General features: G+C 43.1%; 2 long non-coding RNA genes across 3 annotated transcripts; one reads left to right on the top strand and one right to left on the bottom strand.

Moving 5' to 3' along the window:
* Positions 1–35,201: 35,201 nt before the first annotated feature.
* On the bottom strand, positions 35,202–39,299 carry LOC110145157 (uncharacterized). Of its 2 annotated transcripts, none has more exons than XR_002316106.2 (2): positions 39,262–39,299; positions 35,202–35,521 (listed from the first exon to the last, which is right to left on the bottom strand). It is a non-coding gene; the product is annotated as an uncharacterized lncRNA (long non-coding RNA). The 2 variants fall into 2 exon arrangements; XR_002316107.2 differs by lacking the exon at positions 39,262–39,299 and adding an exon at positions 39,123–39,211.
* A 54-nt stretch (positions 39,300–39,353) lies between these two features.
* Positions 39,354–39,914, top strand: LOC139037013 (uncharacterized). Its single transcript, XR_011489793.1, has 2 exons — positions 39,354–39,579; positions 39,806–39,914. It is a non-coding gene; the product is annotated as an uncharacterized lncRNA (long non-coding RNA).
* Positions 39,915–72,089: the final 32,175 nt, after the last annotated feature.

Genomic DNA, 72,089 nt, shown 5'->3' on the forward strand with positions numbered 1-72,089 from the left:
TCAATCCAGACTAATAACTGCCAGGACAACAATTTGTGGTTTTAGATGATTTTATGTTGAAAAGAACTACAGAAAACGAACTCTGTTAGAATGTAAAAGAAGCATTTTTTAAAAAGTGTGAGTGGTGTACTAAGATTATAAGTATGCATTAGATGATATTAATGTCCAGATGCCAGATAATCAGACCATTATTTATCTTGGCAAGTGAGAGTAAACAAAATTAAAAAATCAGAAATTAGTAAAGAGAAGCCCAAATTTTAAAAGTGAAGCTGAGACTCCTAATGTTGTGACTTTTATTTACTTATTTGATTCCAGTAAATTTAAAAATTACTATATAATATTTCATACATAGAATATATAAACTATAAAAAGCAAGATAGTAGCAGCCATAAACTGACAACCCAGTTTAAGAACCATATTAACAATTTCATTGCAGCCCCTCATGTATCACATCCTAGTTGTAAACTTCCCTGCCCTCACCCCCACCCCAGAGGTAAACACTATCCTGAATTTTGGGTTTTGCTGTTGTGGTAAATCATATTGCCATCCTCGATTCTTCACCCCTCACTGTATCCACCCCTTTTTCTTTGTAACTTTGCAGAGATCTTCCACTGGGGTTAGGACACATTTCTCTATTTTTAAAAAGTTGAATACATAACTTTCCTTGATCAATAGAAGGAAGCAGAAATGATGTCAGTTCTAAGCTCAGGCCTTGATAGTTCATCTATGTTTTGTATTTTTTTTTCATCATCATAAAAAGAACATGCTTGGACTAGCATTCGTCAAGGAGAAGGATGGAAGACATGGAGCAGGGCTGAGCTGCACCAGTGGAGCCCAGCTTGGCCAGGCAGCTCCTTGTTCCATGAGAATAAATGATTGTGGCTTCAAGACATTCAGTTTTAGGTGATGGCTTACACAATGTTTTTGTGTAGCTATTGCTAATTTACACACATTCTTCCTTTTCTTTATAGTGTTAGTTGCTCAGTTGTGTCCAACTCTTTGCGACCCCATGGATGGTAGCCAGCCAGACTCCTCTGTCCATGGGATTCTCCAGGCACGAATACTGGAGAGGGTTGCCATTCCCTTCTCCAGGGGATCTTCCTGACCCAGGAATTGAACTGGGTCTCCTGCACTAAAGGCAGATTCTTTACTATCTGACCCACCAGTGAAACTTTGCCAAAGTTTTACTGCAGATATGTCCTTGAACATGTTGTTTCTTTTGGGACTTTATATAAAAGGTACCATATTGGTGAGTTATTTTTGCATAGCTGGCAATAGGATTTAAAAGGTCCAAGTCGATGATTGAAGAGTTCTCTATCAGCCAAGAATTTAACAAAATCACAATAGTAAGCAGGTAAACAGACTTTCAAATGGGCATCTTGCCAAAGAGCATCCCCAGCTAAGTCAACATAACCGATTATGCAGCACACAGATCATAATGTTGTTGGGCAAAACAGCAGAAAAGATGAAGAATGAGTCCTCTCGTGTATGGGTGCGTTCCCACTAACCCATAGATGGTAGTGAGATGGAAGACCTGGGGCATTAGGCACACCTGTTCACAGCTCAACACTCCCTCTTCTCACTGGTATAAATTTGAGCAGTTATTTCATACCCTTGGAGCCTCTGTTTTTCTATCTGAGGAATGGGGATAATAACCTCTCCCTACAGAGTACTCAAAGCCAGTCTTCTCACTCATCCCTGTGAAACCAGGGGGTTTCAACTCTAACCTTTATAGAGGGGATGAGAGGTGATGGAATTAAGGGGATGGGAAGAAGAGGAACTCTTTCTTCTGAGGGATAGAGAGTTTGTGAGTTGAGCAAAAGCATTTGAAGACTGTCCTGCTGACATCACCTCTCATCTTGATGGAGAAAAAAGCAAAGTCATTTGCTGGTTTGGGAGAGTCAAGAACAGAGTCAGGTTAGTGGGAAGTTACTAAATAACACAGGGAACCCAGCCTGGTGGTCTGTGACGACCTAGATGGGTGGGATATGGGGAGGGGAGGGAGGCTCAAGAGGAAAGGAATAATATATAATTATGACCGATTTGCATTGTTGTATGGTAGAAATCAACACAAGATTGTAAAGCAATTTTTCACCAGTTAAAAAAAAATTTTTAATTAAGATAAAACAAAAGAATAGAGTTAGGGTCCTGGAGAGAGATTTTAACAGCCAATGGAGAATAAAGCCATTCACGCTACTTTGTGTAAAAGATCTTTAAATACTTAGGGCATATCACAGTATATTAGATTATGTGATGATTTCAGGGATTTTTAATTCAATACTCCCATTATACACATGTGAGAACTGAGGTCCAGAGAGCTCAAATCTTGATAAAAATTATACAGTGAATTAGGACAGTCTGGGGTTTGATGGCTAGTTCTTTGACTCCCTTTCTTTCTGGCTCTTATTAGTTATCATTTGCTTCTAGAACCTCTAAATTTCCTCTTGAGAGATGGTTGTCATATTACTTTCCCTTTTAAGACTGGGCAAACTGAATCCCAGTAATATTTCCTCATAAGTTCTACTGAACAAATCTTTACCCAAATTTTTTATCCTTGTCTAAACTCTCATCTCTCATTCTTCATCTCTCTCTCTCTCTTTTGAAAAGAAATGGTCTACTGCTTTTTAAAAATATTTATTCATTTATTTGGCTGCATCAGATCTTCGTTGCTGCGTGTGGGATCTTTTATTGAGGTGCACAGGCTCTAGAGCTCTCAATCTCCGTAGTTGCAGCGTGTGGGATCTTAGATCCCTGGTCGAGGATCAAACCTGAATCCCCTGCATTGGAAGGCAGATCCTTAACCCTTGGATTGACAATAAAGTCCCTCTAATTTTCTCCTGATCTTTTTCCAGTCAGGCTTTTGCCCCTCTATGCCACCCTACAGCTCCCGTGAAAGTCACTAAGACCGCCATGTGACTGAATCCAGTTGTCAATGATCAGTCTTCAACGTACCGAAGCTGTTAGCGGTTCCTTTTTGACACAGTTGATCCTGCTTTCCTTCCTAAAACACCATCCCCACTTGGTCTTTAGGGCATCTTGCTCTCCTGGTTCTCTTCCTACCTCACTGGGTGCGCCTTCTCAGATCCTTAGCTAATTTGTTTGTATCTCTCTGCCCTCATTACATTGGAGTACTCCATGGCTTAGCCCTTGGACCTCTTCTCTTCTTTACTTAAACTTACATACCTTGGTGATTTCATCCAATCACATGTCTTTACATACCATCTATATGCTACATTTTTTGAATTTCAAATTTAGACTTTCAGGTTGGATCGCTCCCCAGAGCTCCATTTATATATTTAACTGTTCAGTTAGCTGCTTTACTTGGATGTGTAAAAGACTTCTTAAATTTATGTCCAAAACAAGCTCCCCCATCACAACCTCCCAAACATGTGCTTCCCATAGTCTTCTCCAGTTTAGGAAATAGCAATTCCATACATCCAATTGCCCAAGTCTTCTGTGACATTTATCATTCTTTCACACCTCACATCCAATCTATTGGATGTACTATGAAGATGCATTCAGAAACTTACCATCTTCTATGAGCTATACCGCCATCATCTTGGTCTAAGCCATCATTACCTTTCAGTTGGATTATTCCAACAACTGCCAACCTGGCCTTCCTTCTTTCATGTTGCCCAGTGCTTTTTTCAACATTGCCCAGAGAGAACGTTTTAAAACATGCCGTATCATGTTATGTCACTTTTCTGCTCACAGCCCTCTAACGACTCCTCATTTCTCTCCCAATAAACCTGAAGTCTTTACTCTAAGACCTGGCACGGTCAACTTCAAGTTAACTCTGTACTTCAGCCATCAATTTCCCACTTACAAACATCTACCACTTCACTTCCCCTTTAGAAATATGATCATACTCAATGTACTGTCTAGTAGTTTGCTTCAACTTAACACTATACCTTGACAATCTTTTCACATTAATGCCATTTACCTAATTTTTTCAACAGCTTTTATTGGCATAGGAAAATATCTGTGATATGACACTTATGTGACAAAAACACTATGTAAGTAATTTGTGTGGGTAATCTACTTTACATAAATACAAAATTTTTTAAAACCAATAATAAAAATCAATATGTTTAAATGTTAATGATATTTGCCACTGATGGATAAATTTGATTGTTTTCCTCTCTCTTTTTTTCCTTCTTTTCTTTGCTTTCCAAACACAATGATTACATACATTCACACAATTAAATACAAATATACATGTGGAAAATAAGGACCATAAAATGTCCATTGACAAGCAGATGATTAAATAAATTTTGATATATCCACACAATGGAAATGACTCAACAATAAGAAGGGAGGATATACACATTGTGGATGATTCTCAAAGAATTTGTGCAACTGAGAGAAGTGAGACACAAAAGAGTTCCTACTGGATGATTCAGTTTATATAAAATTCTAGAACAGGCAAACTAATCCATAGTGACAGGAAGCAAATCAGTGGTCACTGGTGGCTGGGGAGTTAGATTGACTGAAAAAGACACTAAGGATCTTTGAGAGGGCAATGTAAATTTTTTACATCTTAATCATGGTGATGTTTCTGTGGGTGTATACATTAGTCAAAACTCATCAACTGATGCTTAAAAAACTGAAGCATTTATTTTATGTAAATTTTATCTCAATAAGACCGATTTTTAAAAGAAAGCAAAAGACTAGAAAGGAATCTCCAGGAATCTTAGTCCTTGATATAAGAAGGTAGTGGTGGGCTGTGGAGTTGGGTGTTCTGCAGTGTTATATGAAGGTAAGAAGGTATGTAGAAGAAAAACATTTTCAAGGGCTGGCTGAGAAATTCTTCAGGAAAATAACTGCTTTTTAAAACTCAAGTTCCTTGAGGAGGCATTCGGTGAAAAGATCTTTCTCATAGTTTCTTCTCTGTGATGCAAGAATGAAACAAATAGCACCAACTGCTCTGCAAGAAAGGGCAGTTCCCAACAATCTCAAGAAAGAATACTGAGGCGAGGAGACAAGGAGCCCAGAAATAAAGAGGAGTTGGGGAAGAGGTGAGGGGGGAGGCAGGAAGAGCGGGCTCTGCAAGTGAAAAAGGATGAGACCTGGAGGATGCGAGACCCAGGGAGAAGTGCCTGGGGCTGGGTGCCACTACAGGACTTTTATATGCAGGAACATATGATGTTCAGTTTCCAGTGGTTGGTCATTCATGACTGCTGATCGCCAGTAAAAACTCTCCCCCACACAACTCCTTACTGGGAATATCAAAGGAAAGGACCATCCACCTCTTGTGTGGCATGCAGGGTGAAGGGAAGCGGTGAAACATGCCAGGTGAGTAGATCAGGAATTCAGTGGAGGAATCACGGCAAAGGTATCCAATAGAGACATAACCATACACACACATCCTCAGAGGTCAGGGGAAGAATGAAGGGTTTCCCACCGCATGTAGGATGGCTGTTCAAGCTATTTTCATTTAAGTGCAACTTCTCACCCTCAGGTAGAGTTGGAGCCCAGGCAACAACCTGATGCCAGAAAAATCCCTAACCTTTGTTGATTGAGCTGGATAAAATTTAATTCCCTCTTTGTTGTAAAACGGGCTAAATGTACTTGTTCTGAGGCTTTCAGAGCTGGTTAAGAGTAAAATTATTAAGTCACATAGGAAAATGAAAATCATATTCACCAGAACTCCTCTTTGGGAGCGCTCTGTAGAGTCAGAAGGAATAATTTGGCTCTAGTGGTAAATAATCTGCCTGCCAGTGCAGGAGATGCAAGAGACCTGGGTTCAGTCCCTGGGTCATGAAGATTCCCTGGAGTAGGAGATGGCTCCCCATTCCAATTCTTGCCTGGAAAATTGCATAGGCAAGGAAAATTGCAATTGTCAGAGGAACCTGGCAGGCTACAGCCCACGGGGCCACAAAGAGTCAGACACAACTGAGTGACTGAATACACTGGAATAATAACAAGAACTAACATTTACTGGGTACTTGTTATATAGCAGACCCTGTTCTAAATCTTTTACAAGAATTAAATCAACTAATTTTCATTAGAACTCTATGAAGTAGATACTATAATTATCCCTACTTTATATATGTGAATATATAAAGGCACAATGAGGTTGGATAATTTACCTGAAGTCACAAAATTGGTGCGTGTTGAGTTGGGATTTTATCCCCCGAAGTAGAGAAACCACCTGAAGCAGAGGGCTGCATGTGCGACTTGCTTCCATGGGGAGAGGGCAAGGGTGCTGCCAAACATCCTACCACTTACAGGACAGCTCCACAACAAAGAATTATCTGGCCCCAAATGTCAGTAGTGTTAAGACTGAGTGTAGCCCACACCATGCCTAGTATTGGTAAAGCTGTGGGGTAGAGTCCCCCAAGGGGCACACTACATCAGGACGGTTAATTTGGGACTTCCCTAGTGATCTAGCGGTTACACTCAGAGCTCCCAATGCAGGAGTCCCAGGTTCAATTCCTGGTCAAGGAACTAGATCCTGCGTGCTACAACTAAAGACACCACATCCTGCAATGAAAATAGAAGATCCGACATGCAGCAACTAAGACTCGGCACAGCCAAATAAATAAATATTTTAAAAAAGACTGTTAATGTTATATGGATACTTCCTTATGAGAAGGTGGGCCAGGCTAATGGCAGGGATTTTGTTTTACTGAAAGAGCTGTGCAAATTAGGAACCAGAGCTGAACTGTTTGGGGCAATCTAGGACCATTTGAGCATTTCATGGCAGAAGGGTGGCAGTGGAGAGACAGGTCATTGGTGATGATGGGTGAGAAGGTGATGGTGGGCGAGAAGGGGATGGTGGGCAAGAAGGGGATGGAAGAAGAATGCGTACATCCAGTGGAGATGTTTGGACAGTTTTGCTGTAAGGGGCACAGGGAAGCCCTCTCTTGCCGCTCTCCAATATTTTGTTTATCTACGTTCCTTGATAATGTTTTGCATAATGGATTTGCTCTCGAATGGAATAAAAAGAAATACAGAAGTACATGCCCCCCAGACACACACATCACAGACTGGGAACAGGCTGCTTGCTCATGGGGGACATGAAAGTTACACATGTCAGTCACTTCCACAACCTGCTGGAAAGGATGAAGATGATACGTCGTCTGTATCCCTAGCACCACCTGCAAAACTCTGGACCAGTTCTTGCACTCCCATGGCTACCTGCTGATGAGCCCCAATGGCTGTCTCCAGGTCAGACCTTGCTTCTGAGCTGCAGACCTGTTTATCTAACTTCCTCCTGGATATCTCCACCTACTTCTCAAAAAACTCAGCATTTTTGAAACTGACCTCGTGAACTATTCTCTTTCTCCACCTGATTCCCACCTTCCTGGTTGTTGGGGTTCAGTTCAGTTCAGTTCAGTCGCTCAGTTGTGTCCAACTCTTTGCGACCCCATGAACCGCAGCATGCCAGGCCTCCCTGTCCATCACCAACTCCCGGAGTCCACCCAAACCCATGTCCATCGAGTCGGTGATGCCATCCAACCATCTCATCCTCTGTCGTCCCCTTCTCCTCCTGCCCTAAATCTTTCCCAGCATCCTAGGGTCTTTTCCAATGAGTCAGCCCTTCACATCAGGTGGCCAATGTATTGGAGTTTCAGCTTTAACATCAGTCCTTCCAATGAACACCAAGGACTGATCTCCTTTAGGATGGACTGGTTGGATCTCCTTGCAGTCCAAGGGACTCTCAAGAGTCTTTTCCACAGTTCAAAAGCATCCATTCTTCTGCGCTCAGCTTTCTTTATAGTCCAACTCTCACATCCATACATGACCACTGGAAAAACCATAGCCTTGACTAGACAGACCTTTGTTGGCAAAGTAATGTCTCTGCTTTTTAATATGCTGTCTAGGTTGGTCATAACTTCCCTTCCAAGGAGTAAGCATCTTTTAATTTCATTGCTGCAATCACCATCAGCAGTGATTTTGGAGCCCCCAGAAATAAAGTCAGCCACTGTTTCCACTGTTTCCCCATCTATTTACCATGAAGTGATGGGACCGAATGCCATGATCTTAGTTTTCTGAATGTTAAGCTTTAAGCCAACTTTTTCACTCTCTTATTTCACTTTCATCAAGAGGTTCTTTAGTTCTTCCTCACTTTCTGCCATAAGGGTGGTGTCATCTGCATATCTGGGGTTATTGATATTTCTCCCGGCAATCTTGATTCCAGCTTGTGCTTCCTCCAGCCCAGCATTTCTCATGATGTACTCTGCATATAAGTTAAATAAGCAGGGTGACAACATACAGCCTTGATGTACTCCTTTTCCTATTTGGAACCAGTCTGTTGTCCCATGTCCATGAATCAAGGCAAATTGGAAGTGGTCAAACAGGGGATGACAAGAGTGAACATCGACATTCTAGGAATCAGCAAACTAAGATGGACTGGAATGGGTGAATTTAACTCAGATGACCATTATATCTACTACTGTGGGCAGGAATCCCTTAGAAGAAATGGAGTAGCCATCATAGTCAACATAAGAGTCCAAAATGCAGCACTTGGATGCAATCTCAAAAACAACAGAATGATCTCTGTTCATTTCCAAGGCAAACCATTCAATATCACACTAATCCAAGTCTATGCCCCAACCAGTAACGCTAAAGAAGCTGAAGTTGAACAGTTCTATGAAGACCTACAAGACCTTCTAGAACTAACACCCAAAAAAGATGTCTTTTTCATTATAGGGGACTGGAATGCAAAAGTAGGAAGTCAAGAAACACCTGGCAAATTTGGCCTTGGAGTACAGAATGAAGCAGGGCAAAGGCTAATAGAGTTTTGCCAAGAGAACGCACTGGTCACAGCAAACACCCTCTTCCAACAACACAAGAGAAGACTCTACACATGGACATCACCAGATGGTCAACACCAAAATCAGATTGATTATGTTCTTTGCAGCCAAAGATGGAGAAGCTCTATACAGTCAGCAAAAACAAGACCGGGAGCTGACTATGGCTCAGATCATGAACTCCTTATTGCCAAATTCAGACTGAAATTGAAGAAAGTGGAGAAAACCACTAGACCATTCAGGTATGACCTAAATCAAACCTCTTATGACTATACAGTGGAAATGAGAAATATATTTAAGGGACTAGATCTGATAGACAGAGTGCCTGACGAACTATGGACGGAGGTTTGTGATATTGTACAGGAGACAGGAATCAAGACCACCCCCAAGAAAAAGTTGTTGGGATTACCCTACAGCTGTTGTTCAGCCAACAATTATCAGAGCCCCTATATCTCCCAACAACTTCCCCATCCAGTCACCAAACCTCTCTCCAAATATCTCTTGACTGTGACCCCCCCCTTTTGCACCCACAAATCCCATGAATATGTGTCTGCTGTTGTCATGTATATTCAAGAGCAAAGGGGAAATGTTAAAACATAGTTCCTCCGAATCAATGTCTTGGGCTTTTTCTGCCTCTAGCCTTATAAATGACCCAGAAAAAAAAGAACAAATGTAAATTTGTGGTGAGTGCTGATGATACAGAATTATGTGGCAAGCTGGGGCCAGGGGCAAAGAGCAGGAAAGATTCATCATGACTTAGCTCAGCAACTGAGCTGACACATGGCCAATTAAGTGTGTTCATGGGAAGCACTAAAAAAGTCTGCAGTGAGGCTCACCGAAAGCAGGCAAGCATGGACTAGCTGATTTAGAGCCCAATCCCCTCACCTCATCCGGAGAAGGAAATCTCAGCTCTGAAACATGAACAGATAGGGTTGAAAAGAGAAGCTTGGATCCACCAATCCCAGACAGGGCTGCTCCTCTCCACCCCTATCCTTTTTAATATCAGCTGAAGCATAATACATGTTTCTGTTATTTCCAAGGATTTTTTTGCTCAGCACCGAACAAATGTGTCACTTGGGGCAGCTGAATCTTCTAGTGGTGTGAACTGAGAATTGTAGATTTTTTTGAGCTAGAAAGGACCTTGGAGGCCACCAGTGCTCGAAAGGGTCTTAGAAGACACCAGTGCTAGGGTTCCCAGTAGAGGATTATGAATGTCTGGAGAAACTTGGAGCTGTTGCAAGGGCTGCTCAAGCCTGCACTGATATTATCCCTGTCTGTGGATGGAATCAACCAGTGAGGCTCAATCATAGGGCCATGGATCTTTCCCTATAGTTCAAGGTGGGTTTTAGACATCTATGAACTCTTTGAAACTGAATGCAAATAATTTTGTACATATATTTTGTACAAATAATTGCACAAATAATTTTGTATGTACACCTGACAATTTTCCTGGAGAAAGAGACTATTGCATTTTATCAACATGCCAAAGGAAACTTCCTATTGAGTAGATACCATGCATGACTCCTTTTAGAATGTATTGGATTCCATTGTGATTAATAATCTACAAAGTCATTTAAAGCATTGGTTAAAAAAAAAAGAATAGTTTTAGGACCTCTTTGGTGGCACATTGGATAAGAATCTGCCTGCCAATGCAGGGAACACAGGTTCCATCCCTGGTCTAGGAACTAGATCCTGCATGCCTCAATTAAAAAAAAAAGAATAGGTTTTGTTATTGTGTATCTTCTCAGTTAAAAGATACTTTACTACTCACTGTGATCAGAAGGGAATCCTTGAAGTGCTTTGGTATTTTTCTAAAAAGAAGCCATCATAAACTCATAACTGATAAAGGACTTGAATCCAGAGTATATAAAGAACAGTTGCACCTCAATAATAAAACAGGATTCCAGTTGTGTGACCTTCTGGGAAAAGCAACATTCTAGAGAAAAGTAAGCAGTGGGTGCCAGGTCTAGGGGTGAGGGATCAGGTATATTGCAAAAAGCAGAGTGAAATTTTGGATGATGCAATATTCTATAGCTCATGTGGGGTGGTGGTTAACAAATTGGTCAAAACTTAAACTCTATATCTAAAAACTGTGCATTCCATTGTTTGTAAATCAGATCTTAATGAACCTGACTTAAAAGTAAAGAAGTCCTCATGTTCAAAATGCATTGATTTCTATGATCATTTTATGTGTGAGGAAACTGATATCCAGAGAGAAGAATGATGTGCCCGTTTCTATTAAGACATCTTTTGGATACAGCAGGATGCTCACTCAATGGGCCCACCGCTGGGTCCAGGCCTGGATGAGCATGTCGAGCAGAGAGGCGACGATCCGCCACGATCATTTCCGTGACATGCTGAGGAGTCTCCTGGGAGAAACCTCTTGCCTTGTGAAGAAGGAGCCAAACATCGCAAGCTGACTCAGGGGCCACTGCTCCGTCCCCAGAGGTGTGACACCTCTATCCTCACATCCTCCTCAGACAGAGCTGTATCCACAAAAGTCTGTAAGCACTGAAACTGCTTATCGACTGTGACCCACAGGGAATGGAAGCCCTTCAAGACCCACCACTTGGAACCCTTGGCATTAAGTCTTCTGGCTTTTGTGTGGCAGGCTTGTCAAAACGGTAGGTGGGTGGTGGCCTTCAGGGGATTCCATGACACTTTATCAGCAGTGGGAGCAGTGTCCTGAGATACTCCCAAAGACAGATGACTTACGTGCACCTGCACAAGCACTCTCTAGGAGTTTTCAGGAATACCTGGCTGTGGGGGCTGGGGAGGAGGTGGCAAGAAGGGGACTGAGTCTTGCCTGAGCTGACAGGAACAGTTTGGACTCTTGCCGTAAACACAACCCCATCCATAGCTTCAAAGACTGGGGAAGTTATGATGTCACACAAGCCACACCAGCTGGTTCATGCCCCACAAAGGACTAGAACTCAGCCCCCCTGGTTTCTCATCAGGATCCGCTAGAGCACTTGATTCCTTATTGATGTGCCTGAGTCTACTGTGCCTGAAAAGGGGAGGTGTAGGGTGGTGTGGGGGTGGGGGTGGGGTGGGCTGTGGGATGCGCGGGCGAAATGTTAATGGAAACAGCACATGAGAATTCAGGAGCTGGACCGTGGAACAGAAGTCCTTGGAAGGAGTAGACATTGTGCCAAGAAGTTTAGACCATCACAGGCCACAGAAAAGGGGTCCAGTTCCTATATCGGAGCATATTTGGGTCACATATGGAAAAAAAGAACCAAGCTTGGCTGAAAACAGTGGGTAAAGTTGTGACACTCATATTCCTATTTCTACCCTCCTCCCAGAATCGAGGCAGAAAAGCAGCTCAGTATCACAAGGACCCTGATGAAGCCCACCGCATTTCTGGAAGGCCTGTGCCCATGTCTGAGCTTTGGAGGAGATTGTGGATGATGCCTGAAGGCATGTGGGAGAAAGCATGCAGCAGCCCTCGGGGCTCTGGGCTGCATGGGGAGGGGGAGCTTGAGAGGGGCTGTGTGTGCTAAGTCGCTTCAGTCGTGTCCAACTCTTTGCTACCCTATGGACTGTGGCCCTCCAGGTTCTTCTGTTCATGGGATTCTCTAGGCAAGAATGCTGGAGTGGGTTGCCATGCCCTCCTCCAAGGGCTATTCCTGACCCAGGGATCGAATCCACATCTCTTACATCTCCTGCATTGGCAGGTGGTTCTTTACCACTAGCGCCACCTGGGAAATCCTGAAAGGGGGTTAGAGTCCAGTCCCCTAATGTTAGAGTCGGGAGAAGAACAGAGAACTCCTGTTTTGCTATCCTTGTTTCTGTTCTTGTGTATGCCTAGGTGTATCCAACTAGGATGGCTTACACTATTTTGCTTGTGTTGACATCTTGGCCATGGAGCCATCTGGTGGGAGAATGCAGACCCGCCAAAGCAGCCAAAAGTCAGGAAACGGGGAGAGGAAGCCCCCTATGATGGAGATTGTGCAGGTCAACATTCAAACACGAGTGCAAGTTCTTGCCATGTTGATGGGCCAACTAATTGTCTGGGTTACTCAGGTGACAGCCCTAGAATGGGATAATATTTCCGGGACCAAAATGACAGACCCGCTCCTCTGCCTGAAACCCCACAGCTTTTAAGCGACTACCATGGTCCTTAAGGATGGTGGGCTTCGTCTGCCTCTGGCTTTATAAATACCCCCCAAAAGGAACAAATGCAAATGCAGGGTGAGTTTTGTGAGCCTCAGCTTTCTCATCTATAAAAGAGAGCCAGTCTCCTCTGTCAATGGAATTTTCCAAGCAAGAATACTGGAGTGGGTTGCCATGTTGTGCTCCAGGGGATCTCCCTGACCCAGGAACTGAACCTACATCTCTTGCATCTCCTGCATTGGCAGGTGGATTCTTCACCACCGTGACAGCTGGGAAGCTCACACTTGACTTCTACTTACTTGTAATTAAAAAAGTCTGCCTTTGCCTTGTCTTCCTTCCTCTGCTGAATCGCAGAAATTCTGAATCTATATAGAAGAGTACCATTTAAGTTTTAATTTAAAATTTGCTGGAACTTCCCTGGCAGTCCAGTCGTTAAGACTCCTTACTTCCACTTAAGGGGCACAGGGTTGGTTCTTGGTCAGGGAACTGAGAACTGTGACCAAAAAAAATAAAAAACTTACTAAAAGTGAAAAAAAAAAAAAAAAGAGAGAGCCAGTAACCCCTACCTCACATTTCTGTCCTGAGGATTAAAGAGATAATGGAAGTAAATGTACTTCACAAACTGTACCCCCAAAAGTAACTTATCACCATTAGATTAAATTGCCAACATTCTACCACTGTAGACGTATAGAGATGGCAATTTCATATGGTTCAACCTAAAGCCATCATTTTCCATGATCATCAACATAAAGATAGCAAATCATGCTTGTGGAGATTTGGGTATAATGTAGAGTCTTGAAATGAATTTGTATTACCCAGGTATGGTATCAAAAAGAGGTGTGGCAGGAGAGCGAGGCACCCTGGATAGATGTCACGGACCTGCCTCGTTTGCCCTTTGCCCCCCAGGGCCACGGTGGTGAAATTTCAAGATAAGAAGGAGAGTGCAGTCCTGGTTCTCCAGAGCAGCTGCATCAGTGAGGAGAGCCTTCAGTTCTTCCCACAGTGTCATCCTCAGGCCCACGGTGCAGGGGCTTCTTCAGGAGAAGAAGTTAGAGGGCTCTCATGTCCCATGCAGAGAGTCCAACTGAGGGTATGCGGGCATTTGAGAGCGACAAAAACTTGGACCTGGTCTCTTAAAACTCTGCTCCAAATTATAATCCACAAAATGAACTTGTAGACTTGTATATTAAAGCCATTTCAGTTTAGACTCTGCAAGTCTACTGGGGACAGGTGGCTCTATCCAACTTTTATGGGTGATGGCAATAATATTAATGGCTAATTTGCCAAGTGCTTTTTCTACACCAAGACACAGGTTAGGCTCTTGAATGCATTCTTTCCAAATCTGAATTTGAGGGGAAAGACCCTACTGGGACCGTAAGGCATAAGACACTTGTTTCAACATAGCTCATATCAGAGAATGCTCATATGAGGGCTTACCTATTACCAAATACTGTGATGGCATGAAGAATGAATAAGGCAAATTTGGATTTGGCACCACTGGGTTTACCCCACTGATGTAGCAAACTCACTCCAGTCATTTCCTTAACCTCACAATGATGCATCCTCGCATATTATGTGACTTGATTTTTTAACCTCATTTTAATCATTGGGATTTTACCATTTTCATTCCCATTTAACTGTTTTCTTAAAGAGAGGTCCCTTAGCTGATAAGAGGAGAGGCAACTGATATGGCAGGACTTAAACATTCCTATTTCCCTAGCTCTAATTCCAGCAGGTTTAAAAATAGAATTTTTTGTGCATGAAGGCCTCTTACTGCCCCTTTTGCAAGGGGTTAAGTTTATGGGCGGTCTTTGTTCAGCCTAAGGTAATCAATGATCAGTTCTACCTCCGCAGTAGCAATTGCTTGAAAAGGATTGCATGTTTTCAATTCATAATAACAGCACTTAATCTGAATCCTAGGCATTTTGTCTGGAAAACAAATATTGCCAGCACCAGAGGACACCAATGGAAATTTGTAGGATACAGAAATGAAATCTTGGGAATCTGGTGTTTGCAGTTTTGAATCCAAAATCCCTCACAGCTAAAATCCTGAATTCTAAAACTTAAACTAAATCCTAAAATGAATCTTAATCTGAAAACCTTTATAACAGCTGCCTTTCAGATTTCTGGACCCCTCCATTCATTAGGAATTAATTGATGCCCTAAAAATAATTCACATTTTAATGTTGGGTATCTTCAACAACATCAAAACATAAGGAGTGTTTCCAGAAACAGTTGTTTTACTTTTATTTAAATATATACTATTGTCTGCATTGTACAAATGAGGAAATTAGAGGCTTCACAAAGACGTATAAGTTTCCCAAGAACTCTCAGTTCTACCACTTTCTAGACTTTCATCTTTTTTTGGTTTTAATCATTTTATCCTTAGTGTTTAACAAAGAGCTGACACAAAGTAGGCACTCAACATTTGTTGAATAACTTGACTACCGTCACAGAGAGGGTGGGCTTCCCTGGCGGCTCAGTTAGTAAAGACTTGGGTCAGGAAAATGCCCTGGAGAAGGACATTGCAACCCACTCCAGTATTCTTGCTGGGAAATCCCGAGGACAGGGGAGGCTGGTGGGCTACCGTCCATGGGGTTGCAATAAGTTGGACAGGACTTGGTGACTAAACCGCCACCACCACCACTGAGAGGCAGAGGCAGAGTGGGAGAAGGGAAAATGCCCAGAGCATCCCCAGTCTGGTCTTTACTCTTCTCCAGAGACTGGCACTTGCTAGTTTCCAGCTAGCCTTCCCTGCTCCGGGACTGGCACCTTGAAGAAAGTCTAAGAGTAATGGAGTTTCTCTCCAGATCTGCAATGAAGTTTGAAGGTTAACCCTTTGTCTGCAAGTTCTTTCCTTGCAAGGAAGCAGTTTCTGTGTTTTCATTTTTCCCCTTCATCCTGCGAAGTCACAGTCAGAAGGGGTTAAATGAGTTCTCCCCAGTTCTCTCGTCGTGGCTATACCTGTTTCTGAACTCCTCCACCGTTTCTTTTCCTGTGGCCTGCAGTAATCAGGCAACATTTCCCCTTGGAAAATTCTCCCCATGCACGAGACAGCAGAAGGACTCACTTAGCTTCTTAGGAAAGTGACCGCCTGGGTGTTGACACTTCCTGCTATTCACCAGTGAGCTTAGACATAATCCTTCATTACACAAATCAAAAATCTCATTATTTGCCCAGAAACCTGCCAGTGTTTGTGCTGCTTCCTTGGTGGCCAAGTGGCTGAGGACACTCAGTGGAACGTGGCTCCTCTGTCCCGGGAGCCCTGACTCATTAGATTGTCTCCAGAGACCTCTTATCCTGAGCGAAGCATAATGGAATGACAGCCCCACAGCCTCTTAGCATGAGGGGAATTCCATTTGATTCATGGTTTGCTAGAGGGCTGAGAGGCCGAGAGGGCATGGGGTTAATTCAGTCTCCCCACTTAGGTTCAAATCCCTCTACGCACTGAAATGGACTGGCTGGGTCGCAGTCAATTTAGCATTTCAACAGCCAGCTGCCCAGCCAGTGGACGCCTCCCGGCCTCACAGGACGCGTGTCTGGAGACTAGAGAGAACAAGGTGGTATTGGGCCATGAGGGCTACAGAGTGAAACTCTGCTCCTGGATTCATGAGCTTTGAAAATGTCATTCTTCTCAGGTTCTCTTCTTTCCCGGAGAGAGATGAAACATACCGTTCCACGGAGCAAAGAACTATAGAAATCTAGATATTCGGTTGCATTGGTGGGTCCAGTTTACCCAAGTATAAACTGACCTGGCTGAAGATCCAGCTCTTTATGACACAAATTCTGTTATGTCATGAAAAGGGAAACATACCCATCACTTCTCCAAGCCTGGTTATGGTCAAGCCTTGAATATAGTTGAGAGACTACTTGTTGAGGGGTGGTGGGATCAAGAGGATCCTACATCAGAAAAACTAATCAGGCCATGTGGGTATCACTGCACTGAAGGCAGGAAAGCCTAGTGGTTATAAGTGGGATTCCAGAAGCAGATTGCCTGGTGAAAATTCTTCTTCTGCCACGAATTCTATGAATTTTCTTTTTTATAATGGGGAGATTTTTATTTTTTATTATTTCCCTAACATCAGTAGTTCTTTGAAAAAAATACTCTACCTCTGCCCCTCTGAAAATAAAAATTTGAAAATTTTACACTGAAAAAATTTTTTCATTGGGTTTTTGTTTGGTTTCAGTTATTAATGTGGCAGTTAAGAGTGTGAGCTTGAGACTCCACATGCTTAGGTGTGGATCATGTTTATCAGCACCTTTGAAATTCTGTTCCTTCAGTTATAGAAGGAAGGTTAATATCATTCCCTAACTCAGTAGATTACTGTGAAGATTAAATCACTTGTGCATGTAAAGTATTTAGCATATGCCGAATGTGTAGTGGAGATATAACATAGATCATCCACTACCGATGGCAGTTTGGTATAATCATATATTGATTAAGAGGACAAATGAGAAAGTAAGGAGCCCTCTGTGCCTTGGGCTTAGTTTCCTTCAGCCTCTTGTTTCTCCCTTGATTCTTTTTTATTTAAACTTTCTTTAAAGAGACAATTTTTTTGATGTCTTTATTTTTAATTTTTAAAATCTTTAATAAATTTGTTACAGTATTCTTACTGTCTTATGCCTTGCTCTTTTTGGCCTAGAGGCATGTGAGATCTTAGCTCCTCTCTATTGGAAGGTGAAGTCTTAATTATTGGACCACCAGGGAAATCCCTCTTCTGATTCTTTTGGCCTCTTTTTGCCCATTTCCCCAGCTCACTCCACTCCCCTCCCACCACACCTCCACCACTACCTCCGACTGCATGTTAAGAACAGAATCTGCCTAGAATAAAGCATATTTTAAATTGATTTTTAAAGAGATCTTGTGTCTGATTTTCCTCAGAAATCTCACAGCACTGTTCAAAATTGCTTCTGAGATCCTCATTTTACAGCTCAGAGCTCTAAAATCAGCAGCCTTAGGTTCAGTCATCCCAATGGATACAAGAAATAACTCAAGAACGGTCTGAAAGCTCTTAATGCTGAAGGTATTTCATAGGCTCTGGAGAAAAGTCACCTTTTCTTTTTCCATGTGGAACTTCCAGTTAAGAGGAAGACTACACCCCAAATATCACAAATGGAAACAGAATCTTCTGCTGGGAGGGCCCTGAAAGATCTTGTTCTTCCCAAGCTTCCAGGCATGAATTATATTAGACAAAGTATAGAAGACCAAGGAGGGATTGGTGAATCAGATCCTCATTTTACAGAGGGGGAAACTGGAGGTCAGAGAAGCTAGGTGGCTTCCCTATGGTCAGTCACTTGGTAGTGGGACCAGGACTCCAGACTCCAATCTGGCACTCTGCTTTACTCTATGACTGCTGACCTGTTCACTGGAGACTAAGCTTCCTCCAGGGGATCGAATCAAACCCCAAATCCTCCTCTTGCTAATTAGCACATTTACTCTCATTTAGCTTTGAAAGGCAAGACCCTGGAGCCTCCACCCTCAGAGAGTCATCAGTGAGTCACCATGAGTCATGGTCGGTTGTTCTCCCAGGACGCTTCCAGTTCACCGCAGGTGGGTGTTGCTCTAGAACACTGTGGCTAGGAAGCCTGGGAGTCTGATTCAGGGCCTGCTGTGTCCCACGGCTCTGGGAGTCCTGGGGAGGCTGCACCCCAGGAAAGAAGTGCAAACTCCCAGGCAGGGCTGGACAAAGTCTAAGAAGTCTGACACTGCATGTGGGCAAGACCAAGCAGGATCCATGTCCTATCTGCTCCACTTTAAGCAGGATGGTGTGAGGCGGTGGGAGGACAGAATGAGTCCCAGCCCTGCCGCCAGCTTACAAGGGGATGTCTCTGAGTCTCAGTTTGGGGAGAGAGCTGCCAGATGAGAGACTGAATGATCTCTGAGTCCTCTCCCGGCTCTGAAAGCCTCCTCTATGAATCTAAATGTGACTTGCTGAGTGACTAAGCGCCTAGACCTTGACTTCAGACAGACTTGAGTTCAAATCCTAGTACTACCATTGTGTGGTCTTGGGTAGGTAACTTACTGTCTCCAAGCATCAATATTTTCACTAAAAAATATGGGAAATATTGCTATCTATTACTTTGAAAGCTGTTGTATAGATCCAGTGGTATAATACTTGAATAGTGTTCAGCATGAAGATTAATAAATAGTGGTGGCAGCTCCATCCACGCCCCCTCATCCCCCATCATTCAGAACAACAATCTGAAGTCCAGTTAGATTACTCTCATTGTAAACTACGTGTCCATGACCTTTGTATAAAGCTTATAGGAGTTTCAGCTGGATAATCTGATTTTGTCACGACCAGAAAGAGTAAGGCATTCCTCTTTTCTTTCCAAGTTGGACTTGTTGACAACACATGGGTGAAAAACACTGATTGATAGCTCATTGATTGGCTTTCCTGGGCACTCCCAACATGGTACTTTGTTCAGTTAGTTCCAGCTTCAATGGGCCCTCCAGCCTGTGGCCTTAGCCTGAAAATCACAGCCTTCTGTCTGATTTATGCCAAATGGCATTTCCTTGCAGGACTCCTAGCGCCTGGAAATGTCATTAAAGAATCACCGAGCGAGGTAAGGATCAGATAAAGGGAAGCACCTTCTCGCCTGCACATCAACACCATTAAACGCGTTGTTACAGCAGCAGCGAAGCTGTCTGATGATAGCGTCAGTGGCAACTGGTCAGTGAAAATGTTTTTTAATTGTGACTTGAATGTATTTATCAACCTCGCTTTGTGACATCAAAAAGACAGCAACAGAAACACCGGGAGCTTCAGTCCTCAGGGGGAAACATTAGTCATCTGTGAGTGTGCGGGCCTTGGCAGATGGTCAGTTCTTCTCCTGAAGTCAGACTTCCAAGCCACTGTGCAGCATTATGGCTAGAAACGCAAAGAATGCTATCCTGCCATTGAACATCTTTATGATAAAATTATTAATTGGTGACTAATACCACAGGCTTCTGAGCTAGAAAAAAAAAAAATCTCATAGAGGCTAAGTGGTTGGCTGCATATTCCATAATTTAAAACTACTCTTAAAATTCCACCAGTGCTGCAATGTGGCTTTCTGAGATGTTCTCTGAGTGATCTTGAGTGCCTTGAGATTTTTAAGTGCAGCCCTGAAGAGCTATTTTTAAGTATTCAAATACATCATACTATCACAGTAGTTCCAGTCCTTTTTTTAAACATCTTTAATTATACTATTTTGCATTACAGTTTCCAGGTTTCCCCCCCCCACCCCCCCTCTCATATTTGGCAACTCCACAGCATCTGTCAAAACAAATTAGCACTTGGGGTGGTAGAAATATATTTTTTATGAAAGCAGCAAATGTGTCAGTATTGGACAGAAGCTGAAACCTGATTTATTGGTTTGCTTTCTTGGGTTTCGGACCCAAAAGGCAGAAGCCTTTGAAAGAATTTTTCCTTCGCATCGCTAGCACCCTTGCAAGATATGTAAAACACATTCAAATTCCGCCAGAAAGAGTCACTAATTATGATATGTATTTGCATATGTTTAATCACATATATCTTATTTCATTTTGCTATTTCTGCAGGGCCCCTTGCTTCACGGAGGGGGGCTCCTTGGCGCTAGTGCTGTGAGTGCTCAGAAAAGTTCTGTCGAGCGAGCATTCCACTGCCGCGCTATTAGTTTTTTGTGTTATCTTTTCCAATGAAATTTGAAATTTACAATTTTTAAATGATGTGTGTGAAATTATATGACTCTATTATGTCATAATATTATACATCCCAAAATATTGGTAAAGGGATCTCCCCTTTCTCACCTCCCCCTCCCACCAGAGATCAGAGCACTACTGAGAAAATAATGATTAACCTTTAAAATCAGATTGGCATTTCTTTTTTCTCCAAATCTAGAATTAATACGCATTTTTTAATCATTAGTGTAATGTTCAGGATGATACTTTTGTTCTTTTGCCTGTTGAACTGTTACGGCTGCTAGTAACCCTTCAAATTGTTTGCTTCATTCAAGCATCCTTTCCTGAATAATTCATTAGGCATTATTATCCAAGCGTGGAACCCCTCATTTAGCACTGCTGATCTTTTCCTTATGTGTAGCTGACAGGCAATCAAAGTTTTTATCAGTGCAGAAAATTTGCAATTCAGAAATGTAGTTGCAGCAATTAGTAGCTATCAGGTAGCATTGGAAGGACAGCTTCATAAAAAGACAGAGTTGAATGAGCTCCACTGATGTTAGCACAAAAGTAATGGGTAAAACTAACCAGCTGTTTCTAAATTTACCAAATGGAACATTCCCTTCTTCTCAGAGTGGAGGCTTTAATTAACTTGGAGTTCTGTGTGGCTTCCCAGAGGGGGAAGGGAGTGGGTTAGCACCCTGGCTTCACTCGGCGCTGGAGCCGCTCTCCTCCCACCGGGTACTGACAGGAGGGAGCACCGAGCTTCCCTTTAATCCAGTCCTGGAGGCAAAGGGGGCAAGTGAGTGGCACTTGTGCCGGAAGGATTCCAGAGGTGAGAATGCCCATGAGATTCCATCCAGGCTTCCCCTTTTGGCATCTAAGATGGGATAGCTCTGGATGCTGCGGTTTCATCTTGCTCTTAAGCTTCTATCCTTCGCCCATGTTGGGTGAGCCCTAGCTGGGGTGACTAGTCTGCTGAGACCCGGAGAGGCCCCCAGGACCCAGACTGAGACTGAAGCAAAGGTCTGGACAGGGCTTCAATGGCCAATGAATTCATTCTGCTGTCCAGTCTTTCATTTCTTCATTCATTTTTATTCATTCACTTGTCAATTAGTCCTTTAGATAATTTATCCATCCTTTTGTGTATCCAAACATTTTTGAAACCTGAGTGGGAGAAGAACTTGAACCCCTGCATGGGGCTTGCAGGCCTCCATTTCCCCCTGTGACTATGTACTCCAAACCTGCAGAACCTTCACTCCATTCTCTCCATCGGAACCTGCTCTCAGATCAGAGGAGACCATTTATGTAGGGGGTAAGGTGCAATCACTCTGGGAGGGGTGGTTGCTAGGTAAACAGGGTGATGTTCAGCATCTGTTAGCCTATGGGGAAGCCTTGGAAGGGTCTCTGAAGCACTGCATGGCCGTAGCCTCTGCTACATGTCCATGTGAGGCTGCTGCAGCCAGCAGTTCATCCTAGAGAAGGTGGAGGATGCTGAGAAAAAGGGCTGTGCTCTCCACCTCCTACCAACCCCAGGATGGCCAAGGTGCCAGCAGGCTACTGGGCTGCCACCCAGAGCCAGTAAGAGGGAGGACCTAGGCTGCAAAATAAAATTGACTGAGGTCTAGCTGGGCTTCCCAGGTGGCTCAGTGGTAAAGAATCTGCCTGCCAATGTAGGAGATGCAGGAGACTCGGGTTCAGTCCCTGGATCAGGAAGATCTCCTGGCATAGGAAATGGCAACCTACTCCAGTATTCTTGCCTGTACAATCCCAAGGACAGAGGACCCTGGTGGGTTACAGTCCATGGGGGCTACAAAGAGTCAGACACAACTCAGTGACAGCATGCACAGGGTCTGGCTGGGATAACCAGGTAGCCAGGATGCAGTGGGATAACGTGGCTGCCAGGATGCAGACTTCCAAGTCATCTTAAATTCAACTGTGTCCAGAGGATGGAGTAGACAACTGAATAACATAAGGCTACATGGCCCAGACCTAAGCATTAAACAGGCCTGGGTCCAGGTTCCATCTTTGCCACTTATAAGCTAGCTAGGTGCTTCTTGGAGACTTAATTTTCTCATCTGTAAAATGGGCTTTACTCCCTTCTCTCATGGATTGTTGTGCAAATTGAATGCAAAGTTGAGTGTAAAGTGCTTAGCACGGTTAAATAAGTAGCAGACACTCAATAAACATTATTATCACTAGGATATGAGTTTCATGAGGGTGAAGATCCTAGAGGTTATGAGCACAGACTTGAGCCAAAGTGCTGGGTTCAAATCCTGCGTTTATTCCTTACTTGCTCTATAAAGTTAGGCAATGAACTTCTCTGTCTCAGTTTCCTTATCTGTAAAGTGGGAATATTAATAGTATCTACCTCATGTGTGTACTTAGTCACTCAGTCATGTCTAACTCTTTGCAATCCTTTGGACTGTAGTCTGCCAAGCTCCTCTGACCATGGGATTTTTCAGGCAAGAATACTGAAGTGTGTTGTCATTTCCTTCTCCAGGATATCTGCCCAACCCAGGGATTGAACCCATATCTCCCGTGTCTCCTGCATTGCAGGCAGATTCTTTACCCACTGAGCTATTGGGAAAGTTTCACAGAGCTGTTCTAAAGATTAAAAAGATTAATATGTATAAATTCTTAGAACTGTGTCTGGCATGGCAAATGCTACTTTAGTGCTTATCATTTTTGGAAAATCATTATAACTTCAAGGCTGGGAGAGTGCCTAGCTAGTGGCAGGCTGTGAATGAATATTTGTTGAACAAATAAATGAAGGTCGTAGACCTCATGCTTCCCCCCACCCTCATTTTATAGACAAAACCCTAAGGCCCAAAGTGACTTAGCTATCACTCTTCCCATACTCCCCCTATAAAGTATCTTGTCTTTGAGCCTTGGATGACACTGACAAGAAAGCAATCTCTTTTCCCACTTCCCGCCTCAGCTCTGGCCAGAATCGGTCCTCTCTTTTCTATCAGCTGGCTGGTTTCTGGACAGGCTGGGAGAACACTGACCCAGAACTGTGGTCTGGTTTCTGGGCCTTTCTTAAGCTCTGGCAGGTCACCACTCTTCCCTGCAAACCGAGGAAACAGGACAGATTAAGTTCTGCTCTCCTTCTAGCTCAACATGCAGCAAGTTCATGGGTCTGGGTTCCCTATAGTCTTACTTGTGCTGTCTTTAGTTGCTCGGTCGTGTCTGAATCTTTGCAATGCCATGGATGGTAACTTGCCAGGCTCCTCTGTCCATGGAATTCTCCAGGCAAGAATACTGGAATGGGTTGCCATTCCCTTCTCCAGGGGATCTTCCCAACCCAGGAATCAAACTTGTGTCTCCTGCATTGCAGATGGTAAAATTCTCTACGGTCTGAGCCACTATATTCCTTAGACAGCTCCATTACAGGGGGAGACAGAAGCAGCTCTCCCACGGAGGGTGCCACCAGCCATGACAACCGTGCCACTAAGCCATCTTGTTTGATGTCCTCATCTTACACGAGACTGTTTTGGTCTCATGAAAATAATACTGCTGTGCATTAATACTGCAGAGTCATGTTTCATTTCTAACACAGAGAAGGGAAGTTAGTCCCTCAGAAATATGCAACAAGCTGAGTCAAGAGCCAGTCTTCCAACCCCTGGTTTAGTGTATTCTCTCTCATGCCACGTGGCTCTTCAAAAGGAGTGCACTCTTCTAAATTTTGAGCAATCAAGGTCAAGAAGTATTTCTTTAATGGAAAGACCTCCAGAATAGCAGGCAGCCATTAAAACAGATCTGTATGTATCTTGTCATGGAAAGATGTCCACTACTGAATGAAAAATGCTGGTTATAGAATATGTGTAATATAATTGCATTCAAAAATACATGCATGTTAGGAATACTATATAGCACAAGGAACTATATTCAATATTTTGTAAGAATCTAAAAGGAAAAAGAATCTGAAAAAGAATGTATAGATATTACTTTTGTGATTAAAAAATAAAATTGGGTCCACCTCATACCTGTTAAGACAGTAACCATTAAAACAAAAATAAAAACAAAAAATGGTAAGTATTGGTGAGGATATGGAGAAATAAGGACCCTGGTACACTGATAATGGGAATGCAAAATGGTGTAGACACTATGGAAAACAGTATAGATATTCCTCCAAAAATGAAAAATAAGATTACTGTACAATCCAGGAATTTAATATATACCCAAAAGAACTGATATCAGGAAAAAAAAATACTTGTACATCCAACTTTATAGCAGCACTACTCATGAGAGCCAAAAGGTAGAAATGATTCAAGTGTGCATAGACAGATAAATAAATAAACAAAATGTGGTATACATGATGGAATATTATTCAATCTTTAAAAGGAGGGGAATTCCAACACATACTACAACATTGATGAACCTTGGGGATGATGTGCTAAATGAAACGTCAGTCACAAAAAAACAAATATTGCTTGATTTCACTTGTATAAGGTATCTAAAGTAGTCAAATTCAGTCATTAAAAAATAGAATGGTGATTCTCAGAGTCTGGGGGCAGGGGGACAGTGTGGGGAATGGAGTGTTGTTATCTGATGGGTACAGAGTTTCAATCTTTTTAAATATTTATTTTATTTATTTTACTGCATCTGTATCTTAGTTGTATCATGTGGGATCTTTTGTTGTGGTGCCCAGACTCTCTTACTTGTGGTGGGTGGGCTTAGCTGCTCCACAGCATATGGAATCTTAGCTCCTGGACCAGGGATCAAACCCACATCCCCTGTATTGCAAGGCAGATTCTTAACCACTGGACCACCAGGGAAGTCCCCAGAGTTTCAATTTTGCAGGTTCTGGAGACCTGTTGTGCAACACTGTGACTGTGCTTAACACTACTGAACTGCACACTTTAAAAATGATAAAGATGGTACATTTATGTGTATTTTGTCACAATTTTAAAAAATCTTAATGAAGTTAAGTATTAGTTGCTCAGTTGTGTCTGACTTTTTGCAGCCCCCATAGACTATAGCCCAACTAGGCTCCTCTGTCCTTGGAATTCTCCAGGGAAGAACACGGGTGGGTAGCCATTCCCTTCTCTAGTGGATCTTCCCAACCCAGGGATCAAACCCAGGTCTCCCACATCGAAGGCAGATTCTATACCTTCTGAGCCACCATGGAAGCCTTTCCCCAGCCCCCACCACTCCCTGCCAAAAAATAAAACTAGGGGGTTTTTTTGAGAGAGAAAAATGGTCACTTTCTGTGGCCACTCCCTAAGTGCTTAATTGTACCCCTTTCTCTCACCTACTCCTCAGAAAACACTACGGAAAGATCCAGAACCTGAGAGTCCAAGTTTCAGTTATAAAAGCAACTGTTCCTCTGTGTCCAGTACTCTACAGTTTACTGTGCTTTCCTCATATGGTTCTCCTTGTGATACTGTGAGAAAGGCGGGGTGGGTTTCTGGTCATTCTAATTCTATGGGTGGGGAAACTGGTGCCACGAAAAGTCTGCAACTTGTCCCGTATCAGAGGAGCGTTTCAGACCTAGTCCTTCAGCCTTGGGCTTGCTAGAGCAGACCTCCACAAATCCTAGGAAGTGTGGACAAAGGGGCAAAGAAGAGCAGGAGCCCCTGACAGAAATGGAAAATTTGTAGCACCAGGTGCTGTGGGCTGACGCAGAACTCCTAAAGGATAGTAAGTCCCCATCCTTTGATGGGGACAGACCAGAGAAATTCCAGCCTTCTTCAAAAGCTCTGGAGTCTTGACTTACCAATTTTTATATCCTCCAAATACATTAAAAAATTTTTAAAGTCAACTATCATCTGCTGCCACCATTTTAATCCTAAAAGAATAGTCCCCTAAATGGAGTGAATTTTGTTTTATGAAAATATTACATTTTTATCTTTTCACACTTAACGCAGACTGAAGAAACCTATGCCATCCACCAGCATTTGAGAACTGAAAAACACTGGCTGTAAAGTTATCCACAGGCTTCCCCAGTAGCTCAGTGGTAAAGAATCTGCCTGCCAATGCAGGAGACACCGGTTCAATCCCTGGGTTGGGAAGATTCCCTGGAGTAGAAAATAGCAACCCACTTCAGTATTCTTGCCTGGGAAATCCCGCAGACAGCGGGGTCTGGCAGGAAGTCCATAGGTTTGCAAATGAGTCGGACATGACTTAAAGACTAAACAATAACAAAGTTATCCACAGCATTTGTTATTGATAATGATTAAAGCAACAATATGTGTGAATGAACTTTAATTTTGAGCAGATTCAAGGTTATCCCACATGGTAAGCAAAACAAATCCAGCCCTCTGCCCCATGATATCCACCATCCCAATTCCCAGAACCTGGGAATATTTCATGTTACATGACAAGGTGACATTCAAGTTGCGAATGGAATTAAGATTGCTAATCACTAGATTTTTTTTTAAAGACAAACCAGGGAGAATATCCTGGATTATTGGGGTGCCCCTTATAATAACAAGGGAACTTAAATGGGAAGAGGGAGGGAGAAGAGGAAGAACCGAAGAGATGGCATGGTTCAAAAGACTCCTCTAACCACTGCTGACTCTAATGGTGAAAGATGGCCACAAACCAAGGAATGGGGAAGCCTTTGAAAGGATGAAAGGGCAAGAAATGCTTCTCTCTTTGAGCTTCCCAAAGGAACACAGCCCCATTTAGCCAAGTTTAAAAAAAAAAAAAAAGATCACCAAAGATGTGAAGTAATTTTAGTTAAAAATCAAACAGCTAATAAATGGTAGAATATGACCAGCGCTGTGTCTGACTGCATGGCCAGATGGAGTCCCAAATTATGTATTTAATCCCTTAGAGTTAAAACATTAACGCTTCGGGGTCTTCTGCAAAAAATCCCCATGACTTCCAGGTGATTGTGCACCAGTGTGGAGGTCCTTCTTTTGCAATTTGCTCTTTTGGTCCCAAGCAGCTTAATTTTTAGGCCTGAAACATGGGTAATTCTCCTTCCAGTTCCCTCAGGGCTATTGTCTTCAGACCTCAGAGGTTTAAAACAAATCAGGGATTGGCTAACAAAACATTCTAAAGCCGATGAGTCACGGCAGAACTTTGCCTGTGCAAGGAAGCCAAGTGCAAAGCCTTGGGGGTGGGGTGGGGTGGGGGGATGGGTGGGGGGGATGCTCCAGGACTTTCCCTCTCTCTCCTTCCTTTCTCACCCTGAAACCTGGCTGTGCTCCCCAGATGCATGCATGGTGGCAAAGTCATGGCCGTTCCAGCTCATTAACAGGATGGATTCTGGGAGCGATAAAGGCCAGAGAATGGAGGTACTGAGAAAGCTTTTGTATCTCCAAGAGTCTGACTCCTTTGATGAGGCAGATGTTTGGGCCAGGCCCTCTTTTACAGGGAGAGTTAAAGCTCATTAAACAGCAGGACAACTTCCTCAGTGGCGATGGACAGCCCCCAGGCCGGTCTTCCCTGGCAGCAGAAGGGCTGGGAAAGAAGTGGTCTCCTGTCATCAAGCCCAGTGCCCCCCGGAGACTCCGGAGCTGGTGTCTGTGACACGTGGTCACCTTGGAGGCTTTGATTTATGGTTGACTTTCAGAAAGGCCTGCCTCTGACCTTGGCAGCCTGTCGCCTCACCATCTTTTCTCTAGGTTGGAAGGACTTTCCGTCAGGACTCATGAGCAGCACAAGGATGACCCCAACACAGAGCTTCTGAGAGACCCTTCTGGTTCAATTGGAGCAGGAAAACTTGAAACAGAGCTTTCTCCTGACCCACCTGGAGCATCTTAGGAGCTCTCTGCTGACAAATGTGAGAAAATCTAGGACTCACAATTCCCCCATGAGGTGAATCTCAGTCCAATATCCAAAACAGAGTATGTATCCTCCCCAGTCGCTTCTGGTTTCCCAAGTTGATTCTGAAGCATCAGTGGCCCAGGTGCCTTGCCAGGCTGCTTTAGAAAACAAGACAGGGGAGTTCCCTAAGATGACTCTTTCTCATATTCTGCCAAGGAGTCGATACAAAGTTTAGGGTGTGGGTTTGGGTAGGGTCAATTATTTCAACCAAACTGTGCATTCAGCATTATCTTCCTCAAACTGACAGCATCTACATGAGACATATCAAACATTATGAATTTAGAAATGGCTCTAATGGGTGGGAGGAAAGAAGGAAGAAATACGTATGAGCTGTGCTTAATTGAATAATAACAATAGCCATGTCTTGAGTGCGTATCATGGACCCAGCACTGTACTTCACATGAATCTACTCTTTAATTCTTGCAGTGATCCCCTGTGGTTGATACTCTTGCGTACGTGCTTAGTCGCTCAGTCATGTCCTACTCTGCGACCCCATGGACTGTAGCCCACCAGGCTCTTCTATCCATGGGATTCTCCAGGCAAGAATACTGGAGTGGGCTGCCATTCCTTTCTCCAGGGGATCTTCCTGACCCCAGGGATCAAACCCAAATCTCCTACATTGCAGGCAGATTCTTTACTGTTTGAGCCACCAGGAAAGCCCCTTGATACTCTTATTACCCTTTCTTTATAGGAAAGGAAACAGACACAGAAAGGTTAAGTAACTTGCCCAAGATCGCACAGCTTTTAAGTGACAAAACTGAGGTTCAAACCCAGGCTATCTGGCTCCTATCTTAACTATTAATACTATGATCTTGCCTTAAAAAAACTTCCTGAAAATAACTGAAGGAGACAGGTGCCCCCCAGAAGACAAGTAAATCCTACCCAGGGTTTACATCGGCAGTGTATGTGTGTAACGCATGAATACACACAGACACACATCGTGAACTAAGAGCTTACGTAGCTCTCACAAACCCGTTCCCATCTCGAGAGCTGAGTGGCAGGTCTTCCCTCCCCAAGCTTTTGGGCAGGCCCTGAAGCCAGGGAGACCTGCCTTCCGCCAGAGGCCTCAACGGTCAGGCAGCTGCCGGGAGGTGGCGCTGTGTCACTTTCCTACTCGGCAGCTTTTGTTTTCTGCAGGCCTCAGGCTGGAGGTGGGGAGAATGGTTTGAGTAGGGCCTGACGCTAATTTCCCTGATTTGAAATCTCACTCTCTTCTGTCATTTCCTTCAAATGAGCTTGGAAATGTTCATCAGATGACAGTCCTGAAAATGAGCCAAAGCGGCTCTCTTAATCCCCCTTGTCTCAGGTTGGATTTGAAAAGGGTGTTTCCAAACAAGGAGCAGATTGCATCTGTCAGAGTTACACTCAAGCTGACCTCCCGGCTTTCAAATGGAGAGGGGAAAAATACACCAACAGTCTCAACCACCTTGCATGTGGTTTCGAGAGGGTTGAGAAGACTCGTGCTCACTGAGCCACAGGTTCAGGCCCTGTTCACAAGGATGTGTCCATCCTCTGGGCAATCCCAGGTTTAGCTGAACAAACCCCAGGGTGTCATATCTCTCCAGGCCTGCTTGGTCTTGCCTGATGCTGGTCCAAGGTGGCCCATCTCTTGCCATTGTCTTTCCAAGGAGCTGAGCACTAGAAGGCCTGGGCCACTGCTGACATTTGCAGATTGAATGAGCCATGGATCCAAAGAAGGTTCAGCCAGTAGAGTGGTGCTCAGAACAGTGAGTGAGAGTCACTCAGTCATGCCCGACTCTGTGACCCCATGGACTGTAGCCTGCCAGGCTCCTCTGTCCATGGAATTCTTCAGGCAAGAATACTGGAGTGGGTTACCATTTCCTTCTCCAGGGGATTTTCCTAACCCAGGGATTGAACAGAGGTCTCCTGCATTGCAGGCAGATTCTTTACCATTTGAGCTACCAGGAAAGACTACTATTAAGAGACATTTCTAAGTACAAAGACAGGTCAACTTAAAAAGTATCGCTCAGAGCAAGGAGAGGCTGTCAAATAACTGAGTCTCTCTGTTTTCAAGATGAGGAAACTGAGACCCAGAAAGAGGAAACAAACCACAGACCCTCTAAGTGGAGAAGCTGCGTTTAGTTTTCAGAATGCTCCAGTAAGGACCATTTCTCCTGCCATAGGATTAACTTTTAACCCCGAGGCATAGTAGGGGAATTTGAGCTTCAGATTCAGATATACCTGGGTTTCAATCCCAGCTCTTTAAGGTTCTATCTGTGTGACCCTGGGAAAGTCATTAAACATGCTGACTCTCAGTTTTACCCGGAAAATGGCGGGGTGGGGGGTGGTGGCAATAATAGCGTTTACTTGATGGGGTTGTGGTGAAGAGTAAATGAGAAAACATGCCCATAGAAGGTGTCCACATCTGTTTATCCTTGTCATGTGTACTCCCATTAGAGAAGCCAGTTTTGGAAGAGGGCTGACATAATGGTAAGCACTCCAGGACCAAGAGAATCAAACTGGGCTCCATATCCTCAGAACACAAAGCTACTTTCATCTTTCCTTGTTAGAGTCGGGAATTGTCTTTCCTGTCCCTTTAGATCTAGAAACCAAGCCAGATTTTGGCATTAGCAGGTATCCACATAACAGGTGCTAGGGGATCCAGAAAGCTCCTCATTCCTCAGTCTTCCTCTTATCTTTCTAAAATTCAGCCCTTGGCAACCACACATCCTGAATGCTCATTTGCACATGCTCTGATTTAGGTGCATATCCTTCTTTTAAACAAAATCAAATACTCCCATGAGTATAATATCAGTCACTAACACCTAAGTATGATTTTTTTTTCAATCAAATTGCCTCCTTGCTAATATCTGCATGAAACAAATTAGGTAATTTTGTAGAGATGAAGGAAAGACTGGAAAATAAAGGGTTTAATTTTTGAGATGACCCAGGAAGAGGCTTGAGTAGCAAGATGTTGCACAACAGCAGGGGGGAGAGAAAAGAACATGATAAGGAAATGCAAGGATCCAGAGGGAACGGCAGGAGAGCATCAAAAGGAACTACATCTATGTAGAAAGTTTTTTTGCAGCAGATGTCTGTAGATGAGGTGACTCAGGAGTACTGAATGGCTTAATGTCCCCCAAAACAGTATTTGTAAAAGCCTGAGGCATGCCTAGCACTTGCACCTGACTCAGAGACTTTCCTAAGAAGCCATGAATTTAAACTCTTCTTGACTCAGGTAAGACATGTTTCTGGTGGCTAAGCTTGAAGGAGATTTTCATTCAAGCCCCAGTTGTTGTTGTTTTTTAACTCTGCTGCTGCTAAGTCGCTTCAGTCGTGTCCGACTCTGTGTGACCCCATAGACGGCAGCCCACCAGGCTTCCCCGTCCCTGGGATTCTCCAGGCAAGAACACTGGAGTGGGTTGCCATTTCCTTCTCCAGTGCTAAAGAGAACAATAAGACCCCCAATAATATCTCGGGCTGGAGCAGAGGTGAATGATACCCACATGTCACTCATACTTTCTCATGGAAACTTCTTCCCAGAGCCCCAGATGCCCTCTGTGACCTGCCCCACCTGTAACTCCAGCTTCACCCCTCATCCCTTCCCATCTCTGTTCCCAGACATGCTGGCCTCCCCCACCTCCCAAACATCTTAAGCTCATTGCCCTTTGGGAACCTCTGTTCTGGTGGTTCTCTCCACCAGATACACTCATCTCCCTAGTCTTCACTGGATGGGCTTCTTCTCATCATTCCGGGCTCAGCTCAGAGAAGCCTATCTGACCCCAAACCTAACTGCACCCCTCCCATCACCCATCCAGGGCCCTCTGTTGAATCACTGATGCCAAGTGTGTTAGCTCCTTGAGAGGACCTGGGAAAACAGCTACATCTCAGTAAACAGTGAAAAGCCGCTCAGAAGGCTGGCAATTAGCATTTGTTTCCCAATAGATCTGTCCTCTCCCTCTCTCCATGGGCTCTCATTTGTTTTCTCTCGCACTTTAGTGGCTTTTTTCCTTTGCCTAAAATATGCTCAAATTTCCAAGCCCCAGATAATTCAAGTGGAAAATATGTTGATTGCCCTCAAGCTGACATGCTTTCCAGTTGTCATTATTTTTTTTAGATTTTTTTTTAAATTTTATGGAACATTTTTAAAGTCTTTATTGAATTTGTTAGAACATTGCTTCTGCTTTATGTTTTGTTTTTCTGGCCAGGAGGCATGTGGGATCTTAGCTCTCTGACCAGGGATCGAACCTGCACCCCTGCTTTGGAAGGTGACATCATCACCACTGGACCACCAGAGAAATTCTGCACCCCCACTCCAAGCTGTCATTCCTGTTTCTTTCTCTCATGTCCGTTTCAGGGGTGCTTTCAGGGGCCACCATCATCAGCTCCAGCCCCCACCCTCCCACCTCGGCAGTTTCGGAGGGGCACCAGCCTTCACCCCTCGGCTGACAAGATTCTCCTGGACGGGGCTCCTGTTCCCAGTAGTCACACAGGTGGTGTGCGATGCAACTCCAGGGCCACCATGCCCACAGAGGGGGGCGAGGGTGGCTCCCCCTGGGGGTGCAGCCCACACTGGCCATACGTAGCCGCTGTGCTTGGAAGTCACTTTAATCACCAACCATCTCCTTTTCGCAGTCTACCACCTCCTCCATCTCTTAGGAACACAACACCTTCGATTCTTCCCTGGCTTGTTGAGGCACTGTCTCCTCCAAGTGTCCTTCCTAATCCTCCTTATCCTTCCCAGCCTCCCTCTTGCTACCCTGCTCTAGATAACTATGAGGTCCCCCCAGGCTCTCTGCTTGTCTCCACACAGCCTGCCTTGGAGGCCTCTACTCCTATTCCCACGGCATCCACAGTCATTTCTACCCCAACGACCTGCCTCTCTCCTCCTCACCTGCTGGCTGGACACCTCCACTTGCCGTGAAGGAGACCCCCAAACCCAGTTCTATCTAAAACTCAGCCTTCCGGGGGGCTCCTTCACTCGGGACCAGTCTTGAGGCCAGGCAGGAATGTTCCAAGAGATGTGCCCCTGGGGTGATCCTGTCTTCATCACCTGACAGCATCCTTCCGCCTATCTGGCCCGGGGGCCCACCACGTGAGTAAGTAGTCCCTCATGCTACAAAACAGACTGGTGAAAGGCTGAGGTAAAACTCTCAGCTGAAACTGTCTCTTCTTGGAAAGAGACAGGCTGATACCCGGGATTTCTCGGGTCACTGATAGTGTTCACTGAGGAGGGAATCTGTCCACAGGAGACCGGAGGCAGCCAGCTCTGACAGGCACACAATAGAGAGCTGGCAGGGACGGTGAACATTTCAGGCGTGGGGGAACCTTGACGGCAGCCTGACCTGTAGTCGGAGCCTTCTATTTACACTTGACTTCCAGTGTGGACGCATGACGGGCATCCGCACAGGGGAAAGAAGGCGCAGGAAGGGCCGGGAAGGGGCAGTTGCCTCGTGCTGCCAGGTGCCCACCTGTCAAGCTGTGGAGAAAAACTGCCAGAATCTGGAGATGGATTTGGGTGCTGCTGCCTCTGTCTGGGGCGGAGCCTATCCGCTTCTAACTGACACTTGTGACCCTTCGTCCGTGGGTCAGTGGCCTTGTGAGGGAGTGGACCTGTTGCTCCTCAGAGACAATGGAACAGCCTTGCCTGCCTTGGAAGGACTTCCTGCCCTTCATGGAAGCCCAGCGTGAAGGTTGTTGTGCCTTTTCTGTTTTTAGGAGCCTGTGGAGGACTGAAAGGAAGGCCCAAGTGCACCTGGTTGTCCTGTGCTGGGGGTTTGTCTGATGTTCACGTGACCCTCTTCAGAAATGGTGCAGTTCCCCAGAAGACTTGGCGTTTTACTTCAAAGTTCCGTTGTGACTCTGGAAAGTCAACTCTTGCTGTGCTGGAGCAGGTCAGGGAATGCCCCACTGGAATGGGGACAGAGGTCCCACTCTTAACAGAGCTGCACCTTCTCAGATGGCTGGGTATACCCCTCGATGGCCAGTTCAAACCTGGGAATCCTAGAGAGGGAGTGTTCCGAGGAAGACAGGTGGGTCCTCTTTACAGTGTTGCTCCAAGCGAGGCCCATGCACTGTGCCAGAGTATTACTGGACCACGATGTGATAAGTACAAAAACCGGGGGTGAGCAATAAAAGAATTTTACAACTGTGGGACATTACATGACCATGAACTCATCCATGTAAAATGGAGAATATACATGATCCTTGAACACATGTCACTGGACGGGGGTCCTTCAGGTTGGTATTGGCAAACTTGTGTGGTAAATTGCACATGGGGACAATTGTACCATGTATTGAATGGAAATTTTTATATCAGATGCATCACCACAGACAAATTTGAGAAGCATTACTTTAGCCTATTAAAATCTCTAAGAAGTGCTGCCATAAGGAGCCTGTTTACTTTGTTATAGCCAATATTTCTCAAACACATTTGACAATGAACTCCTTTTGGGGTATGGAAGAGGGTACTACCAGCATACCAAGGAACTGCTTTCTTCAGAACACTTTTGAGATGACACTCTAAATGGTGAGAATAAGCAAGTGTGTCCATTGTTTCAGAATCTGCAAACATTTTCCAGGCCACAGGTCCCACTTGGCTAGATGAGTCAGGACCTCAGGTTACTGCTCCACTTGGATTAACTAGAATAATTTAACGACTGCTCCTGATCACTCCGTGTCTTGGAAGCCCTTTATTCTTGATCCCAGGGGTTCAACTTTCACCCAGGGTGGGGCTACAGGTACCACCAGCCCATTATCTAACAACAGCACAACAAGGCCAGGTAAGTTGGTCACTGAGGGAAAGGTATTAACTCCTTCATATCACAAGGGGCCCATTTACTGCAACCTGGAACTGGACCAGGGCACCTGGAAGCCAGGAATCAGGTAGCTTCTAAAATTCTTCTCCCCGCATCCTCTGTACATTAGAAACACAGACTTGTACATTCTCATCTTAAGCTTTACTAGTCATATTTGCTACTTTGAGCATAAGACCATGTCTTCATTTTTCTTTCCTTGTATTAAGTAAGTAGTGTGCTAGGAAATGTTTCACAACCAACAGTCTGCAGAGGGTGGAGGATCCCTATTTTACAGCCTTTGCCAAGTTCTGTGGTGTAAATACTCTTGCTGTGGCCGAGTCCACGCTGCCACAAAGACCTCACTGACCACGGGGCTGAGAAGTGCCACACAACAGTCAGCTCTCAGGAACTGGCATAGCCAAGTCGACTCTGGTAAAGTGTAGGCTCTCTCTTCATGGCATGGTAGCCTGATTTAAAAAAACAAAAACAAAAAAAAAACAGACTGAGCAGGGAAAGACCTCATAGATCATCTAGTCTAGACTTCCACATTTTATAGATGAAGCAACAGGCCCAGGGAATGGCAGTGACTTGCCCAAGGCTACCCAGTAAGTTAATGGCAGATGGGATTCATCTGGACCTTCTGACTCTTTCATTCATCCTATGCTTCTCTTTAAACATATGGTTTATTTGTTTCTCAAAATAGCCAGGCAAGCTTTATCATACTTATTTAATCAAGAAGGATATTGATAAAAGAGTTAAGAATTATCCAAGGCCACAGAGCTAAGAGCTTCCCAGGTGGCTCAGTGGTTAAGAATCTGCCTGCCAATGCAGGAGACCCAGGAGATATGGGTTTGATCCCTAGGTCAAGAAGATCTCCTGCAGTGGGCAACCCAATCCAGTATTCTTGCCTGGAAAATTCCATGGGCAGAGGAGCCTGGTGGGCTACAATCCATGGGGTCACAAAGACTCAAACAGGACTGAGCAACTGAGTACACACAGAGCTAAAAAAGCAGAGTCAGGTCTTTCTTTCCTCCAGCTCCTTCCATTCTGTCAAAACCTGTCCATGCCACATTTCTTTTGGCTAACAAATGCTACCAATAAGACATGTTCTTTTCTGATTTTTCAGCTCCTAAAGATTCTTGACCAGAAAATGTCAACAATGTGTGAATTTCTTTGTTGATCTCCAGTCTGTTGTTCATTAATTCTCCATCCTGAGTATTGCCTACAACTAGCTTTATCTTTCACAACAAGTTAGGAAAAATTTTAGGCTTTATAATAAAGAGGACTCCCCTCCCAATATAGCAAATTAAAATTGAGATTTGTTTTTCTCTTCAAGTTCAGGTAGAGAGTCTAAGTCTTTATGGCAGCTCAGTAATCTCAGAGATCCAGGTTCTTTCTACTTTGTTCATCTGCTCAAAACATAGTTCAGCATAAGGCTTCTGTCTCAGCCCAGAGTGGCTGCTCCAACTCTTGCCATCATTTCCATATTCCATAGAAAAGAAGAAGAGGGAAGTGGAGGAAAGATGTTTCATGCTTCTTTTCTTATCACATTCCCAGAAGTTGCCCACATCACTTTCACTCACATACTGTTGGCAAGGAAAAAATCATGTGCCACACTGACTGCAAAAGGAAGCTGGGAAACACAGTTTTTAGCTGAGCAGTTATATCCTCAGCAAAAACTTGAGAGGCCTCCTGAAGTAAAAAGAGGAGAGTGAGTATTAGCCATCTCCACTCTGATGTCTGAGATGCTGGAACTAGAGGAAGGGGTGAGGATGGGAAGAAGGAAAGAAGGAAAATGCAGAATGTAAAGGCAGCCACAAGACCTGTGGCAAAGTCTGGTGTAAAAGGATTTGCAATCAGCCTGTGTCCTCTTCAAAGTCAAATATCTGTATTGCCCTAAGAAGTCTGCATGATTTAGGAAGTTCCTGATGATAACTTCTTAAAAATTATTGAGAGATATTCAGAAGATCTTCTTATGGACAAATGGAGGTGCATGCTTTCTGATATGTGATACCACCTTCAAATTTCCTTGCTTGAGACTGTAAATTACAGTGTCCCATGGTGATAATGATCATGCAGGGGACTCAGTGCTTTAATTTCAGTTTTCTGGACTAAGTTAAAATATAATTTTTATATCATTGCCCACCTCTCTTCTGGGGAGGAGCATTTGACACTGTGTTTTCTGCCCACCTCTACACCAACTCCTGACTCTGGCTGCCTTTAGAAAAGCCAAGTTCAAGAGAGTAAACCCTAAAAAACTATGAACTGGGGGTGATTACAATGTGTCGATGTAGATTCATCAGTTGCAAAAAATGTACCCATCTGGTGGGGGTGATTCATAATGGGGAAGGTTATGCTTGTATGGATACAGATAAAGGTGTACTTTGCTTTGAAACTAAAGCTGCTCTAAAAAATAAAATCTCTAAAGAAAGAAAAAAGAAAAGCCTTAACTTAGGCATTACTGAAAGATCTGGTAAAACAAACCAGAATGAGAAGTGACACAATTTTCTTGAGTCTCAATGATGATCTGCAGGGTTACCTAATTAGAGTGACTGCACCTTTCAGGGGGCTTCCCAGATGGCGCTAAGTGCTGAAGAACTACCTGCCAATGCAGGAGACTTAAGAGAGGTGGGTTCGATCCCTTGGTCGGGACGATCCCTTGGAGGAGGGCATGGCAACCCACTTCAGTATTCTTGCCTGAAGAATCCCATAGACAAGGAAACCTGGTGGACTGCAGTCCATGGGATCACAAATAGACACAACTGAGCGACTTAGCACGTAAGCATGCATCTCTCAGGGCATCCAATTTCCTGCTTGAATGATGAGAATCTCTATATCTTCCCCCATCTAGGCTGAAATATAAGAACTCAGGTATATGTTCTCAGATGCTCTTCAGAGGAAGAGAGCAAAATCAAGATTCAGCATCAATGAGAGGGCTTCTTTGGGAGGTTGGTATTGAATTGCTTAATCCTTTTAAACACTTTTGAGACCCAAGGCTTGTGTTTTGGAAAACCTCTCCCTTTTCTGATTTTGATTCTCTTGGGTTTTGCCAATGTGCCCAGAACATATGGGTCTGCTGCAGGGCAGGCAGTTTGCAAAGCTCAGGTGGTCCCCAAAGGAAATAGAATGAGAGAATGGAAAGTGTGTGAGGGCAGACGGCAGATGCCAGGATACCTTCTGTGGGTATTTATGTTCATACCTTCCCTCCCCTGCTGTATTCCTTCACGGAACATGTCTGAATCACCTCTGTGTCCCTCACATCTGCTAACACAGTGCCTGGCACATGGGAGGGGACTGATAGTTTTGGGTGGATCAGTGACCCTTTAACTCTGCCCCGAGGTCTGCTTTTGAGTTTCTTCTTCAACAACATTGAAATTTATTAAGCCCTGTGCTCTTGGAAATCAGTGACAGTTAAGAATTTGTCCCTCTCCTGACCCCTTCTGTGTTCCAGGAAATGGCTCACTGCAAAAAACCATCCTTCCCAGTATGACTTAAGATTCACCCATGACCGTCTTGTTAATCCGTGACAAGGTCAGACACAGACCCTCCACATTCCCATTCTTTGTCTCAGACATGATTAGCTGAGCTATTTGTCCCCACTGACCAATCTAGATAAAATGTCCACAAACTTGTCTTAACTTAGACAGTCTTAGTTAAAACTTCTCTTCTTCTCCCAGTCCCTGAGTTTTGACCCATCCTTGAGTGTTGGAATGCTCAGGAGCATTTTTCTTTAAGGACCAGAGAATTGGCTGACCTTTATCAACTGTCTCCTTACAAGAAGCCCTTGTCCCATTGCCTCATGCTGGTTGCTTTCTAGCCTTATTTGCTCCTTCCTATAAATCAAGTTCCTTTCTCCATGACATTGGGACTTACTAACTCCTTGTTACAGTCATCTGCCTTCCCTATTGCAATATTCTTTTTGAATAACATCACTTCTTACATAAACCAGATTTTTAAAATTGAACACACTCATCACCTTCTGCTTCAGTGCCCTGACTGTCTGATCTTGACCATGGCCTTGCAGCCCTTTACCCCCACCGCAGCCCCTCACCCCAACAATGTAATTACTCAGGACTTGGCACTGCTCATATTTCATCCTCTCTGATTTCAAAAATCAGAATGCTTTCAGAGGATACTTAATAGAAGATTCAACTCAGATTACTGGACAAGCAATGCGTTAAGTAATAAGGACATTTCATCATCTCACCAAAAAAGGAACTCTGGAGACAAGTGATCCTATCTCTTGTGATGTCATAAAGAATTCATCTACCCATGTTGTCATCCTTAGAACATGTGTGTGTGTGTGTGTGTATAGTTGCTCGTAATAAAAAAAATAGTCAAGATAAGATATCCCATCATCATATGATATTGTCCGTAGCACAAAGGAACTGAAAGAAGAAAGAGCTTTCTTTGAGGGTCACTTTCTTTATCACGGCTCATATCAGAAGCTCATTAGATCTCAATTTAATCTCGTTGACCAGAGCTGGCCACATGGCCACCCCTAGATGCAAGGGATGCTAGGAAGGTGAGTTGTTGGAATGTTTGCCTCAACTATGAATGGGGGGGACTCTTTTAGTGGAGAAGAAAATGGGGGGAGAATGACTATTGGGTCTTCCCCACTTATACAACCCTTAGGACTTGTTCTACACTCTCCAAAGAATTAGTCTGATAAATGGGTCCTTGGGTTGATGGACTGGAAGATCTCGCTCTTGTTAGTCAATTTGATAAAACCAAAACTTTTCTGAATGCAGTGCCCCCACATGGCTGTTCAATACCTCGATAAAAATGACTTCTTCAGGCTGGTGGAGTGATCAAATGGACTTTCAGAAACCTTTCAAATAAAATGCTCAGGAGAGCTTATTCGCCAGTGCCTCATTTCTCTACCTGTAAAATGGGGGTGATTATTCAGTTGTAAGACATTATTGGGAGGACTGATGAAATGGTGCTGTAAATGGTCTACTGCAGGCCAGGCACATGGTGAGGACTCAGTATGGCTGGGTTTTTCCCCCATGCAGAAGGAAAAAGCCTGAGCTGTAGCCTCAGACAGGCTGCTCAGCCTCTAGTTCAGAGCAGAGGAGCAGATAACAGAGAAAGCACTTTGTATCCCTCTGCCTTCCTGGGGCGTCTTTTCTCTCCTGTTCAATCCCACCAGAGTGCATTAAGTGCCTGCTGTGTGCAAGGTTTTCCGCAGGGGACTGGAAGGTGATGTCAAACAGCCTCTCTGCCGGGCTGAGCATGTACCCTACCAGCAGGAGCACTGGGATGAGAGTTCACATAAGTATAAAGCAAGGCAGACACTTGACACTCGGGAGCCTGCCTCATTACCTCTGAAAGCTCCCTCACATAGCAGGGAGTTAGCAGGATGTGGTTTTCATAAACCCCAAAGTGGTGATTTCCTTACTCAGTAACTTTGATATTTTTTCCCCACTACCATTTATGTTTTCTGTTTCAGGAGAGAAAGTCCTTTGGAATATTCTAATGCAGTCTCTCCCCCAGGCATAGAGCTGATTTGAACAGCTGAAGTTAACTGAAAATCCCTCCTAAAATTTTGCCATACTTTCCAAGGCCATTAGAAAATTCATGATCAATATTCAGATTGCCCCTGTGAGTTCAGCGATTGGGGTCTTCACACCATTTAAAGTCACAGCCTTGTCCCTGAGAACGCTGTTACTAAAGTGCCTATCTGCAAGCTGCCCTTGAAAGTTGCAAAAAATACAAGGCTTTCAGACTGAGGAAAGGTCCTCTCTTTGATTAAAAGCAAATCTTACATTATGAGAAATGAAACTGCCTCTGTAGCTATCACTAAGCTTGGTAGCAAGGGACCTTCTTGCCTGCAAGGAGTCCGGGGGAAGGCAAGGAGCCTTTGAAGATAATTGCACTTAGGGCTTCATTAGAGTACTAACCACACAGGCAGGGATTTTACTTGATCCCTAGGCTGTCTCTCCAACCAAGCTGCCAGGGCCTGTCTGACACAGTGCCTGGCTTGTACTGTTCAGTTCAGTTCAGGGTGCTCAGTTCAGTTCAGTTCAGTCACTCAGTCATGTCTGACTCTTTGCAACCCCATGTACTGCAGCACGCCAGGCTTCCCATCACTGACTCCTGGAGCTTGTTCAAACTCATGTCCATCAAGTCGAGTCAGTGATGCCATCCAACCATCTCATCCTCTGTCATCCCCTACTCCTCACACCTTCAATCTTTCCCTGCATCAGGGTCTTTCCCAATGAGTCAGTTCTTCCCATCAGGTGGCCAAAGTATTGGAGTTTCAGCTTCAACATCAGTCCTTCCAATGAATATTTAGGATTGATTTCCTTTAGGATGGACTGGTTGGATCTCATTGCAGTCCAAGGGACTCTCAAGAGTCTTCTCCAACACCACAGTTCAAAAGCATCAATTCTTTGACACTCAGCTTTCCTTATAGTCCAACTCTCACATCCATACGTGACTACTGGAAAAACCATAGCTTTGACTAAACAGATATTTGTTGGCAAGGTAATGTCTCTGCTTTTTAATATACTGTCTAGGTTGGTCATAGCTTTTCTTCCAAGGAGCAAGCGTCTTTTAACTTCATGGCTTCAGTCCCATCTGCAGTCGTTTTGGAGCCCAAGAAAACAGTCTCTCACTGTTCCCGTTGTTTCCCCATCTATTTGCCATGAAGTGATGATACTGGATACCATGATCTTAGTTTTCTGAATGTTGAGGTTTAAGGCAAAATTTTCACTCTCCTCTTTCTCTTTCATCAAGAAGCTCTTTAGTTCTTCACTTTCTGCCGAAGAGTAGTGTCATCTGTATATCTGAGTTTATTCATATTTCTCCCGGCAATCTTGATTCCAGCTTGTGCTTCATCCAGCCCAGAATTTCTCATGATGTACTCTGTATATAAGTCAAATAAGCAGGGTGACAATATACAGCCTTGACATATCCCTTTCCCAGTTTGGAACCAGTCTGTTGTTCCATATCCAGTTCTAACTGTTGCTTCCTGACCAGCATACAGATTTCTTAGGAGGCAGGTAAGGTGTTTTGGTATTCCAGTCTCTTTAAGAATTTTCCACAGTTCGTGGTGGTCCACACAGTTAAAGGCGTTGGTGTAGTCAATGAAGCAAAAGTAGATGTTTCTCTGGAATTCTCTTACTTTTTCTATGATCCAACAGATGTTGGCAATTTGATCTCTGGTTCCTCTGCCTTTTCTAAAACCAGCTTGTACATCTGTAAGTTCACTGTTCACGTACTGTTGAAGCCTGGCTTGGAGAATTTTGAGCATTACTTTGCTAGCGTGTGAGATGAGTGCAATTGTGCAGTAGTTTGAGCATTCTTTGGCATTGCCTTTCTTTGGGATTGGAATGAAAATTGACCTTTTCCAGTCCTGTGGCCACTGCTGAGTTTTCCAAATTTGCTGGCATATTGAGTGCAGCACTTTCACAGCATCATCTTTTAGGATTTGAAATAGCTCAACTGGAATTCCATCACCTCCACTAGCTTTGTTCACAGTGATGCTTCCTAAGGCCCACTTGGCTTCACACTCCAGGATGTCTGGCTCTAGGTGAGTGATCACACCATTGTGGTTATCTGGGTCATTAATATCTTTTTAATATAGTTCTTCTATGTATTCTTTCCACCTCTTCTTAACATCTTCTGCTTCTGTTAGGTCCATCCTGCTTCTGTCCTTTGTTGTGCCCATCTTTACATGAAATGTTCCCTTGGTATCTCTAATTTTCTTGAAGAGATCTCTGTCTTTTCCATTCTATTGTTTTCCTCTATTTCTTTGCACTGATCACCGAGGAAGGCTTTCTTATCTCTCCTTGCTCTTCTTTGGAACTCTGCATTCAAATGGGTATATCTTTCCTTTTCTCCTTTGCCTTTCCCATCTCTTCTTTTCAAAGCTATTTGTAAGGCCTCCTCAGACAACTGTTTTGCCTTTTTGCATTTCTTTTTCTTGGGGATGGTCTTGATCATGGCCTCCTGTACAATGTTCTTCCATAGTTCTTCAGGCACTCTGTCTATCAGAGCTAATCCTTGAATCTATTTGTTACTTCTACTGGCTACCCACCCCCCAGACTATGCCTCTGCCTGCCTTTTGTCTGTGGAAAACTTTAGTCAAATAGTAGGTTTAATCAGAGAAATGAGAACATGTGAAAATGAAGGAAAACTGTCAAAGGAGCCCAAGTAATAATAGTCATTAAGCATAGTCTAGGACGTTCAGTGCTTTTGAACTGTGGTGTTGGGGAAGACTCTTGAGCATCCCTTGGACTGCAAGGAGATCCAACCAGTCCATCCTAAAGGAGATCAGTCCTGGATGTTCATTGGAAGGACTGGTGCTGAAGCTGAAACTCCAATACTTTGGCCATCTCTTGCTAAGAGTTGACTCATTGGAAGAGACCCTGATGCTGGGAGGGATTGGGGGCAGGAGGAGAAGGGGACGACAGAGGATGAGATGGCTAGATGGCATCACCGACTCGATGGACATGAGTTTGAGTAAACTCTGGGAGTTGGTGATGGATAGGGAGGCATGGCGTGCTGCAATTCATGGGGTTGCAAAGAGTCAGACACGACTGAGCAACTTCACTGAACTGAACTGAGGACTTTCAGTTCTTTCTCAAGGGCTACAGATGATATTCTGAGCCTTATCCTGTGAGATGTCTTATAGATACTAAAACAGCAGATGGAGAAGTCAACTACATGATGACCAGACTGCACCCAGGACATGAGTTGCCACAATTCTGAGAACTGGCCTCAAAGAAATGGAAACAAATGGACCCCAGAACTGAAGATTAACTGTACCTAAAACAACCAAGATGAAGCTGGTCAGACCACTGATGACCAATCTGAAGATGACTGTTGTTTATGCATGTAACCCTTCCCCTCCACCCCCACACACACACTGTCTATAAAAGCGCTCACTCCCTGTTTGTCAGTGGGGAGGAGTTAGCTTTTGGACAAGTGTCTGCCACCTTCTCCCCCTCTCCCCCACAGTTGTTGGCATCTGAAATAAAGCAAACTTTCCTTTCCAACTGGCCTGTTTATTGGCTTTTGAGCAGCAAGCAGCTGTATCCACACATTCCTTTCGATAACTGGACCGTTATTCTCCTAATCACACAAGACTCAGGTGCCAGACACTAGGGATAGCCTCTATTTTTTTTTTTTTTTGCAAGCCCCAGAACCTGAAAAATTATCCAACTAGCCAACCCTAAGCTTGTTTACACTACTTTGCCTATTCTTCCTGTGGAAACTACTATAAAGTTTATTGCCCACATTTTCCCTTCGATTCTTCTGCCTGACCCTAGTGCTTCTGTGCATGCTTCCCCCATGGCGTGATGTATCCTCTCCTCTTGGGATCTACAAGTGTAGCAATGGCTATGTTATTTCAATGGCTATCATCTCCCAATCTGTTAGTTTCCCCATATCTGAATAATAATAAAACCCATATTTTAAAACATAATTTGGTTATGTTATAAATATGGTTATATGTTATATAATTTGGCTATAAAACATAGATTTGGTTCCATAAACAGAAATGCCCTGACAGTGAGGAAGTAAGGCATATCATGTGTTCATTCATTCATTCATTCATTCCTTCACACACCAGTACTCTGCTAGGCGATTATTTCAGCTGGCTTGGGCTGTTATAATAAAATACCATAGACTCAGTGGCTTAAACAACAGACACTTATATCTCACAGTTCTGGAGGCTGAAAAAGCCAAGATCAAGTTGCCAGTAGACTTGGTTCCTGGTGAGAGCCAGCTTTCTAGCTTGCAGTCAGCTGTCTTCTGGCTGTGTGCTCACATGGCTTCTCACTGGTACAGGTACATGGAGAGATAGAACTCCCCTGCCTCTTCCTCTATTTATAAAGGCATTGCTTCCATCATGAGGGCATGATCTACATGATCTAATCGAATCCTAATCACCCTCCAAAAGCCCGTCTCCAAATATTGTCAGTTGGTGTTTAGGACTTCAACATATGAACCTGGGGAGGACATACTCAGTTCATAGCAGCTGTGGAGACACTGACCCGAGCCCTCCCAGTGCCTGTGCTGCTTCATATCTCTGCGCCTTTGCCCATGCTGTTCCTAGTATTTTTCTTCCCACTTTGCTTCCTGGCTAACACCAAATCAGCTTTCAAGCACAGCTCAAAGGTTGCTTCCCTTGTTAAACCTTCCAACTGCTTGCCTGCCCTGTATATCTCAGCACACATTTCTTTATGTATTGACTCTACTTTCTGCATGCAGCAAGATGCCTATAAGGATCCAAGCATGGTGCCAGGCACGTGGATATAGAGATAAATTATCTGTAGTTCCTGGCCCCAAGGAACTCACAGTCTCAGGAAGCAGATCACTATGACTAACTGCAATAGGATTTACAGATCCCACAATTTGAGTGTGTACACAAAACAGTGGGGACATAGAGGAGAGAGTAGGCCATGTTACCTGGGGGTAGAAGTGGAATTTCATAGAAGGGAGAAAAGAGATTCATCAGGCAGACTGAGGTAGTATGGAGGTTAGGAAAAACAGTGAGCAAGGGGGCCATCCCTTCCCATCCATTTCTTTCCCTAAATACACTGGAGTAGAAGTATAGGTTTTTAAATTCTTTCCTATGTGTCAGGATCCTCCTTCACATTATATCCTGATTTTCACTCATGGCTGATGTCACGTCTTGTCAGTCACACTTACCTGACTCTGGATATAGTCAAGGGATCTTACAGACTTTAGAAATTCTTTCTTTCTCAGACAAATCCCATATGATTTCACTCATATGTGGAATATAGAAAATAATAGCAATAAATGAACAAACCCAACCAAACAAAACAGGCACACAGATGCAGAGTACAAATTAGTGGTCACTATAGTGACGGATGGAAAGTAAACTTTTGGTGGTAAGCATGTGTAATGTATACAGAAGTTGAAATATAATGTTGTACACATAAAATTTATGTAATGTTATAAAGCAAGGTTACCTCAATTTAAAAAATACAGATAAGACAAAACATTTCTTTTTCAGTAAAACCTGGCTTCAAGATTATGGCCTTGTTGGAGACTCAAAAACTTAATTTTGAAGATCACAACTAGAAATTGACTCTTCCCTTTGTAATTATATTGACAAAGCCAATCTCCTCCAAGGCAAATAAATGGCCCTGGCATAATTGAGAGGTGTCACAAACATGGAAATATACAAGACAAGATCTAACTATTACATTTTTAAAATATATAATCCTCTAAGAGAGTGAGAAGACAAGCTATAGACTGGGAGAAAACATTTGAAAAAAGTATGTATCTGATAAAAAGTCTTCTAGCCAAAATATAAAATGAATTCTTAAAACTCAACAATAAGACAACAAACAACTCAATTTTAAAATGTGCAAAAGATCTGAACAACCACCTCACCAGAGAAGATGTGCAAATGACAAATCAGCATATGAAAAGATGTTGAGCATGTTGAGCATTATATGTCATTAGAAGATTTCAACTTAAAACAACAATGATAGAAGTTGACCAAGATGGTAGAGATACCACTAAACACCTATGTGTGTGTGTGTGTGTGTGTTAGTAGCTCATTCATGTCTGACTCTTTCTGACCCACCAGGCTGTTCTGTCCATGGGATTCTCCAGGCAAGAATACTGGTGTGGTTGCCATTCCCTTCTCCAGGGGATCTTCCAGAGTGGCTAAAATTAAACACAAACAACAACAACAAAACCCAGACAACTCCAAATACTGAAAAGAATGTGGAGGGACAGAAACTCTCACTCATTGCTGGTGGGACCCAAAAGTGAGAATGGTTATCAAATGATACAGCTACTTCAAAAGACAGTTTGTCAGGTTCCTACAAGCTAATGCTAAACATAATTTTACCATGTAATCTAGCTATCGGGCTCCTTGATATTTACCTACATGAGTTAAAAACTTAAATCCACACAAAAAATCCTGCACACAAATGTTTATAGTAAATTAACTCATAATTATCCCCAAATTTGAAGCAAACAAGATGCCCTTCAATAGGTGAATAGAAATTGATGTACAATAAAATACTATTCAGAATAGAAATAAATGAACTATTAAACCACAAAAAGACATGGAGGATTGCAAAGTAAAAGAAATAAATTTGAAAGAGCTAATTCCTATATAATTTCAACTACAGTTGACCCTTGAACAATGCAAGGGTTAAGGGAGCTGACCACCTCACAGTGGAAAATCTACTTACGATCACTATAGTCAGTCCTCCACATCCATGGTTCTGCATCCGTGGGTTGGAAATAGTAGTTTTGTGGTGTTTAGTACTGGAAAAAATTTGTGTATAAGTGGACCCACTCAGTTTAAACCCTTATTATTCAAAGGTCAACTGTATACAGTCTTCTGGGAAAGGTAAAACTATAGAGACAGGAAAAAGATCAGTGGTTCCTCAATGAGAGGAAGGGATGAATATGAGGAACACAGGAGATTTTTCAGGCAGTGAAACTATTCTGCACGTTACTGTATTATGCATTTGTCAAAACCCATAGAAGTGTATAATACAAAGAGTGAATCCAAATGGAAACTCTGGGCTTTATCATAATTTATTCATATTGATTCATCAATTGTAACAAATTCACTAGACTAAGCAAGACATTAATAATAGAGAAAACTATGGTTTCTCCCATAGTTCTCTAAAATCTGCTAGATTTTCTACAAACCCTAAAATTTCTCATAAAATAGTTTACTAATTTAAAAATATATACAATTTCTGAGCTTCCATTTCTGTCAGTAAAGGCAGTCTAGACATTGGTAGAGATTGACTATTGCCACAAAATGTTTTTGCAGCATCTCCCCTCAGGGGTGGAGTCTCTTTCCTTACCCATAGAATTTTCGTTGGTCTTGTGAATTGCTTTGTCCAGTCGATTGTTGGGGGAGTGATGCCCTGTGGGTTCCAGGCCTAAGTCTTGAGAGAGTTTGTATTCTCTCTTTAGCTCTCCTGGAGCCTTTGGCCATCCTGCAGGGGGTGGCCTGGGGCCCCTGAGAGAATGACCATGATTGGAGAGAGTCCCTCGAGCAGGGGTTAGCAAACTGCCAACTGTAAGCCGTCCCCAGGCTTTCACAGTTTTTGGAACCAAGCTCTGACCACGTATTTATGAATGATATAAGGCTGCTTTTATGTGACAAGACAAAGTGGAGTAGTTGTCAGTAAGTTAGAAATCAACAACAGAAAGATAACTAGAATAATCCCATTTGTCTATGAATTTAAAACCACACTTCTAAAGATGACTTATGGATCTAAGGAGAAATAATAATGGATTTTAAACAGTAATTAGAATGTAGCATAATGAAGGTATTATGTATAAAAACTTAGTTGTGGTCAGTTAAATTTGTAGTTACAGGGAAGATTATGGCCCTCAATGCATATATTAAATAAGAACATCTCAAAATAGAGAAGTCAAACTTCCAACTTAGACAGTGAGGAAAATAAATTGGAAAAAATAAAAGGGAGAAAATAATAAAGCCACAAACTAAAGAAAATTTATAACAAACACTGAGGGCTTCACTGGTAGCTCAGTGGTAAAGAATCTGTCTGCCAATGCAGGGGACACGGGTTTGATTCCCTGTCTGGGAAGATCCAGCATGCCTCCACAGGACTTCCTGTGGAATCTAAGCCTGTGTGCTGCAACTGCTGAAGCCGTCACAACTGGAGCCTGTGTTCCACAGCAAGAGAAACCACTGCAGTGAGAAGCCCAGGCTCCTCAACTAGTGACCGGTGTGCCCTCACCTCAACTGGAGAAAGCCCACACACGGCAACCAAGACCCAGTCCAGCCCCAGCCACCAGCTGGTTTCAAACACATGGGAGATCCCCACTGAGAACCACCTACTAGAGACGGGTTTACCCCCAGAGCCATGAGCGATAATCATAAATAATTGTGTTCTTTTACACCATTAAATTTGGCATAGTTTGTTATGCCAATAGATAATCAGAATGCATGGTTTATGCTGCAGAAAACAAAACAATTATCTAGATATCCAAACCGTAAAAACACAGAAGGAAAAGGAAAATAACAAAGCCTCAAACAAAATACTGGCAACTTGATGCATATGGCCAAGCTGGGTTTATCCTAGGTATGCAGCATTAGAAAATCAATTAAAGATATCTACCCCTTTAACAGGTGAAAGAAAGAAAAACTTATGTTAATTTCAGTAGATGCAATTAAAAGCACTCAGTAAAAATTAATATCTATTCAGGATTTTTTAAACAAAATTTTTCTCAAGCTAAGACTGAAAGGGAAAGTTTATAACCTGATAAAATAGATCCTCAAAAAAAAAAAAAAGGAAAAGAAAAAACCACCACAAATGTAATTTCTAATGCTGAAATGCTGAAAACATTCCCTTTAGGATGAGGAACAAGACAAAGATGGTCATTGTCAACATACCTATACAGCTTGAGACTGAAGGTATTGGTCTGAAAAGTACAGTGTGATAAAGACTGGAAATATAGCAAAAGCAGTCATTGTTTGTAGATAATTTATTTACCTAAAAAGCATGCCAATCTATGAAAATCTTAAAATGTGAGAGTTTAGCAAGGTTTCTAGATGCAAAAACAATTTTTTAAAAAGTCAACATCAACAACGAGCTGGAATATGTAATTTTAAAAGATACTATTTACAATAGCAAGAAAAATACAAAATAGGTAAGTGGAATGAACAAGCAAATGTCATAAGATATTAACACTGGAGAATCTGGGGGAAAGGAATTCTTTGTACTAATTTTATAACCTTTCTCCAAGTTTGAAAATATTTTAAAATTTTAAAATAGGAATCTCTGTCCATCAAAATTAAACTCCTGAAAAGAAAAAAAAAAAGCTTGAAATTAAAAATATATTTACACCACATATAATTGACAAAAAATTGCTATCTAGAAAATATAAGGCACTCCTACAAATCAATATGGAAAATAGACAACCCAGAAGAAGAATAGGCAAAAGGATTGAACAGACATTTCACAGAAAAAGAAATACAAATGGCCCATGAACATATTTTTAAATGCCTAAACTTATTAGTACAGTCAATGTAAATTAACATCACAAGAAAATACTATTTGTCACTCACCAGAATGGCAAAATTTTATAAAGTAGTCAATATCAAGACCGAGAGGTGGGAGAACAAATGAAAAAATCTCACCCACTGAATAGGAATTAAAATTGGTCCAGTCCCTTTGGTAAACACTTTGGAATTATCAAGCTGAGCCCACACACTGGAACTTGGCAATTCCACTGGAGGTATTTGCCCTAGAAAAGCTCTTACACATATGCGCCAACAGATATACACAAGGATGTTCATAGCAGCATGGTTAGCAGAGCCAGAAACAATCCAAATTCCCATCAGCAATGGGATGGATAAATAAATAGTGACATATTCATATATTGGAAATCCATGCAGCAGCAAAATTGAATAAACCACAGCTACATGAATCAATTTGGGTGAATCACTAAAACATAATGGTAAAGAACTAAGTCACAAGGAAAATGTAAAAGCATCATTTCATTCTATGAAAACAGGCAAAAGTAAATAATACATACATGTACAGATGATAAAAAGGAACAAGAGACCTCCAATAAAATGGTAACAATATTCTGCTTTATAAGCTTGGTGATAAATGCATGAGAGTTTATTTGATCATTACTCTTTAAAGTGTTTATGTAATATACAGTTTTACATGTGAAATGTTTCACAATTAAAAAAAAAAAATCTATAAATACAGAAATCCTTATGGCCCTTACCCTAAGGGTAGTGTCACTGGGCCAGTCCAGTTAGAGCCACACATTTCCTTACTACACACCTTTGAGCTCAATTTCTAAATTAATTTTTCCAAGCTGTGAAGTAGACAAGCATATCTACTTCTTGGGACAGTTATTGAGCACTACTGTTTCTAATATTTTTACATCCCGCCAGCAGTATCTGAGAGATCCAGTCACCTCAAATCCTTACCAACACCTGGTATGGTCTGTCTTTTTAAAGTCAACCATTCTAATAGATTTGTAGTAGAATCTGATTGGGGTCTTGATTTGCACCTCCCTAATAAATAATGATATTACGCACCCCTTTTCTTTTTCTTTTTTTAGCTTAGTTGCCATCCATTTCTCTTTTTTGGTGAAGTGTGTGTTCTAGTCTTGTTCTTATTTTTAAAATTGTGGTGTTCGTGTTTTTTTAACTGAGTTTTGAGGATTCTTTACGTTTTCTGAATGTATATTCATTGTGAGACATGTTTCTCAAAGATATTCTCCTAGATTGCTGTTTATATTTTCATTCTTTTAACAAGGTCTTTCAAAAAGGATCCATTTTTAATCTAATTTAACCTTTTCTTCCTTTGAAGTGATTGACATAGAAAATACCTAAAACAGAGTGGGCTTTCAATAGATGGTAGCTTTTTAAAAGGTGCCCCCCCCAATAGAGTCACTAGAAACTTCTTTTTAAAATTTTTTGAGATATAATTGACATATGACTTTATTATTTTCAATGTACAACATAATAATTCAAGTTATGTATATATGCATTGTCAAATGGGCAGTACAATAAGTAATTTACATCCATCACTGCACATAGTTATGAATTTTTTTCTATGATGAGAACATTTAAGAATGACTCTCAGCAATTTTCAAATATACTGAACAGTATTATTAACTATAGTCACCAGACTGTACATTACATCCCAGGACTTACAAATGGAAGTTTGTACCTTCTAGTAACCTAGAGTCACTAGGAAATTTTAAGCAGCACACTGTTCCTGATTTTATTGATATCAACCACCTGGCAACTTCTCCAGAAAGCCCTTCTTGTTCACCGTATTTTTATTTGGAGGTGGGATTTTTATTTGTGCTGCCTTGTCTCCTACCAGGTCCTACGTCTTCTGCTTCCCAGGTTGACCTGGAGGATTCTCTTTCATTAAGATCACTGCAGCTTTACTGAAAAGAGTCCCAATCTATTATTTAGACTTGTTTTTAAAAATACACACAGAATGCCTAGAATTGCCTGTCATTAGTAAGAAATAACAGTGATGTCCTCAGCACTTAACAGCAAGTGGGACTTTTCTTTTTACAAACATTTTTTTTCAGATTCCTTGTACACTTGAAAATTAAGTAAATGCAGCCTGAGCTGAAGCTAGCGCCATTCTGTATAAGGAAGATGCTTTGTTGGGTCTGACACCAGAATACTGGCTTCAGGAAGGTCACAAGAGGTCAGTATTTCTTTTTACCTGCCCGGCTCCCTAACTAGACAGTGTGAGACCCTCAAGACCAGGAGTATATCTGACTCATTTCTGATCCCCTCATGGGGCCAGATATACAGTAATAAAAAGTGTTAGTTGCTCAGTCATGTCTGATTCTTTGTAACCCCATGGACTGTAGCTTACCAGTCTGCTCTGTACATGGAATTCTCCAGGCAAGAATACTGGAGTGGGTAGCCGTTCCCTTCTCCAGGGGATCTTCCCCTGGAGGGGATTGAACCCAGGTCTTCTGCATTACAGGCATATTCTTTACCATCTGAGCTATCAGGGAAGCCCTAGGTACTCAGTAAAAGTTTCCTGAACTAAAGTAAATTGCTTGAGAAAAATGCTTGGTGAGAGTGTCTATATCCAAATAGTCACTGGAGGATCAGCAGAGCTTTTGACATCTTTACATAGTACCTGGCACCATGAACTGATAAACTGCCTGGATTAATTCATAAATTAATTGGTGAATTAAATAATTGATTGATTGAAGGTCTGGGAACTGCAGATTACTTGCAAATAGAAATCAAACAAGGCACCATGTTGGCTGAAACATGACAGTAAATGGACTTCCCTGGACCATGAATTAGAGGGCATAAGTGTCCTGGTGCAGATATTCAGAATGAGGATAGTCTCTACCTGAATTTGCTATTTCTGTCTTTGATGAAAACGATCTTTCGGCAGTTGCTGAGGAGCCTCGTCGGCACTTATAAGTCATTCCTATATTCCAAGAGAAGCCTCTGTTCATAAATCCCACCCTCTTCCCAATATCAGAAGTCCTTGATGATGCAGGAGATTGCAGAACTTTTTAGACTGAGCCCTGACTTACTAGGGGCTTCCCTGGTGGCTCGGTGATAAAGTATCTGCCTGCTAGTGCAGGAGACGCAGGTTCAGTCCCTGAGTTGGGACGATCCCCTGGAAAAGGAAATGGCAGCCTACTCCAGTATTCTTGCCTGGGAAATCCCATGAGCCTGGTGGGTTACAGACCATGGGGTCGCAAAAGAGTTGGACACAACTTAGCAACCAAACAACAGCTGCCTAACTAGACAGAGCTCTGCTGTAAAGAACCATCTTTAAGTCTGAATCTGAGGGATTCCTTTAACTCACACTGAAAACCAGGATGCTGGGTGGAATGTGCTGACTGGCTTAAGTCAGCTGTGACTCTATGAGCTCCATCCACCATGAGGGTTAGAGGTAGGTTTCCAAATACAAATTAGGATACTGTTCCTAGGCAGAAGGGGTGACCATGAGAATGTGTGTCTGAAGATGAGTAATTTGGAGGTTTGGAGACATGGTTCTGAATGGTAACTCATCAGAGAAGGAACACAGCCTAGGGAATTCCAAGGCCCAGGGTGGCCACTAACTTGCTACTCAACCTTCAGCCAATCAGTTCTCTTAGGTGTATCATCTTCTCTGTTAGAGAAGGGAGGTGAACTGGGCGATTGCAAAGCCTCCTTAAGTCCTAGCATTCTACAGTTCTCTTATTTCTCATTCTTGCATGTTACCTGAGCTCTGGGATTATCCTAGCAGTGGTTCTTTGAATGACAAATAGCTTGTTTCTTGTCACTTGTGAGGAGAGTGCTTAATTGGAATCAAATTATTTGAGGTTCCTTTCATCTGTGTGTGTGTGTGTGTGTGTGTGTGTGTGTGTATTTAGGCTCACTGCATGATTTGTAGGATCTTAAGTTTCCTAACCTGAATTGAATCCCAGGGCCACAGCAGTGAAAGCTCAAGTCCTAATCACTGGTCTGCCAGGGAATTCTCTCCTTTCATTCGATTTCTAGTGGTGGTGATCTTCTTAAGCAATGTTTGAAAAATCGGGAATTAAAAGTGTCCCTTTAAACCATTTCCAAAGCTGAGAAATGTAACTTGTTCAAACTTGGTAAACTTAGAAAATGTTGTAAGTTGGAAAAGTCATGAATGAATTGACTTCTTCCAGAAGTGAGAGTGTGTCTTACTCCATTTTGTATTCCTGGTATCTACTGCAGTGTTTAGTATTTAATATAATGAGGCATCCCTTTTGGTCAATAGATATTTAATGGACACCTTGCATACACATGACGGATAAAACAATGTTTCAAGGAACTCCTGGTCAAGTAGGAAGAATAGACAGTAAACAGATATGCCAGAGAGGCAGCCATCAGGAAACGAAAAAGAACGGAGCTGACAGAGAACTCAGCCCAGTCTTGGGGGGAGGGGGGTGGTCAGGGAAAGCTTCCTGGAGGCGACATCCAAATAGACAGCTAAACCTTGAATAGGAATTGCCCAAGGAAGAAGCTCAGTATGGGGGGACTTGCCAACTGGCGTGGGCAAGCATTGCTTACATGATGAGACGGGGTGGGGAGTGGGGAGGAGAGAGAAAGGCCGACCCCAGTTCATGAATTCTGAACTGATTCTGTTTCTGATTAACGAGTCGTCTGAAAGGCAGTGTGCAGCCAGTTGCAGATTTTAAGCAAGGAGCACATGATATATGCGGTGATTAATAAATGCTGGTATAGAGCTTCCTTGGTGGCTCAGTGGTAACCACCTGCCAATGCTGGAGACACGGATTCCATCTCTGGTCGGAGAAGATCTCACATGCCTTGGAGCAGCTAAGCCTGTGCACCACAGCTATTGAGTCTGTGCTCTAAGGCCGGGGAGCTGCAATTACTGAAGCCTACTTGTCCTAGAGCCCGTGCTCCACAAGAGAAGCCATGAGAAGCCATGGGCAATGAGAAGCCCATGCACCACACGCATGGGCAAGAGAGTAGCTCCCACTTGCTGAGCTAGAGAAAAGCCCAGGCAGCAACAAAGACCTAGCACTGTCAAAAATAAATAAATAAATAAATAATCGAAAAAAATAAAATAAATGCTGGCTTATTTTTTCACATGGAAATTTCCTCATCTTAAAACACACACACACACACACACACACACACACACACAAACAGGTTGGATGAGATGATCGGCAGGACCTCTTCCAGTCGTGACATTCTGTGAGTCTCTAAGTTTCCACTCTGATTCGGGTCAAAGTCTCCTGATATTTGCCTTCTTTCTCCAGTCACAGAGGTTGCTCTGGGCAGAATAATGGAATCACCAGCTCACGTGGTCTCTGCCTATCACCCGCCACTAGAGATGAGCACGTTCCATTACAGAAGATGAGACACTTCCTTGTGACCAGCCTCGCACCAATCCATCCATCAGCCGATTAACGGTGGCTGAAAGCCACTTATCGAGAGGGCTCCTGCCCTTATCACTGTCACCTGCTGTAAATAAACATCGACTTTATGCCGACTTTCCATATTTAACCATGTTTAAGTAATTGCTGATACTTTCATTACATGACATTTGCACTTCAGAATTTAAAATTAGATAGATGCACGCAGCTTTTCCATTAAATAGGAAGGAAAGCCTGGGCTGTTGGGGGCCTTCCTGCCATTTGTTTTCAAAGAAAGAAAGCTTCAAAGCGAATTGCGCAGAACACAAGAATCCCTGGTACCCTAAAAACAGTATCAACAAGAAAGAGATCAGGACGATGTAGTTTTATTTTTATTTCAAAAGGTTGGAGCCTTGTGTAAAAGCTGTAACATATCAATAATGGATGAGATGCATAAATGATAAATCAAAGCCAGAAAACTCAGTCCTCTGGGAAGCAGAAAAATCTTTTTGAGCTAGATTTCATAATATAAAAGCTTAACATTTTACACAAATTCGTTACTTGATAATGAAAAAGAAAGTTGATCTAGATTGAGCATAAATTAACAAAGACATATTAAGCACTTAGTGGATGCAAATTTCTAGCCTCTAGGTTTTAAAAAAAAAATCACTTGAGATAAATTTATCCCTTTGAAAAGAAAAATACTTCAATATGATTTTTTGGTTTAAAATATGAGGTATTGATGCACATTTTGTTGATAACTTGCCCTTTCCAAGCCACAATGTTTCCTGTATTAACTTTTTCATTCTCACTGACTTGAAAACTTTTCATCTCCATCCTTTATCATAGCATCTGGAACACAGTAGGTGATCAATAAATGTGATTTGCATGAATGAATCAATATGTCTGCCTTATTATTATTGAATGCTGTGCCAAAAGTGAAACACCATGGACTATACAGTCCATGGAATTCTCTAGGCCAAAATACTGGAGTGGGTAGCTATTTCCTTCTGCAGGGAATCTTCCTAACCCAGGGATCAAACCCAGGTCTCCTACATTACAGGCGGATTCTTTACCAGCTGAGCCACCTGCCAAGTAATGTGCTAAATATTCTACATGCATTATCTTTTATAATCTTTGCAAATAGCCTCAACCTGGGCATTTTAATTTTTACCTTTTTTTAAAAAGTATTTTCTTTCTTTTAATGTCTTTATCGAATTTGTTACAATATTGTTTCTGTTTTTTATGTTTTGGATTTTTGGCCACGAGGCATATGTGATCTTAAGCTCCCTGACCAGGGATCGAACCTGAATAGCTTTAGAAATGAATCCTAAAATCTCAGAAGGTGTGCATGTGAGTGAGGAAGAGGAGGAGACAGAGAGGTGGGGGGGGGGGTGGGTTGTGCAAGAACATCAGATGTCTCTCAATGTATTACAGGCCAACTGGAGTTTAACCTGAGCCCTCTTTCTTGAACCCCAATCCCCACTCTCAAAAGGGATGTTTGCTTATTATTGGTTGCAAATAAAATTAGAATGAGTGAGATTTAGTCATCAGCCAGAGCCCACCTCAGGCCTTAGACATAGCTACTGTCTTCTCAGTATTTACATGCTGGGCAAGATGCCTGCGACCTGAAGCCTCCCCTGCCTTCGAGCCACTTGGTTGCATCTTTCCATTTTATTTGCGGCAGAGCACATGTTAACCTCTGAACATATATTACTTATGTATTTGTTTGATTGTTTACTAATTTATGATCTGTCTCTCTCCACTTGGATTTCAGCCTCCAATCAGTAGTAACTCTTCTCTTTCTTTAGAGCTCTCCTCCCATCGCGGGACTGTGCCTGGGGCAGAGTAGACCTCACTAAACATACATTAAATGAACGGATGCGGACTTCCCAGGTGGCAGAGTGGATAAGAGTCCACCTGCCAACGCAGGGGACACTGGTTTGATCCCTGGCCCAGGAAGATTCCACATGCCGCAAAGCAACTAAGTCCTTGCGTGACAACTACTGAGCCTGCTTGCACTCAGCAAGAAGCCACCGCAATGAGAAGCCTGCATGTGGCAGAAGAGCAGCCCCCGCTCAACGCAGCTAGACAAAGCCCTTGCAGTGCAGCTAAGACCCAGCACAGTCAAAACGAAAATAAATAAAATGTTCTAATGAGTGAATGAATTGCACCTCTTGCAGTAATTAAAGTTGTCCACCAAGGTAACAACAGCAGCAATAACTGTAATAGTAACCAGAATGGTAGAAGTAGCGGTTCACATTTAACAAGGCACTAGACTAAGTGCTGCTCTAAGTGCATATTTCAGGTGTTCCTTACAGCAACCCTGTAAGGTGGACCTCTTATGAGTCCCATTTTATGGATGGGAACACTAAGGTCAGAGATAAGGAACTCACCCAGGTCACATGACTCAGAAGTAGGAAACTGGAAATTGAATGCTCACTTCAGAGAGTTCATTGTCTGAGCTCCTGACCTCCTCTCGGGGTGGCCTCCTCTTTGCCGTCCCTTACTCTGCCTGGCAGACGACAGGAAGCACCAAAAGGAAGCCAGGGAGGGGATCCAATCTGCCCAGTGACGTCAAGATTTCCAACTTCGCGTCTAAAATGTTTTGCCCTCTTTGCTTTGCTGACTCTCAAATCTGGAGGCATTGCATCTTGAATGATGCACTGACCTCATCAGTATCTTTGCTGGGCTCAGGAATACTCTCAGAACAGTGCCTGGCATGTGGTTCAATGAATATTTGCTGGATGAATGAATACTTGTTCACTAATTTCCATACAGCTTTTGGACGCAAGGTTCCATGATATGTTGCTCTAGGAAGATATTTCTGACTAATATTTGTTGGGATATTCAAGTAAAATTATAAATGACTATTATCCAAATACAAATAACTACATTCTATTTTAGAGAGATCTCAGCTCAGGAATGGATAAGAGCAGAGATTCTGGATGGGGGAAATCAGTTTATGCAAATAGCTTCAATGCCATATGAGAGTCTCTCTTCGTTTGAAAGAATGTATTAACAATTCTTACCCATTTTCTTTCACAGGAGCTATTTTACATTTCTGCTGCATTTGAGTTGAAAGCTCCTTCCGGACAATCTCCAGTATAAACATAACAGCCAAATTAAGGCTAGCGGAGAAGCAGTGGTTTGGGTTTTTTTTCCCCTTAGTAAGTGTAAGTGCCTGAGCAAATTGTAGGTCAGCCAGCCAGAGTGGCAACGAGCCATCCCAATTGTAAAATAAACACATGAACGGCCTGTGGTCGCTCAGGGTGCATCCGAAACATCTCAGGCAATTCATTAGAGCTTCAAAAGGTGAAATCAGAAGGCAAGGTTGAACGAGAATTATCACTGCATCCCCTGCACCTGGAGCATCAGCAGCTAAATAAATGCTGACTTGATACAAGGTAGGTGCTAAAATAAATATATGCCAAATGAGTAAGTGAAGAATCGGGTTTGGTTTCTGAGAAATAGCCTCTATGGTGGCCAGTTTACCTGATGCTAATGAAGTGTAATACCTGTAGCAGATCACGAGGGCTCAATGCCTTTCCTTATCAAGGTATAATATCTTGTTCAAAGTTCATGTCTTAGAATAATTAGGGAGAACCCTGAAAAAGTGCTTTTTAATGAACACTCACTGTTCCTGCTTGCTGGCTTTCATGCCCTGGGTTCAGATAATGCCTCCTCATTCTCTCTTGGGCAGCTATCTCTATCTCATTCTCAGTCATTTGGTTTAGGTGGAGATGGCTCCCTGGCCACCTCTAGGGACAAGCCTGTAAGCCAGGCCAGGACCAACAGAGCATAACATCCCTGGCCAAGTCGCTCAAGTCAATTTAGGCCAATTGGTGCTAATAAATCTCAATCCTGGAGTGTGGCTGGAACTAGTTAGAGATGAGCTTTTCCCACTGGAGTTGCTTTGGAAGGGAGAGTGAAGATGGAGTTTTGGACATAATCATATAAACAAAAGGGGAGGCACTGCCTAAAATTTAAGCCAATAGGAAAGGAAAGGAAAGTGAAGTCGCTCAGTTGTGTCTGCCTCTTTCAGACCCCATGAACTGTAGTCTACCAGGCTCCTCTGTCCATGGGATTTTCCAGGCAAATGTACTGGAATGGGTGGCCATTTCCTTCTCCAGGAGATCTTCCTGACCCAGGGATCTAACCTGGGTCTCCAGCATTGCAGACAGATGCTTTACCGTCTGAGCCACCAGAAAAGCCAGTAGAGAATAAAACAAAACTAAAGGATGGAGAGAAGAAACCCAAGGCCCTGGATCCAAACATTCCTGAATGCATATCACTCCTAGAGTTTTAATTAGCTGAGCCAATAAATGGTCTTTTTTTTGCTTAAGTTCATTTGATTTAAGGTTCTAAAATGATCTACAAACACCACTCTTTTGAAGGGTAAGAATGTTTAATTCACTACTTCAAATGTTTCATATTTGAAAATCAACATCTAGCAAGCCTCAATCGTGTAGTGCCTTGATAAGTCCATCAATATAGGGAAAAGAAAAGCCTTGGGAGCATAGAGCAGCCATTAATCCACACCTATTCCAGCATAATAGTTTCTACTTTGCATTGTGCATTAAGAGCTATAAATGTTTGTCTTCTGATCTAGTAATTTCAATTCTGGGACTCTGACAGAAATAATCTTAACATAGCATTAAGATAACATCAGTAACTCAATGGGCATAAACTCGAGTGAACTTTGGGAAACAGTGGAGGACAGGGAGGCCTGGCATGATGCAGTCCATGGTGGCAAAGAGTCAGGCATGACTTAGAGACTGAACAACAGCTATGTACTAATAGGATGATTTATAGTTTCAGAAAATCAGGAACAACCCAAGTCTCCAATATATGAAAGTAATACGGAAGATAAATTCTACAACAAAATGTTATAGTTATTAAAATTACATTTATTACAAGTTTTCAATGATGCATTAACTGCATAATGTTAACTGGAAAAGAACAGGGAAAATTGTATATATTATACAATCACGCTGTATTAAAAAAAAAAAGTCAAGAATAGAAAAAATATGAAAAGAAGTATCTCTAAATGCTAACGTTGGTTCTTTTTCAGTGGTGGGACTATGGATGATGTTTTTCTTTCTTCTTATTTGTAAATAAGGATCTAAAGTTTCTGTAATTAACAGTTATTTAGGGGATAAGATGCTATTAAACTTTTAAAGCAACTCTCCCTACCAGCTCCCTGACATAACTCAGCCAGCCTTGGCTTGGATACAGCAGGCCTGCCTCCTTCTGACCATGAAAACTAGTGAATGGGCACAAAAGATCAGAGCTACAGCCACCAACCCCTCACATAATTAAACTCTGGGCATGAATCAGTCACCCATTCTATGAGCTTAAGATAATGCATTCAGAGTTCTTAACACTGATCTACGTTTATCTCTATGGGGACTCAGCAACAATAGCTGTTGTTGGGAGTATCATTTCATTATTAACCTTATTAGTAAGGAAAGTTCAAGGCAGAATCTTAAATGAATAGTCTTCAAAATGACACTTTTTAGGTATTCCTATTCTCCAAATAGGGTCACAAATGGAGGTCATCTAGGGCAGAACACTGAGATTCCAACTCCCAGAGCTCTCACGTTTTGAAAAAAACCTGTAGGCTGGACACTGAAGGGGCTGAAGCCAGAGTTTGATATTGTCCTTGTACCAAAGAATGACCAGGTAAGCAGGCCAGTCCAGAGTGGGTGATGCTAGGGGGAACACTGGTGAAATACTGGGCGTGACCATGTCTGTTATAATACAGAAGGTGGTTCTAGAACCACAGACCTCACTGGAACCCTGGGCAGACATAGCTCTTCCTCCAAATGCCAAACTTCCTATCACTCTGTGCCTATTGGAAAGCCATTTTAGTGCCATTTTGTTTCTTGACAAACGAATATAAGGTATATTCTGAGCTCCATTGCTAGAACAGTGCACTGTATAGAAATGAGAATTCTTGTGGAATTACCTGGAAAAGGCCTGTGAGCATAAAACAAAAAAAGCAAAATGAGTATTTGTCCCTTAAAAGAAGGGTGCTGGGGAGGATTCCCTTCCTCACACATGCCTGGAACAAATGGACAAGCAGCAGTTTCTCTACAGAACTGTGGACTCAGCAGGGCTTGTTTCTCGATCTCCCCTCTTCCATCAGAAGCTGATATTAAGAATGACTGTCACATCAATCTTAGAAATTACTGTACCACTGAGTCATGTCTTTACATTTGGTGTTTGAAATGTCTGTAGCCAGCAAAGACAGCTGATTTCAGAACTGATCATTAAACAAAGGCAGCTGATTTTAGAACTGATCATCAGCAAACTGATCATTGAACACTTACATGAAGCAGCCTATGTAAAGGACTTCCCACACATCTAATCCTTTCAACAACCCTGCGAAATAACTGTGATTAGCCTCTGGGGCAACAACCCCCCAAGCCTCCATTTTACAGATGAAGAGATTGAGGCTTAGAGAATTTAAACAAACTGCCTGAGGTTACACAGCTAGAAAAACTGAGACGGTGAAAACGCGGTCCCTCTGATCCCAGAGACTGTGCCCCTGACAATTTGCTCTCTAAAGAGGCATAACCTAAGCCTACTCTACTTGTCCATGCTCCAGAAATACAGCTCAAAACAAAACCACATTTCCACCAACTGTGCAGGAGGGTTCCCTTTCTTCACATCCTCTCCAGCACTTACTGTTTGTAGATTTTTTGATGATGGCCATTCTGACCCCGGCTTCCCAGGTGGTGCTAGTGGTAAAGAACCTTCCTGCCTATGCAGGAGATTTGAGACACAGGTTTGATCCCTGGGTCAGGAAGATCCCATGGAGAAGGAATGGCAACCTACTCCAGTAATCTTGCCTGGAGAATCCCATGGACAGAGGAACCTGGCAGGCTATAGTCCATAGGGTCGCACAGAGTTGGACATGACAGAAATGACTTAGCATGCATTCTGACCAGAGTGAGGTGATACCTTATTATAGTCTTAATTTGCATTTTTCTAATAATTAGTGCCCCCTTTTAAAAAACTATTTATGCTAATGCTTTCTAATTGTGGTGTTGGAGAAGACTCTTGAGAGTCCCTTGGACAGCAAGGAGATCAAACCAGTCAATCCTAAAGGAAATCAACCCTGAATATTCATTGGAAGGACTGATGCTGAAGCTGAAGCTCCAACACTTTGGCCACCTGATGTGAAGAAGTGACTCATTTGAAAAGACCCTGATGCTGGGAAAGATTGAAGGCAGGAGGAGAAGGAGATGACAGAGGACAAGATGGTTGCATAGCATCACCAACTCAATGGATGTGACTTTGAACAAACTCTGGGAGAGAGTGAAGGACATGGAAGCCTGGCATGCTGCAGTCCATGGGGTCACAAAGAGTCAGCCACAACTTAACAACTGAACCACAACAACAATAATTACTGACATTAAGCATTGTTTAGTATGCCTCTTGGCCATCTGTATATTTTCCTTGGAGAAATGTCTATTTAAATCTTCCACCCATTTTTTGATCATCATACAGCAAAAACTAACACAACATTGTAAAGCAGTTATACTCTAATAAAAAAACTCACAAATCATTCTGCAATGAGTATTAAATCATCACATTGTACACTTTAAATATATGCAATTATATTTGTCAATCATTCCTCAATAAAGTTATAAAAAGAGGAAAAAACTAAATCTCGAGTTAAAAGGAAAACACAGCCCCTACAGCTCTCCCTGGTCCATCCAACGTTCAAAACTTCTATTTGCAGTCCAGTTTCTCCATGAACAGCAAAAGATTTCAGACCCTGGCAAAGGACCTTCAGATCCTAGCTGGCAGACAATGTTTGGGGGGACAGAGTGGCCTGAGAGAACCTGAGAGCTCACTCTGTTAGCAGCCATTCAGGTCATTTTGCCAGGGAGCCAGAGGAGGGACCACGGGCCATACTGTGGGATTCACAGGCAATGGGGCCAGCATGGGCAGAGGGAGCCGGACCAGGAATGGTCCACCCCCCGGAATCAAGTCTGCCTTCCAGAAGGCCCTTCCTAGACTCCAGTGTCCAACTTCAGTTTGAGAGGCAGCTTGTCTCTCTGACGTCAGGTGCCCCTAAGAGACTCAGGAGTTGGGGGAAGAGGTGGGCACAAGCCTTCTGGACAGACTCCTCTGGCACCTTTCGTAGCATCCGGCTCCCTTAAATAGGAGGAAGACAGAGGGGAGCCGGGCCCACACGGTGAGAGTGGAGCTTCCTGCGTTAAAAAAAAAAAAGACAAAAAAACCCCGCTGTTCATTCTTTCTAGAGTTCACGTCCTTCCACGGGACCCTGCGGTGTTTAAGGGGAACAGTTGTGGGGGGGAACCCTCATGGGGTCCTAACTGTCATTCCTCCTACATGCTCTGAAGGTGCACTTGGCTTTGAAGGGTTGGATTCTGGGGAGCTAGAAAGCAAAGAAGTGCCTCGGAAGCTTGGAGCAAACTCCCCCAGTGAAGCTTCTCAGAAAGGGTAATAATGTAAACATTCAGCCATTAGAGGGAAAAGCTTACCCTTTTATACCACCCTCCCCACCATTAACGACACTGGCAGCCATATTAAAACACAAGTCTGATTTGTGTTTAATGATCTTGAAAGGAAAGTAATTGCTTGAGTATTACCATTCGAGTGTTCTTAGACGCGCAGATAATATTTACAATCGGATTGTCCTTTCCCAGGCAGCAGGCAGGCAGTTCCCCGCGCTGATTTGAAGGTGAGGTTGGGAAGAAGTGACCTGAGCAATTGGCTTGAGGGTCTTGAAGCTCAGTGTGAATTTTCCTCTTTCTTCTTTTCAATGTAGAGAAACTCCTGGGTAATAACCCTACCCCTTTCCTTCAGAGAAGGGAATGCAGTGAGAAGCAATTTTATGGGACAAGTTAGACTGCAACCCAGTCATTCCTCAGGAAAATAGCAGAAGGCATGGTGTTGAGTCAGTATTTCAGGAGTCTGGGGAGGGCAGGCTGTGTCCTTCCTGAATGAAACCAAATCAAAAAGCCAGGATAAGGGAGAAATCAAACAAAGTCGTAGCTCAAACAGATGGATTCAAGTGTAAGCCAGATTGGGTAGCGATGTCAGTTTTCTTATCCTCAAGCAGCTCCCGGACTGGAGCAGCAATTTCCAGATTTATGAAGCCAGTTTTGCTGTTACAGAAAACACATAGCTGAATGCAAGGAGGCTGGGTAATGGCACGTGATATTGACCACCCAAACTATGGAGACAAGCAGTTCCCAGTTCAAATCCCAGCTTGGTACCACCTCATAGCTGTACCACCTTGAGAGAAAACAGTTCAACTTTTCTGAGCTTCAATGTTCTCATTTGAAAAACAGGAATGATAACTGGGCCTACTGCATAGGGCAATCATAAGAATCCAAAGAGATTCTGGAATAAAGGGCTTTACATAGCACCAGGAAAATAGTAATTGCACAATGGATATCCTTGATTATTATTAACATTATCACTGTTCTGATACTCTTGTGTTTTGTACTCTCAGCATTAGTAGTACCTTGGCCTTTTGATTGCTTGCTCAGTTCTTGGTACTCTTGCAGCCAGGAGGATGTAAACCATGGCAATTTTTGCCCATTTTACAGATGAAGAACTTGTTGAAAACCTTGCCGAGGCCACAATCCCTCAGGCAGACCTCAAACAGGAATGGGTTGGGTTTGGTCTTGCTCAGCGTTCCCTCTCCCAGATCAGAGTCTTCCATCACCACCTGTCATTTATGGACAAATCTGGCCCACACCTCTTCTGTTTGAGCTAAAAATCTGGGCTAAGGGGGTCACAGACTGTGAACCACTATAATGAGAACAGAAAGGCCATTTTCTTCTGAATCTGGACGATAACACAGTATGGCAAAGGAAAACCATCTCTATCAAATGCAGATCACAGGGTGCTGGCCCTAAACGAGAGACTGAAGATAGTGTTAACAAGCACTATTTTTAACATCCTGATTCTCACTGTTTGTAATCTGTATGCTGTCTCCAGTTCCCTTTTCTTGGCTTCTTCTCTATGGCCACTTCCCTGCCTCACAGAATAGGGTTAACACTTTCCTGGGGAGAGATAGGTCCTTTTCACTGAATGATTGAAAATTATGAATGCTTCTCTCTCTCACCAAACTTTATAAAAACTGAAGATCCCTGAGTAATTTATTATCAAATTTACTATTACAATCTGTGGGTCATGGTAGCTTCACATTATATCTGGAACTTTTCTTTTTTTTATAACCATTACCCTAGAGACTTAGCATGAACATGAGTCATAGAATTTTATTGCCAAAGCAGACCTTTGGAATCATTAAACCCCATCTGGTCATTTTATAGATAAGGAAACAGGCCCAGAGAGGTTAAGTGACTTGCCAGAGACACACAGCTGCTAGGATTTCTGACTAGGGTCCTGGTTTCTCAATGAACATAAGTTATAGTAGAGTAAGTTATATTGTTAGGGATCTGACCCAGCATGTATGTGTGTGTGTAGAACATAGTTGGCCCTTCCACAGGGAGTTAGGTGATGTGGAGGTGGGATGTTGAGTTGTTGTTCAGTTGCTAAGCCACATCCAACTCTGTAACCCCATGGACTGCAACACGCCAAGCTTCCCTGTCCTTCACTATCTCCCAGAGTTTCAAATTCATGTCCACTGAGTCAATGATGCCATCCAACCATCTCATCCTCTGCCACCTTCTTCTCCTTTTGCCTTCAATCTTTCCCAGCATCAGAGTCTTTTCCAATGAGTCAGCTCTTTGCATCAGGTGGCCAAAGTACTGGAGCTTCAGCTTCAGCATCAGTCCTTCCAGTGAATATTCAGGGTTGATTTCCTTTAGGATTGACTGGTTTGATCTCCTGTCCAAGGGACTCTCAAGAGTCTTCTCCAGCATCACTGTTCGAAAGTATCAATTTTTCGGTGCTCAGCCTTTTGTAACATATGATTAACCTTTAAAGCATTGATTATAAAATAAGACACAAGAGATCATATCTGAAAAGGTTTGTTTCTGAGCCAAAATAATAAAGATGGCTGGTTAACCTGAGTGATTTGTATGTACTAAGTGACTATATATGTGAATAGCTCATGTCAAGAAACTGTTACCATCTCTTCTCCACAAACAGAAGCCATGACATTCAGCAACCAAAGTAGCTTGAGAGCCACACATCTGGCGTTTGGTGGAAATTCAGCAGCAGTTTAAGCAATGTGGCTGTGGGATCTAGATTCTTGGCCACTCTGCTCTGGGGTCTCTGTCGTTTTAACGCAGCAGATGTGTCTAGCCAGCGACCCCGGCCCCTGTAGGCTCCCTTCAGGCCTCCACCCTTGAAGGGTAGATGAGTGAAGAGCTGCTCCCATTCAGCTACTTCAGAAAGGAAAACCTTTCTAAAGGAAGACCCACCTTCAGAAAACTACTCTGGACAAGCTCCAGAGGAGGCCTGTGTTTGCCTTAACAAAAATAAATGTTTGTTTCCTGAAAACAAGTGCCAGTGGCTCTCACAGAAGGCGGAGGGAGGCAGACCAAACTGCAAGAGGCCAGCCAGGGTCACTTCTGACCTCACAGCTCCACTCAAAGTCGGGAGTGAAAAAGCTAATGCACTTGATTATCAATGAACTGCTTCAGTCCCTCTCGAATAAGCCACGTGTGAAAAAGTGGGTCAAAGTTCATGTGAGAGGGAAGTACACAACATACCTCCTTGGGCTTGGGGGTGTTTCTTTGCTCTATACTGTGACATTCCGCATAGGTACAGATGACATGCATGGATAACGTCAATTCAAGGCCTCAATTATTTTCCTTGCTAATAAATGGACATTTTATACGTAGAGCCCGATGGCAGATCCACCCTGAGGGCATCCGAGTTACTTGGCCTGAGGCCCAAGCGTAAATTTGGAACTGTTTGTCCTGCTGCCACCAAGGAGAACATTCTCACCTGCTGCTGGGCACAGAGGAAGGGAAGGGATGAGCCTCTCTGGGTTATTGTTGGACACGAGGCGGCTCGGCTCCTGGTCAAAACAAATGTGGTTCTTTAACGTCTCTGAGGGTTGAGGCAAGTCCTGAGAAACAGTGACAAGACCATAATAGGTCATTTATGAGTGTTTCTCTTCTCAAATGACATTGAGCCTGGTGTCCGCGGTACTGACCTCAGCAGTGCCCTCTGAGAAGCGGCCCAAGGCGCCAGTGCTATAAATGGATGCCTTGCAGCTGTGAGGGGAGCTATTTTGGGATCCCAGGGGGTCTCATTTGTACTTCAGGTTAGGAAGCTTCCAAGTGAAGCCTTTTTATGGGTGGCGGGGTAATACCAGGCCAGACTGAGCCCTCCCGCCTCCCTGCCCCACCCCGTCCTTCTTTCTTCACGGACTTCAGTGGCCCAGGGTGGGAGAGCTCTGTGGGAACAGAGGAGAAACAAGAAGGAGAGGAGGGAGTCGGTTGTCTCCCAGGCGGAAGTGTTTGGAGAAGCTGCCTCCTGTGTAGATAAGAGTGCCTGACCTTTGCAGGTCGGACCTGGCAGACAGAGATGCCAAAGCCTCCGGCTCTCGTTCCCTTTCGTGTCCACCTCAGTGACTTTGAAACAGGAAGTAATCCGGGAGCTGAGGGGATAGCATAAGGTATTAGACTCGTCCTCACAGCTCAGCTCCAGCCTGTTCTGAGGGCTAAAGAAGCTGCTTCCTCGTGCCCCAGGGCCCAAGTGCCCAGCTTAAGCTGAGGGGGCCTAGAGCCCGGACTGTAGCACAGCTCTAAGGGGCAACTCTTGTTTCCCTCTGTTTATGTGGCTTGGAATCGCCTCATGGTCGTGATAGGTTAGAAGAAATGGCAGTTAAAAGGTTATTATTGATGTTCAATTATTAAGTCGTGTCTGACTCTTTGCAACTCCATGGACCGTAGCCCACCAGGCTCCTCCGTCCATGGGATTTCCCAGGTAAGAATACTGGAGTAGGTTGCCATTTCCTTCTCCAGGGGATCTGGAATACTGGAGTGGGTTGCCATTTCCTTCTCCAGGGGATCTGGAATACTGGAGTGGGTTGCCATTTCCTTCTCCAGGGGATCTTCCCGAGCCAGGGGTCTCCTGTTAGCCCACATTTACTGGATCCCAGTGATGGCTGCCACCTTGAAGACAGAGCACTGATCTAGAGGAGCAGCTTCCTCTGCTAAAGTGTGAGCTCTAGAGCACACAGACCTGGGTTGGAGTGCTGCATCACTGCATCCTAGTTGTGTGGCCTTTGGCAAGTCTTTTCATCTCTCAGAGAGCCAGGCTCTCACTTACAAAATGGGAACAATGATCCTATCTATCTCGTGGAGTTGATGAGAATTAAATATAGGAAAGCACTTAGTACCAAGCATGCATGCACATGGTCAGTGCTCCCAAAATATAATGTATTACATTTTTGTAATGAATCTTTTGGATCCATTCTAAGTGATGGACGGAGAGAGAGAAGTGATGATGAGCACTCTTGAGGCTTGGAGCTGAGTAAGGACCCTAGTTCAGATTTACCTTGTCGTTGTTGAAGGACCCCTCTGAGCCAAGAGAAAGGACAGTGACAAGATGGGAATAAGGGGTCAAGGAAGTAATCAAACTTCCTCTGCCCTCTGATTGGGCCTCAGGCTGGCGTGGCTGGTTGAACTATGAGGAGCTCCTGGTACTGACAGCCAAGAAGGCCGGATGTGGCAGAAAAATAAATACCCATACCCTTGCCTGTGCTCAGGTTATAGCTTCTAAACAAATCTCTCAGCTCCAAAATGAATCATTTCATGAAGCAAGCACTTTTTGAACTCCTTATGTGCATGCACTAAAAGGTGAGAGAGCTATAATCAATACACAAAATAGACAAATATTCCTCACTTCCTGTGAGGTATGAAGACAGCAGATTTGCAGAGCAGGAAGACTGGGTTGGAGGTAGAAGTGGAACCGTTGAGAAGTCAATTCTGGATGCATTTTGAAGGCAGAACCAACAGGTTGTTTTGCTAAATTGGATGTCAAGGTAAAGGAGCCAAGGATGATTCCAGAAAGTGAGGTCTGATCAATCAAGAGGACAGAGGCACCCATTTACTGAGGTGGAAAAGACTTGGGTGGAGTGAGTAAAAAGGGGAGGAAGTAAAGGGTGAGGAACCCAGTCTGGGGCCTCTGAGATGTCTGTGAGATGCAGCGTTGTTCAGCAGGTCATGGGATAGATGAGTCTGGGGTCCAAGGGCAAGGTTTGGGCTAGAGAGGAATATTCCAGAGCCGGCAGCATGAAGACACTATAGAAAGCCCCAAGAAAGATATGACTCCCCAGGTCTCCACACCACCTCTTGCACTTTGAAGCAATGCAAAAACCATTTTGCGGATCAAATTTTTGTTTCTGGGCAAAATAAATCAGAATGCTCATCTTCCAAAACCCACTACAAATCTTAATTTTTCATGAAGTCTTTCCTAATTATTGCAGTCCCTCTGGGACTCTCTTAATTTATATAATTGTCTGCCTCACTGATTCATCAATTAATAACTATCTATGAAGCAAACTCCATGTACACGCACAGTGCTGGGTGCCACGGGGGATGCAAAATAGGAGCACCTGGCTTCTACCCTTGAAAAGCTGAGCAAACAGAACCAGTGTTGCCCAAATACTGACAGCATCAGATTCTTTGAGTCAGTGACATAGATGAAACACCTCTTGAGTTGAGTCTTAAATTAAACAGGCAGCTTCTAGGACTTCCCGTGTGGTCCAGTGGTTAAGAACCTACCTGCCAATGCAGGGGGCATGGGTTCTATCCCTGGTCAGGGAAGATTCCACATGCTGCAAGGCAATTAAGCCTATGCATCACAATTGCTGAGCCCATGCTCTCCAGTGAGAGAATCCACCGCAATGAGAATCCACAGCAACTAGAGAAGGTCTGCTCGCAGCAACAAAGATAACGCACTATCAAGAATAAATAAATTTTTTTTAAAGAAAGGCAGCTTCTGGGGACACATTTTTTTATAAATCCGAGTAGATGCTCTCTCTCCTAAAAGTCTTCTAGTTTGAAAGATCTGTGTTTCTATGAATCTAGAAAAACTGGGTTTTTCTCTAGAGAGTGGGAAGAAAGGAGTAGGATAGGGGACACTAGAAGTGACAGTCAAAGTAGAAAAAGAAAACATGAGCAAGGTCTTAGGGGTAGGAGTTGAACCTGAGGTTGGAGAGGAGATGGTGAAAGATAAGGTCCTCAGCAGATTATAAATCTGACTGTAAAGGAGTATCAGAAACCAGCTTGAGTTTGATGTCATAGGTGATAATGGCGTGATTCATGGTTGTTATAGGGATAGAATGAAAGAAGGGGTTGGACAAAAAGTAGGGGCAACTTGTTATCATTCCCCAGGAATGAGGCAACAAAGACTTGACTGAAAGAGCTGATTAGAAATGAAGACTAACTGCAGAATGGGAGACCTTTCAAAGGAAAGAAAGAACAGTGTGGTCACAGAGGAGACATACTGAGCAGCAACGCAATATGCCAGTCTGCCAGAAGCTCAGCTGACTTTCACAACAACGCTTTTATAAAATAACTGTTATTCCCATGTTATAGACTAGAAAACAAACTTGACAAAGGTCCTACGTACGTACAGCTAATGAGTGGTACGTATTTTTATGCATTTAAAAATTCTGAAAGGGTACATTCCCAATTGTTATCTTCCTGCTGTCTAGAGCTGCATGTTATTTCAAACTTTCAACAAATATCTATTATTCCTCTAATCAGTACAGAATAGTATTTCCATTTTGTGGGCAGGAGGAAAGGGTAGGGGAAGCCAGGCAGTCCCCAAGAAGAAGTAGAAAGGAAGAGCCTCGGGGCTTCCTTGTAGAACAGCCAGCCTCCACTGTGGTGCTGCCCTGAGCCAGGAGGGAAAGGACAAACTATGTGCAGCTCCTGGGGCTTAAAATCATGGGGGACAAGACAAAAAAGAAGATGGGTAAGCGTGTAATGTATTTGAAAGAGATTTCCATCTAAGATTGTTAAAATAATAGAAAAGTTTTCATGCTTAAAGGGATAAACCTCCTTAATCTGTCACATACTCTTAATCCTTAGATGAGATGTCTCTGTTCTTGGAAAGTGAACATGCCTTCCCTATATGTTGACCTCTCGGGCCTCAGATGAGGCACAATCATGATTAAGTCTGTAATGCCAACATAAGTTAAAGAAAAAACAAAAAACACATAGGAATCTAGAATCCAGATTAATTCCCAGATCACAAGTTTGTTCTCATCATATCAAATAACAACCTTCTGAAAAAATGTATGAGGTAAAATCCACTGATGAGGGGAAAACTAATTCTGTAACAGGCTGATCCATTCAATTGAACTCTGCTTTAAAAAATGCATCTTAGATCAATATTGTGTTATTTGTGTATATGCAATATGGTAATAATAGCAGACATGTCAGATGTATGAGAGGAGGCTACTTCATTTTAAAAATAAATTTTAACTACTGTGCTATATTTCTAAAAATGTCATAGAAGGGAATTAATCTTTTACAGAGAGCAGAGAGGTTAGCCCAGACTCCCAGGGAAAGCAAGGTGGTCTGTAAGAGGGTAATGAGTTGACTTAAGGGCGATTCTTTCAAGAAAGAGAGAGAAAGATAAAGCAAGGGAATAAAAGAGAGAAAGAGGGAGAGAGGAAGAAGGGAAGGAAGAAAGGAAAGGAAGAAAAGCTTCTGTGCTTAGTTGCTTAGCCATGACCCATTGGACTACAGCCTGGCAGGTTCC

The sequence above is a fragment of the Odocoileus virginianus genome, chromosome 10, assembly GCF_023699985.2.
Source record: "Odocoileus virginianus isolate 20LAN1187 ecotype Illinois chromosome 10, Ovbor_1.2, whole genome shotgun sequence".
In the NCBI taxonomy this organism is placed as follows: Eukaryota; Metazoa; Chordata; class Mammalia; order Artiodactyla; family Cervidae; genus Odocoileus; species Odocoileus virginianus.